Here is a 62,387-nt window from a genome sequence, read left to right on the forward strand (position 1 = left end):
ATCCACTGCACACAGCAGGGCTGGGCCTGTAGTTCATTGTCCCTTGGACCCCAGTGCCCGTGCTCGCTACCAGTCTGGCAAGGGGCCTGCCTCTTGCTGACGTGGTCATCCTCTCCGGCACAGAAACAATGCTGTGGAGGGAGTGGAGTCCAGGCCTGTGCCGTCACGTCTCTGATGTCGCATCCCTGCCTGGCCCATATCAGCGTAGCTGGGGCTGCATAATGACCTTTGGCCCTGGTGTGTCTCTTCTTTGCCACAGATCGAGGACCTTGGCCCGACTTGGATTTGTATGAATTTCTATCGCGGAGACAATGTGCCTGGGCCCTGGGCCCCGTGTTCTTCAACGTGGAGTGAGATGAGGCCGGGGCTGTCTCAGTAGTCTTCGAGGAGTCCTTGGCTGCCTGCGCCGTAAGCCATGTGTTGACGCATCCTTGGGAACAGAGGAACAGCCCCGCTCTTACAGCCGGCCAGCGAGGGGGAGGGATCTCCGGGGCCACGCCTAGGTCTTCAGGTCACTCATCACTCTCACTCGTCCCACTTTCAAATGCTCTGTGGCTACGACGAAAAGGTCAGTCTCTCGCACGGAGCGTAGGCAAGGGAAGCTTTTTAAAAGCTGCCCGTTGTGCTGTCGTCTACATGTCCTAGATGGCTGTGAAGACTCCTTATTGACCGGGGCCGCCTCGCGCCCACGATTGCTAGACCCGGTTCCTGTGTAAGCCCCTGTCTGTTTCCACCCTCTCCTCCGCCGCCGTGACTTCCTCTGTGGCTGTCTGACCGGTGTTTTCAGGGAACACGATTGCTGACCTCTTTGACACCACTGGATGGAGCTCTGCTCAGCGGACCGTTGGCTTCCGCAATCGGGTGTGTGTTGGGGGGGTCCCTTCTGCATAGGCGGTATGTCTTTCGGGCCAGTACGCCTTGCACCCTCTGTACGACCAAAGCCTCCCTCTGTGCCTCCGGCCTTCCTCGCTCCGTCGCTGTGTTTCCATCCCCACACCTGCACACTCGTGTCTGTCCTGAACTCTGTCCGTCAATCCCATCGCCCCCCTCGCTCCCCAGCTCTTCTTCTCCCCCTGGGCTATGGTGCTCTCCTCCCAGGCTCCCTGGCTTCCCCCTCTCTCTGTCACCACCGCAGCCTCCCCCATCTGCAAGGCTGTGCTGTTTCGAGGGCACTTCTGCCTCTGGACCCTCAGGACCCTCCTCTAGGTCAGTTTGGATTGCACCAGTCACACCAACGCCGGGACCTTTTCAGGGACAGTCTCAGATAATTTGCCTGCTCGCCACAGGCGGCCATGCCTTTTGCTCACTGCAGGCGTCCCTCTCTGCACTGAGAGCTAACGTGGGCAACGGAGACACTTGGGCCCACCATGCAGCCTGCCCTTCATCTCAAGGAAGCTCCTCCTGCTTCTTTCGGCTCCTTGGTATGTGAGGCCCTCCCATGAGGCAAGGGCAAGGCTGGCAGCCTTGCCATGCCCCGCGGGGACTTCCTCACACCTCCGGTGGCCGGCGTCCTATGTGGCCCATGATCCCCCCCTGGCGTGCACCTGCATGAGGGGTGGTTCGGACACGAAGGACGTGCTGAGAAAGGACACATGTGCTGTCAATGCGCACCTGGTGGGTGCGCCATGCCATCCCCGGCTGGTACTCCACTCAGCGACGGACCCAGACAAAGGGAGCACTCGGAGCAAAGTTGCAAGGAAGACCCCGAGTGCCCTTGGATGAAGGTCTGGCGGCGACGGATGAGAACGCAAAGAGGAAAAGAGACACAGACGGGAAAGGGAAAGAGGTCGGGCAGAGGAAAGTCCAGCGGGAAAGGGTTTTCGAAGCGGCAGGCTCCCAGAAAGATGCAGTTGGTCCTCGGACTTAAAGTCTGGCCCGTTAGCATGCCTCCCAGTGCCAGTGGGGGATCTGGCTGGGGCCGGCTTAGAAGCTCTGTGTGCACCCTGGTGGCCAGGGACTGTGGCTCTTGGGGCCAGGGTCCTCCTGGCCCTCTTGAACCCAGCGTCCTGGGATCGAGTCCCACATCGGGCTCCTTGCTCAGCAGGGAGCCTGCTTCTCCCTCTGCCTCTGCCTGCCTCTCTGTCTGCCTGTGCTCTCCCCCCCCCTCTCTGATAAATAAATAAAATCTTAAAAAAAAAATTGCAGAGAAAAAAAAAAATTAAGGGCCAGGACATTGTGTGCAGATTCCTTATCTGAAGGAAAGCTGGGTGGAACGGGGTGGTGCTGGGGTGTGGAGGGGGGTGGTCCCTGCACGCAGCAGCTTGGTGGTAGGCTCCTCGCTCCCTCCACCGCTGGATTGTCCAGGGCAAAAGCCCGACAACAGTGACGCGGCACCGTTGGAGCACCAGCCGATGCCCCCAGGGCTTTCCCAGGGTTCCGCTAAGAAGCAGCGTGGGAGGCTTTCGGGCTGCGTGGAGACACTGGATTCAGCCGCTGGATTTCAAATGCTAGCGAGAGGCGAGGGGTCCCAGAGGGACGGATGTGAAAGGGACGAGCGGGACTGTGACATGAGGGCACCGTCGGGAAGGCCTACGAGGTGTCTGTGTAGAAACGTTAGGGGTTGGGAGGCACGGAGGGCACCGCGGGGGAGCGTCGCAGGCGGCCTTCCTGGCTAGCTCTGGCGCCTGCAAGGGCCCAGGAGGGTGGTGGCCACGCCCACAGCCCTATCCCGGGCGAGACCCCGGAGCACCCCCATCCTCTTGGGGCTCCGAGTCTCTATCGCTCCCAGGACGCATGTGTGACTCCTCCCGGCACGCCACGCCGCGCGCCGCTTGGTGGCGTCAGCCACCGCCCCGGGTCCCTGTGCGCATGCGTGCCCCAGGCCCGCGCACTCAGACAGGCGGCTGCTGCCCACCGCCGACGCCGGGCGCGGACCTGAGCCTGCGGTTCCCGCCCCTATCGCCTGCCCTCCGCAGCTGCCTGGGTTGAGCGGCAGGGCCACATGGAGAGGGAGTCTGGGTCCGGGGAAGGCGGAGCTGCCCCAGAATCCGGGACCACCTTGGTCCCACACGGGGGCGGTGAGGAGGCGGCTGCCCTCAGGGAGACCGGCTGCTGCGGGCACGCGGGGGCGCTTCTGGCCCTGGAGGCTGCCGGTTTGGTGGCAGCGGCTGTGCGGGAAGCTGAGGCCCCGCGTGGCCCAGAGGAGGCCGGCGCGGGGCAGGTGTTGGTGCTTGTGGTGCTGGATATCGTGGGGGAGGTGGAGGTGTTGGCGGTGGAAGACGAGGAGGTGCTGGCCGTGGAAGACGAGGAGGGGGTGGAGGTGGAATGCGAGGAGGTGGAGGTGGAATGCGAGGAGGTGCTGGCGGTGGAAGACGTGGAGGTGCTGGCAGTTGAAGACGAGCAGGTGCTGGCCGTGGAAGACGAGGAGGTGCTGGATGTGGAATGCGAGGAGCTGGTGGTGTTGGAAGACGAGGAGGTGCTGGCGGTGGAAGACGAGGAGGTGGTGGCGGTGGAAGACGAGGAGGTGGCGCAAGCAGAGCGGGTCGAGAAGCCGAAGGAGCTGTCGCAGGCAGAGCCGGTGCCGCGGCCCGACACAGCCGGGGCCGCCCTTGCCGCGCTGCAGGTGGTTCAGGAAGCACTCCGCTCTGTGGATGTCCAAGCCACCAGGGCCTACCTGCGGCTCAAGCGCAGGATGAATCAGAAGCGGAGTGGTCACCTGGCTCGAAGGAGGGCCATCATCCAGGGCATCCCTGGCTTCTGGGCACGCGCCGTATCCTTCCTTCATCGCGCCCGCTCGGTTTTGGCCCCTGGGGAGGACAGTGGGAGCAGGGCAGCAGGGAGCAGAGCCTGAGCCTGAGCCAGGGGCTAGAGAAGTGCGAAGCTGGGCCGGGCTCCCCCAACCACGGCACCCACCCCTCCAGCAATGGGCACCTGCCAGCAGTAGGCTGCTGGGCCAGCAGGGAGCGCAAAGCCCTGAGCCCTGGGTCTACCCTTCTACTGCACTGCCTAGGGGGCCGGGGTCCAGCAGTGGCTGGTCCGGGAGGAGGTGGGTGCGGGTGTGCGCGTTGGCGGGAAAGCCAGAGCCTGAGACCTGTGGAGTCCTCTGTGAGTGGAAGCTCCGGGCCAGTGCTTTGGGGCTGCAGCACCCCCACACGCCTCTGCGGTCCCGGAACCCGTGTCAACACTCTGGACCCCTAGTGAAGCCCAGCCCACTTGGCTCAGAGCACATGTTGGAAGGAAAGGATTTGGGGTAAATGGGGCAGATGGAGAGGCTGCCCGCCTCGTTCCGTGTCCTTCAAACCGTGTATCGTTGCCGAGTTCCCGGAGACCTCCGGTTCTGTGGTGCGCTTGCACTCATTGAGAGTCAGTCAGCAGGCTGCCTGATTTCAGCGGGCCCCGGGACCCTGGACACGGTGCCCCGGGTGCTACCAACTCTGTCTCCACAGGCCCTCCTGAAGCCGGCCGAGGCCCCTGGCCCAGGTGTTCCCAGACACGTTTCCTCCCTCCCTGCCTCTCCCTCTCCATGTCCCCCACCCGCGCTCGCTCGCTCGCTCGCTCTCTCTCTGTCTCTCTCTCTCAACCCTCCCAGCCCTCCGTCTATGTCTGTCGTCAGGGTTTGGGTGTCTCTGTCTCTCTGTCTCCTTCCTCCCGCCGTACCCCTTTCCTCCCTTTGTGGCTGACTCTGCCAGGCCCTTGCTCGAGACCCTGGGTGTGCAGCCATGCTGCAAGCGAGCGGAGCAGCCCCCTTGTGGGCACAGAAGGTCCCTCAAGGGCCCAGGGCCTCGGGTGAGCACACAAGCAAACGGGGCCGTGAGGGGGACCGAGACCATCCAAACATCCAGAGTGGTGACTGACTGCCTCCTGGCCCAGCCGAGCACGGGCACAGGCCAGAGAGGACGTAGGCAGGGAGAGCGGACGGGCTCTTGACCTTGCCCTCCTGGGCCCCGGGAGCCTCAGCCCTGTTGATCCTCCAAGCCCTGCGATGCCCCAGGGCAGAGCATGGGTGACGAAAGGGCAAGCGCTGGGGAGGTTGGGACGGGGAAGTGCCTGCTGTTTCTGCACAGGCCGCCTTCCGTCCCTGGCTCTCAGTCGGGAAGGGCCGGGGCGTTCCTGGTTCTCTTCCCGGCGCCCTTGACGTCGAGGCTCCTTGACCCAAGGCAGATCCTGAATCACCCCCAGTTATCAGCTGTGATAGGTGACCAGGACACAGACATGCTCAGCTACATGACCAATTTAGAGGTTAGCCCTGGAGCCTGAGGCCAGCGGTGGTGCCTTGGGAGTGGGGGTGGAGCTGGAGTGGGTGCGTTTGAGTTGCTGAGAGTTGCGGTCAGTCAGTCACGCAGAACACCTAGGGTCAACGACCCCTCCCCCTCCCCCTTCTCTTGCTTTCCTGCGGCAGGTGGAGGAACTGGGTCGTCCCAAGTACCGCTGCAGGTTGATGTTTTACTTTGGGAGCAACCCCTACTTCCACAACGACGTGATCGTTAAGGAGTATCACCTTAGCATCGGCGGTAGGTGTGGGCTTGAGGTGCAGAGGAGCTGGCGGAGGGCTTCCCGGCATGAGGGCCCGGGGGTGGAAAGGGAAGAGTGTGGGGTCCTCGGGCAGTGCAGGGATTTGGCACAGGAAGGGGGACAGGTCGTCGGTTGAGAGCGAGAGCTGGCGTGGGTCCTAGGCCTCGGAGAGCCTCCCTTAAGTTTCCTCGTCCCGCAGGATATCGGGAGACTCGTTGCACTCCAGTCCAGTGGTTCTGGGATTATGAACGTGGTGCTGCCAGCCGCAGGCGAGACCCCAGCGGCCTGAACTTCTTCAACTGGTTGTGTGACCCCAGCTGCCCAGGGTCCAACAGGATCGCCGGGGTGAGGCCCCTGCGCCTTTGTCAGCAGCGCAGATGCTGGAGTCCCGACTGCTGGGCAACGGGGTCGGGGGCCCCGTGCTCAGCTCACCTTTTGTCCCCTACCAGATCATCATCGAGGACCTGTGGCCCAATCCGTTGCAGTACTACCCGAGGCTGGAAGGCGGCGCCTGGGAATGAGCTGAGAGGACGACCTGTCGGTGAGGAGCCAGGAGGGCTGGGTCCAGAGCCCTGTGGGCAGGGGTGCCAGGGGACAGTCAATTTAGTGGCGGGGAAACTGAGGCTCAGAGGAGCTTGGACCCATGGAGCAGGGGGCAGGGTGGGAAGTGAGCCTGCGGGAACTCAGAGCGCACACACAGGGCCGAGGATGGGTCTAGTCCGGCAGGTTCATGCCTGCCATGCTGTCCTTCGGAAAACCCCTGGCCAATCCGGACAAGCAAGGCTCCCCCAGCCCATTTTCCTGAAGTGTCTCCCATGGCTGTCGGCCTCTCTCTCGGTCCTCCTGCCGCTCGTTCGGTTGGCGATGGCCTGCCTGTCTTTGGGAGTCGGGCTCCTTGTCCCAGCCCACTCTTGGACCACGACTCCCTGACGGCCGTCCACATGCCTGAGCACCGCGTGTCCTCCCACATCGTTCACATGTCCTTGGGAATGGTCCCAGGCCATCCCAAGCAGGGTCACGGTGCCCTGGCTGTGGAGGAACTGGGATCCCACGAGTACAAGGCATGCTCACAACATCACGTTCACTATCCCTGGCATCATACATTTTCACAAATAGCTAAGACTTTTGTGTGTATTTTCATGTTTCTCTGTGTGTGTGTGTGTGTGTCTGTGTGTCTGTGTGTGTGTGTCAAGGCATGGCAGCCGTGTGGAAGTGGACATCACAGAGCATCCGCGTTGCACCACCAAGAAGAATCTGATGAGGCCTCCACCGTTGAGAGACCTGCATGGGCTCTTCTCCGTGGTGCTCAGCCTGCACGGGACAGCAAAAGGGACAAGGAGCAGCAGGGGCAGCGCTAGAGAGGATCCTGCCCCTAGCTGCAGGGTCAGGGAGAAGGGCCATAAACAAGTTACAAAGCACCTTGTGTCCATGTGTGGTTTTATATTGGGGGCACAGGAAATGGCAAGGAGGCAAGAAGCCTGGTGGGACCCTCCAACCCCCATCCTGTTGGATTCCATGGGTGGGGTGATGGAGAGCAAGGGGCCAGGGCACAGCCGTTCTTGGCCTGCGGACAGAACCCCACCCTTCCAAGCAGGATCTGGCAGAGGAAGGGAAGAGGCGGGGCTCTCTTGGGAAGTCTTGTTCTGTAGAGCGGGGCACACAGGAGGGGTAAGGTGCTCCCGAGTGGGGCCCTGGGGTCCCCTGGGCTCCTCGTACCACCGTATTCACATGGCTCGGAGAGCTTTTTCTGTTGCCCTTCAACCTGGAACTGTGCCCTGCATTGCTGAGTTGCAATGCCATGCATCTTCTTGGTCAGCACCAGCGCAAAACCAAGGGTCGTGGGAGGAGCAAAGATGAGGCGGTCGCTCACGGTCCCTCCCTGTGGCAACAGATCCTCCTGCAGTGCAGGGGACAGTTCCACGGATGTGTGAGGGAACGCAGGTGTGCTCCATGGGATGGCGGACATCCTGAGTGTTTATGTGTGAGGGAGCCGCTGAGGGCAGGTCCGCGCCTGCACACGAACGTGTGTGTGTGTGTTTGTGTGTGTGTGTGTGAGTGTGTGTGTGAAGGGGCAATGGGGAATGGCCCTATGCCCTCGACCATGTGTATGCATTGTGTGCCTCCCCTCAGTAAACAATCTGTAGTGCATGTGTGTGTGTCTGTGTCTCTCTGGGGCCTCCTTTGTACAAGGGCTGGACAGCTATGCTGTGTGTTTTGGGTGTATGTTTCCATGCGCAGTTCTGTGTCCAGTGTTTGGGCTGAGGGTACATGAGTCCGTGACAGAGATAGGATGTGTGCTGGGAATGAGTGTGGGTTTGCATGGGCTTTTGTGTGCGTGCGTGCACGTGTGGGTGTGCTTGAGCGGTTGAGTGTGCATTTCTATGTCAGGGAGGTCGTGTGTTTTCCTCGCATGTGTCTGCATCCTCAGGGAGTGTGCGTTGGAGTATGTGTTTTAGACAGGTGAGAATGTCTGTGTGTCCAATTCTGTGGATGTTTATGGATTGCAGGGCACCAGGGGCAGACTTCTTTTTTGAGCAGGGTCAACTGTGTACGCCTATGCCGGAGACCTTGGATGTGTTGTCGTGTGTGCGTGTGCTTGCAAGCATAGCTGTGTGTGGGGGAGGGCAGGGATGCATGCCTGCGTGTGCTCCGTGTGTGTGTTTTGTGTATGAGCGTAGAGCTCGTTGTGATTGTATAATTGTGTCAGTGTGTGTGTGTGTGTGTGTGTGTGTGTGTGTATGAGAGATTGAGAGAGTGGCTACGTGTGTGTTCTTTATGACACAGATGATGGGTTTTGTTTACATGCTTCTGTACCCTTAGGGCTATGAGCGTTTGTGCATGCGCCGATGTGTCACGTTATTATGCCTGTGGGCTCGAGGCCATAGAGGTGGTGGGGAATGCATGTTAGTGTTTTTGGGCACACACGTGTATGATTTTTATGGTGAGGCCAAATGCGTATACCTGTGCCAGAGACCTTGTGGCAACTGGGTGTGTCCCGAGTGTTTTTGCAAGCGCCTATGTGTCTCCATGCAAGGGATGGTGTGCAGGCCTCAGATCCATATGCACGAGTGTGTATGTAGTGTGTACAGTGGGTTCGCAAACCGCTCGCCTGTCTGCGTGTGTGTGTGGTGTGTGTGTGTGTGCAGGCTTGTATACACGTGCGTTCTTTGAGGATGCAGAACAAGGGATTTGCTTACATTCTGCCCTTTCCTCAAGGGTAAGTTTGTGTGAGTGTGCATGCTCCGATGTGCTGGGGTCAGTTGTGTATGCCTGTCTGCCAGAGGCTTTGGATGTGGTCTCTTGTGTGTGTGTGACTACGAGTGTCCCAGGTCACACCTGGGAACGTCCTTTTGAGTTGGGAACAAATGTCTATGCCTGTGCCAGAGACGTTCTGTGAGAGCTCTATGGTGTGTGTGTATGTGTGTGTGTGTGCTTACGAGCACCTCTGTGCCTGCATGCATGTCTGGTGTACGTGCAAGAGTTGCAGAGATACATGTGTGTATTTAGTGTGTTCGGTGTTTTTGCGTGAGCACGTGTGTATGTGTGTGTCTGTGTGTTTGAAAGGAGCCCGATGGGGTGTGTTTGTATTTTCACTCCGTGTGTGTGTGTGTGTGTGTGCGCGCGTATGTGTGCAGCCGTGTGTGTGTCTGTGTGTACATGTGCCATCTCCTTTCTTTTGTTTCAGGGGCCAGGTGTGGGAATGCAGAGCCCCCTTCTGAGTGCCTGAGTGCCCGTGTGTCCGTGTGTGTGTGTCTGCATATCTGTCCCACCCAGGGAGGTTCACGCTGCTGAGATGCATATGAGGAAGCATCGCCCTTGACCAGAAGCCGTGAAAACTTCCCACGGAGCCTGGTGCCGGGGTGAAAGACAAGGTCGACTGAGGCCCCCGAGGAAAACCACTGAAATGTAGAAGACCGATGTCACCCGTGTTCCTGTATTTTCCTGTGTGGAGGCTCACGAATGAGCTCCTTCTCAGAAAGGAGCAGGTGGTGTGCCTGAGCTCCTGGTGTAAGGTTGGTGATTACGATGCTGCCTTGGAATCCCCATTGCGAGGAAGGGATGGGCCCTCATGCTTGCCCAGAGGTCTAGGACACATAAGCTCTGGGACGGCATCCCAGCGGGGGGAGGTCCTTCCCGTGCCGATGGTGGTGCTGGGCAGCGGGAGTTGATGAACAAAAGGCCAGCTATCAGGTCTCATGTCTTCCCTGGGGTAAAGACAGAGTGCAAGGCTAGGGAAGGATGAGCCAGCGCCAAACATGGCCAGTGTCTGGGTTTGGGGGATGGCGATGCCAGTCCTCCAGAGGGCTCCCTGGGGATGTCCTCAAGCACATCCACTGCACACAGCAGGGCTGGGCCTGTAGTTCATTGTCCCTTGGACCCCAGTGCCCGTGCTCGCTACCAGTCTGGCAAGGGGCCTGCCTCTTGCTGACGTGGTCATCCTCTCCGGCACAGAAACAATGCTGTGGAGGGAGTGGAGGCCAGGCCTGTGCCGTCACGTCTCTGATGTCGCATCCCTGCCTGGCCCATATCAGCGTAGCTGGGGCTGCATAATGACCTTTGGCCCTGGTGTGTCTCTTCTTTGCCACAGATCGAGGACCTTGGCCCGACTTGGATTTGTATGAATTTCTATCGCGGAGACAATCTGCCTGGGCCCTGGGCCCCGTGTTCTTCAACGTGGAGTGAGATGAGGCCGGGGCTGTCTCAGTAGTCTTCGAGGAGTCCTTGGCTGCCTGCGCCGTAAGCCATGTGTTGACGCATCCTTGGGAACAGAGGAACAGCCCCGCTCTTACAGCCGGCCAGCGAGGGGGAGGGATCTCCGGGGCCACGCCTAGGTCTTCAGGTCACTCATCACTCTCACTCGTCCCACTTTCAAATGCTCTGTGGCTACGGGACGAAAAGGTCAGTCTCTCGCACGGAGCGTAGGCAAAGGAAGCTTTTTAAAAGCTGCCCGTTGTGCTGTCGTCTACATGTCCTAGATGGCTGTGAAGACTCCTTATTGACCGGGGCCGCCTCGCGCCCACGATTGCTAGACCCGGTTCCTGTGTAAGCCCCTGTCTGTTTCCACCCTCTCCTCCGCCGCCGTGACTTCCTCTGTGGCTGTCTGACCGGTGTTTTCAGGGAACACGATTGCTGACCTCTTTGACACCACTGGATGGAGCTCTGCTCAGCGGACCGTTGGCTTCCGCAATCGGGTGTGTGTTGGGGGGGTCCCTTCTGCATAGGCGGTATGACTTTCGGGCCAGTACGCCTTGCACCCTCTGTACGACCAAAGCCTCCCTCTGTGCCTCCGGCCTTCCTCGCTCCGTCGCTGTGTTTCCATCCCCACACCTGCACACTCGTGTCTGTCCTGAACTCTGCCCGTCAATCCCATCGCCCCCCTCGCTCCCCAGCTCTTCTTCTCCCCCTGGGCTATGGTGCTCTCCTCCCAGGCTCCCTGGCTTCCCCCTCTCTCTGTCACCACCGCAGCCTCCCCCATCTGCAAGGCTGTGCTGTTTCGAGGGCACTTCTGCCTCTGGACCCTCAGGACCCTCCTCTAGGTCAGTTTGGATTGCACCAGTCACACCAACGCCGGGACCTTTTCAGGGACAGTCTCAGATAATTTGCCTGCTCGCCACAGGCGGCCATGCCTTTTGCTCACTGCAGGCGTCCCTCTCTGCACTGAGAGCTAACGTGGGCAACGGAGACACTTGGGCCCACCATGCAGCCTGCCCTTCATCTCAAGGAAGCTCCTCCTGCTTCTTTCGGCTCCAAAACCCCCAGGACACACCCACCCATCCTTGGTATGTGAGGCCCTCCCATGAGGCAAGGGCAAGGCTGGCAGCCTTGCCATGCCCCGCGGGGACTTCCTCACACCTCCGGTGGCCGGCGTCCTATGTGGCCCATGATCCCCCCCTGGCGTGCACCTGCATGAGGGGTGGTTCGGACACGAAGGACGTGCTGAGAAAGGACACATGTGCTGTCAATGCGCACCTGGTGGGTGCGCCATGCCCTCCCCGGCTGGTACTCCACTCAGCGACGGACCCAGACAAAGGGAGCACTCGGAGCAAAGTTGCAAGGAAGACCCCGAGTGCCCTTGGATGAAGGTCTGGCGTCGACGGAAGAGAACGCAAAGAGGAAAAGAGACACAGACGGGAAAGGGAAAGAGGTCGGGCAGAGGAAAGTCCAGCGGGAAAGGGTTTTCGAAGCGGCAGGCTCCCAGAAAGATGCAGTTGGTCCTCGGACTTAAAGTCTGGCCCGTTAGCATGCCTCCCAGTGCCAGTGGGGGATCTGGCTGGGGCCGGCTTAGAAGCTCTGTGTGCACCCTGGTGGCCAGGGACTGTGGCTCTTGGGGCCAGGGTCCTCCTGGCCCTCTTGATCCCAGCGTCCTGGGATCGAGTCCCACATCGGGCTCCTTGCTCAGCAGGGAGCCTGCTTCTCCCTCTGCCTCTGCCTGCCTCTCTGCCTGCCTGTGCTCTCTCCCCCCCCCTCTCTCTGATAAATAAATAAAATCTTAAAAAAAAAATTAAGGGCCAGGACATTGTGTGCAGATTCCTTCTCTGAAGGAAAGCTGGGTGGAACGGGGTGGTGCTGGGGTGTGGAGGGGGGTGGTCCCTGCACGCAGCAGCTTGGTGGTAGGCTCCTGGCTCCCTCCACCGCTGGATTGTTCCAGGGCAAAAGCCCGACAACAGTGACGCGGCACCGTTGGAGCACCAGCCGATGCCCCCAGGGCTTTCCCCGGGTTCCGCTAAGAAGCAGCGTGGGAGGCTTTCGGGCTGCGGGGAGACACTGGATTCAGCCGCTGGATTTCAAATGCTAGCGAGAGGCGAGGGGTCCCAGAGGGACGGATGTGAAAGGGAAGAGCGGGACTGTGACACGAGGGCACCGGCGGGAAGGCCTACGAGGTGTCTGTGTAGAAACGTTAGGGGTTGGGAGGCACGGAGGGCACCGCGGGGGAGCGTCGCGGGCGGCCTTCCTGGCTAGCTCTGGCGCCTGCAAGGGCCCAGGAGGGTGGTGGCCACGCCCACGGCCCTATCCCGGGCGAGACCCCGGAGCACCCCCATCCTCTTGGGGCTCCGAGTCTCTATCGCTCCCAGGACGCATGTGTGACTCCTCCCGGCACGCCGCGCCGCGCGCCGCTTGGTGGCGTCAGCCACCGCCCCGGGTCCCTGTGCGCATGCGTGCCCAGGCCCGCGCACTCAGACAGGCGGCTGCTGCCCACCGCCGACGCCGGGCGCGGACCTGAGCCTGCGGTTCCCGCCTCTATCGCCTGCCCTCCGCAGCTGCCTGGTTGAGGGGCAGGGCCACATGGAGAGGGAGTCTGGGTCCGGGGAAGGCGGAGCTGCCCCAGAATCCGGGACCACCTTGGTCCCACACGGGGGCGGTGAGGAGGCGGCTGCCCTCAGGGAGACCGGCTCCTGCGGACACGTGGGGGCGCTTCTGGCCCTGGAGGCTGCCGGTTTGGTGGCAGCGGCTGTGCGGGAAGCTGAGGCCCCGCGTGGCCCAGAGGAGGCCGGCGCTGGGCAGGTGTTGGTGCTTGTGGTGCTGGATATCGTGGGGGAGGTGGAGGTGGTGGCAGTGGAAGACGAGGAGGTGCTGGCCGTGGAAGACGAGGAGGGGGTGGAGGTGGAATGCGAGGAGGTGGAGGTGGAATGCGAGGAGGTGCGGGCGGTGGAAGACGTGGAGGTGCTGGCAGTTGAAGACGAGCAGGTGCTGGCCGTGGAAGACGAGGAGGTGCTGGATGTGGAATGCGAGGAGCTGGTGGTGTTGGAAGACGAGGAGGTGCTGGCGGTGGAAGACGAGGAGGTGGTGGCGGCGGAAGACGAGGAGGTGCTGGCGGCGGAAGACGAGGAGGTGGTGGCGGTGGAAGACGAGGAGGTGGCGCAAGCAGAGCGGGTCGAGAAGCCGAAGGAGCTGTCGCAGGCAGAGCCGGTGCCGCGGCCCGACACAGCCGGGGCCGCCCTTGCCGCGCTGCAGGTGGTTCAGGAAGCGCTCTGCTCTGTGGATGTCCAAGCCACCAGGGCCTACCTGCGGCTCAAGCGCAGGATGAATCAGAAGCGGAGTGGTCACCTGGCTCGAAGGAGGGCCATCATCCAGGGCATCCCTGGCTTCTGGGCACGCGCCGTATCCTTCCTTCATCGCGCTCGCTCGGTTTGGCCCCTGGGGAGGACAGTGGGAGCAGGGCAGCAGGGAGCAGAGCCTGAGCCTGAGCCAGGGGCTAGAGAAGTGCGAAGCTGGGCCGGGCTCCCCCAACCATGGCACCCACCCCTCCAGCAATGGGCACCTGCCAGCAGTAGGCTGCTGGGCCAGCAGGGAGCGCAAAGCCATGAGCCCTGGGTCTACCCTTCTACTGCACTGCCTAGGGGGCCGAGGTCCAGCAGTGGCTGGTCCGGGAGGAGGTGGGTGCGGGTGTGCGCGTTGGCGGGAAAGCCAGAGCCTGAGACCTGTGGAGTCCTCTGTGAGTGGAAGCTCCGCGCCAGTGCTTTGGGGCTGCAGCACCCCCACACGCCTCTGCGGTCCCGGAACCCGTGTCAACACTCTGGACCCCTAGTGAAGCCCAGCCCACTTGGCTCAGAGCACATGTTGGAAGGAAAGGATTTGGGGTAAATGGGGCAGATGGAGAGGCTGCCCGCCTCATTCCGTGTCCTTCAAACCGTGTATCGTTGCCGAGTTCCCGGAGACCTCCGGTTCTGTGGTGCGCTTGCACTCATTGAGAGTCAGTCAGCAGGCTGCCTGATTTCAGCGGGCCCCGGGACCCTGGACACGGTGCCCCGGGTGCTACCAACTCTGTCTCCACAGGCCCTCCTGAAGCCGGCCGAGGCCCCTGGCCCAGGTGTTCCCAGACACGTTTCCTCCCTCCCTGCCTCTCCCTCTCCATGTCCCCCACCCGCGCTCGCTCGCTCGCTCGCTCTCTCTCTGTCTCTCTCTCTCAACCCTCCCAGCCCTCCGTCTATGTCTGTCGTCAGGGTTTGGGTGTCTCTGTCTCTCTGTCTCCTTCCTCCCGCCGTACCCCTTTCCTCCCTTTGTGGCTGACTCTGCCAGGCCCTTGCTCGAGACCCTGGGTGTGCAGCCATGCTGCAAGCGAGCGGAGCAGCCCCCTTGTGGGCACAGAAGGTCCCTCAAGGGCCCAGGGCCTCGGGTGAGCACACAAGCAAACGGGGCCGTGAGGGGGACCGAGACCATCCAAACATCCAGAGTGGTGACTGACTGCCTCCTGGCCCAGCCGAGCACGGGCACAGGCCAGAGAGGACGTAGGCAGGGAGAGCGGACGGGCTCTTGACCTTGCCCTCCTGGGCCCCGGGAGCCTCAGCCCTGTTGATCCTCCAAGCCCTGCGATGCCCCAGGGCAGAGCATGGGTGACGAAAGGGCAAGCGCTGGGGAGGTTGGGACGGGGAAGTGCCTGCTGTTTCTGCACAGGCCGCCTTCCGTCCCTGGCTCTCAGTCGGGAAGGGCCGGGGCGTTCCTGGTTCTCTTCCCGGCGCCCTTGACGTCGAGGCTCCTTGACCCAAGGCAGATCCTGAATCACCCCCAGTTATCAGCTGTGATAGGTGACCAGGACACAGACATGCTCAGCTACATGACCAATTTAGAGGTTAGCCCTGGAGCCTGAGGCCAGCGGTGGTGCCTTGGGAGTGGGGGTGGAGCTGGAGTGGGTGCGTTTGAGTTGCTGAGAGTTGCGGTCAGTCAGTCACGCAGAACACCTAGGGTCAACGACCCCTCCCCCTCCCCCTTCTCTTGCTTTCCTGCGGCAGGTGGAGGAACTGGGTCGTCCCAAGTACCGCTGCAGGTTGATGTTTTACTTTGGGAGCAACCCCTACTTCCAGAACGACGTGATCGTTAAGGAGTATCACCTTAGCATCGGCGGTAGGTGTGGGCTTGAGGTGCAGAGGAGCTGGCGGAGGGCTTCCCGGCATGAGGGCCCGGGGGTGGAAAGGGAAGAGTGTGGGGTCCTCGGGCAGTGCAGGGATTTGGCACAGGAAGGGGGACAGGTCGTCGGTTGAGAGCGAGAGCTGGCGTGGGTCCTAGGCCTCGGAGAGCCTCCCTTAAGTTTCCTCGTCCCACAGGATATCGGGAGACTCGTTGCACTCCAGTCCAGTGGTTCTGGGATTATGAACGTGGTGCTGCCAGCCGCAGGCGAGACCCCAGCGGCCTGAACTTCTTCAACTGGTTGTGTGACCCCAGCTGCCCAGGGTCCAACAGGATCGCCGGGGTGAGGCCCCTGCGCCTTCGTCAGCAGCGCAGATGCTGGAGTCCCGACTGCTGGGCAACGGGGTCGGGGGCCCCGTGCTCAGCTCACCTTTTGTCCCCTACCAGATCATCATCGAGGACCTGTGGCCCAATCCGTTGCAGTACTACCCGAGGCTGGAAGGCGGCGCCTGGGAATGAGCTGAGAGGACGACCTGTCGGTGAGGAGCCAGGAGGGCTGGGTCCAGAGCCCTGTGGGCAGGGGTGCCAGGGGACAGTCAATTTAGTGGCGGGGAAACTGAGGCTCAGAGGAGCTTGGACCCATGGAGCAGGGGGCAGGGTGGGAAGTGAGCCTGCGGGAACTCAGAGCGCACACACAGGGCCGAGGATGGGTCTAGTCCGGCAGGTTCATGCCTGCCATGCTGTCCTTCGGAAAACCCCTGGCCAATCCGGACAAGCAAGGCTCCCCCAGCCCATTTTCCTGAAGTGTCTCCCATGGCTGTCGGCCTCTCTCTCGGTCCTCCTGCCGCTCGTTCGGTTGGCGATGGCCTGCCTGTCTTTGGGAGTCGGGCTCCTTGTCCCAGCCCACTCTTGGACCACGACTCCCTGACGGCCGTCCACATGCCTGAGCACCGCGTGTCCTCCCACATCGTTCACATGTCCTTGGGAATGGTCCCAGGCCATCCCAAGCAGGGTCACGGTGCCCTGGCTGTGGAGGAACTGGGATCCCACGAGTACAAGGCATGCTCACAACATCACGTTCACTATCCCTGGCATCATACATTTTCACAAATAGCTAAGACTTTTGTGTGTATTTTCATGTTTCTCTGTGTGTGTGTGTGTGTGTCTGTGTGTCTGTGTGTGTGTGTCAAGGCATGGCAGCCGTGTGGAAGTGGACATCACAGAGCATCCGCGTTGCACCACCAAGAAGAATCTGATGAGGCCTCCACCGTTGAGAGACCTGCATGGGCTCTTCTCCGTGGTGCTCAGCCTGCACGGGACAGCAAAAGGGACAAGGAGCAGCAGGGGCAGCGCTAGAGAGGATCCTGCCCCTAGCTGCAGGGTCAGGGAGAAGGGCCATAAACAAGTTACAAAGCACCTTGTGTCCATGTGTGGTTTTATATTGGGGGCACAGGAAATGGCAAGGAGGCAAGAAGCCTGGTGGGACCCTCCAACCCCCATCCTGTTGGATTCCATGGGTGGGGTGATGGAGAGCAAGGGGCCAGGGCACAGCCGTTCTTGGCCTGCGGACAGAACCCCACCCTTCCAAGCAGGATCTGGCAGAGGAAGGGAAGAGGCGGGGCTCTCTTGGGAAGTCTTGTTCTGTAGAGCGGGGCACACAGGAGGGGTAAGGTGCTCCCGAGTGGGGCCCTGGGGTCCCCTGGGCTCCTCGTACCACCGTATTCACATGGCTCGGAGAGCTTTTTCTGTTGCCCTTCAACCTGGAACTGTGCCCTGCATTGCTGAGTTGCAATGCCATGCATCTTCTTGGTCAGCACCAGCGCAAAACCAAGGGTCGTGGGAGGAGCAAAGATGAGGCGGTCGCTCACGGTCCCTCCCTGTGGCAACAGATCCTCCTGCAGTGCAGGGGACAGTTCCACGGATGTGTGAGGGAACGCAGGTGTGCTCCATGGGATGGCGGACATCCTGAGTGTTTATGTGTGAGGGAGCCGCTGAGGGCAGGTCCGCGCCTGCACACGAACGTGTGTGTGTGTGTGTGTGTGTGTGTGTGTGAGTGTGTGTGTGAAGGGGCAATGGGGAATGGCCCTATGCCCTCGACCATGTGTATGCATTGTGTGCCTCCCCTCAGTAAACAATCTGTAGTGCATGTGTGTGTGTCTGTGTCTCTCTGGGGCCTCCTTTGTACAAGGGCTGGACAGCTATGCTGTGTGTTTTGGGTGTATGTTTCCATGCGCAGTTCTGTGTCCAGTGTTTGGGCTGAGGGTACATGAGTCCGTGACAGAGATAGGATGTGTGCTGGGAATGAGTGTGGGTTTGCATGGGCTTTTGTGTGCGTGCGTGCACGTGTGGGTGTGCTTGAGCGGTTGAGTGTGCATTTCTATGTCAGGGAGGTCGTGTGTTTTCCTCGCATGTGTCTGCATCCTCAGGGAGTGTGCGTTGGAGTATGTGTTTTAGACAGGTGAGAATGTCTGTGTGTCCACTTCTGTGGATGTTTATGGATTGCAGGGCACCAGGGGCAGACTTCTTTTTTGAGCAGGGTCAACTGTGTACGCCTATGCCGGAGACCTTGGATGTGTTGTCGTGTGTGCGTGTGCTTGCAAGCATAGCTGTGTGTGGGGGAGGGCAGGGATGCATGCCTGCGTGTGCTCCGTGTGTGTGTTTTGTGTATGAGCGTAGAGCTCGTTGTGATTGTATAATTGTGTCAGTGTGTGTGTGTGTGTGTGTGTGTGTGTATGAGAGATTGAGAGAGTGGCTACGTGTGTGTTCTTTATGACACAGATGATGGGTTTTGTTTACATGCTTCTGTACCCTTAGGGCTATGAGCGTTTGTGCATGCGCCGATGTGTCACGTTATTATGCCTGTGGGCTCGAGGCCATAGAGGTGGTGGGGAATGCATGTTAGTGTTTTTGGGCACACACGTGTATGATTTTTATGGTGAGGCCAAATGCGTATGCCTGTGCCAGAGACCTTGTGGCAACTGGGTGTGTCCCGAGTGTTTTTGCAAGCGCCTATGTGTCTCCATGCAAGGGATGGTGTGCAGGCCTCAGATCCATATGCACGAGTGTGTATGTAGTGTGTACAGTGGGTTCGCAAACCGCTCGCCTGTCTGCGTGTGTGTGTGTGTGTGTGTGTGTTGTGTGTGCAGGCTTCTATACACGTGCGTTCTTTGAGGATGCAGAACAAGGGATTTGCTTACATTCTGCCCTTTCCTCAAGGGTAAGTTTGTGTGAGTGTGCATGCTCCGATGTGCTGGGGTCAGTTGTGTATGCCTGTCTGCCAGAGGCTTTGGATGTGGTCTCTTGTGTGTGTGTGACTACGAGTGTCCCAGGTCACACCTGGGAACGTCCTTTTGAGTTGGGAACAAATGTCTATGCCTGTGCCAGAGACGTTCTGTGAGAGCTCTATGGTGTGTGTGTGTGTGTGTGTGTGTGCTTACGAGCACCTCTGTGCCTGCATGCATGTCTGGTGTACGTGCAAGAGTTGCAGAGATACATGTGTGTATTTAGTGTGTTCGGTGTTTTTGCGTGAGCACGTGTGTATGTGTGTGTCTGTGTGTTTGAAAGGAGCCCGATGGGGTGTGTTTGTATTTTCACTCCGTGTGTGTGTGTGTGTGTGTGCGCGCGTATGTGTGCAGCCGTGTGTGTGTCTGTGTGTACATGTGCCATCTCCTTTCTTTTGTTTCAGGGGCCAGGTGTGGGAATGCAGAGCCCCCTTCTGAGTGCCTGAGTGCCCGTGTGTCCGTGTGTGTGTGTCTGCATATCTGTCCCACCCAGGGAGGTTCACGCTGCTGAGATGCATATGAGGAAGCATCGCCCTTGACCAGAAGCCGTGAAAACTTCCCACGGAGCCTGGTGCCGGGGTGAAAGACAAGGTCGACTGAGGCCCCCGAGGAAAACCACTGAAATGTAGAAGACCGATGTCACCCGTGTTCCTGTATTTTCCTGTGTGGAGGCTCACGAATGAGCTCCTTCTCAGAAAGGAGCAGGTGGTGTGCCTGAGCTCCTGGTGTAAGGTTGGTGATTACGATGCTGCCTTGGAATCCCCATTGCGAGGAAGGGATGGGCCCTCATGCTTGCCCAGAGGTCTAGGACACATAAGCTCTGGGACGGCATCCCAGCGGGGGGAGGTCCTTCCCGTGCCGATGGTGGTGCTGGGCAGCGGGAGTTGATGAACAAAAGGCCAGCTATCAGGTCTCATGTCTTCCCTGGGGTAAAGACAGAGTGCAAGGCTAGGGAAGGATGAGCCAGCGCCAAACATGGCCAGTGTCTGGGTTTGGGGGTTGGCGATGCCAGTCCTCCAGAGGGCTCCCTGGGGATGTCCTCAAGCACATCCACTGCACACAGCAGGGCTGGGCCTGTAGTTCATTGTCCCTTGGACCCCAGTGCCCGTGCTCGCTACCAGTCTGGCAAGGGGCCTGCCTCTTGCTGACGTGGTCATCCTCTCCGGCACAGAAACAATGCTGTGGAGGGAGTGGAGGCCAGGCCTGTGCCGTCACGTCTCTGATGTCGCATCCCTGCCTGGCCCATATCAGCGTAGCTGGGGCTGCATAATGACCTTTGGCCCTGGTGTGTCTCTTCTTTGCCACAGATCGAGGACCTTGGCCCGACTTGGATTTGTATGAATTTCTATCGCGGAGACAATCTGCCTGGGCCCTGGGCCCCGTGTTCTTCAACGTGGAGTGAGATGAGGCCGGGGCTGTCTCAGTAGTCTTCGAGGAGTCCTTGGCTGCCTGCGCCGTAAGCCATGTGTTGACGCATCCTTGGGAACAGAGGAACAGCCCCGCTCTTACAGCCGGCCAGCGAGGGGGAGGGATCTCCGGGGCCACGCCTAGGTCTTCAGGTCACTCATCACTCTCACTCGTCCCACTTTCAAATGCTCTGTGGCTACGGGACGAAAAGGTCAGTCTCTCGCACGGAGCGTAGGCAAAGGAAGCTTTTTAAAAGCTGCCCGTTGTGCTGTCGTCTACATGTCCTAGATGGCTGTGAAGACTCCTTATTGACCGGGGCCGCCTCTGGCCCACGATTGCTAGACCCGGTTCCTGTGTAAGCCCCTGTCTGTTTCCACCCTCTCCTCCGCCGCCGTGACTTCCTCTGTGGCTGTCTGACCGGTGTTTTCAGGGAACACGATTGCTGACCTCTTTGACACCACTGGATGGAGCTCTGCTCAGCGGACCGTTGGCTTCCGCAATCGGGTGTGTGTTGGGGGGGTCCCTTCTGCATAGGCGGTATGACTTTCGGGCCAGTACGCCTTGCACCCTCTGTACGACCAAAGCCTCCCTCTGTGCCTCCGGCCTTCCTCGCTCCGTCGCTGTGTTTCCATCCCCACACCTGCACACTCGTGTCTGTCCTGAACTCTGCCCGTCAATCCCATCGCCCCCCTCGCTCCCCAGCTCTTCTTCTCCCCCTGGGCTATGGTGCTCTCCTCCCAGGCTCCCTGGCTTCCCCCTCTCTCTGTCACCACCGCAGCCTCCCCCATCTGCAAGGCTGTGCTGTTTCGAGGGCACTTCTGCCTCTGGACCCTCAGGACCCTCCTCTAGGTCAGTTTGGATTGCACCAGTCACACCAACGCCGGGACCTTTTCAGGGACAGTCTCAGATAATTTGCCTGCTCGCCACAGGCGGCCATGCCTTTTGCTCACTGCAGGCGTCCCTCTCTGCACTGAGAGCTAACGTGGGCAACGGAGACACTTGGGCCCACCATGCAGCCTGCCCTTCATCTCAAGGAAGCTCCTCCTGCTTCTTTCGGCTCCAAAACCCCCAGGACACACCCACCCATCCTTGGTATGTGAGGCCCTCCCATGAGGCAAGGGCAAGGCTGGCAGCCTTGCCATGCCCCGCGGGGACTTCCTCACACCTCCGGTGGCCGGCGTCCTATGTGGCCCATGATCCCCCCCTGGCGTGCACCTGCATGAGGGGTGGTTCGGACACGAAGGACGTGCTGAGAAAGGACACATGTGCTGTCAATGCGCACCTGGTGGGTGCGCCATGCCCTCCCCGGCTGGTACTCCACTCAGCGACGGACCCAGACAAAGGGAGCACTCGGAGCAAAGTTGCAAGGAAGACCCCGAGTGCCCTTGGATGAAGGTCTGGCGGCGACGGATGAGAACGCAAAGAGGAAAAGAGACACAGACGGGAAAGGGAAAGAGGTCGGGCAGAGGAAAGTCCAGCGGGAAAGGGTTTTCGAAGCGGCAGGCTCCCAGAAAGATGCAGTTGGTCCTCGGACTTAAAGTCTGGCCCGTTAGCATGCCTCCCAGTGCCAGTGGGGGATCTGGCTGGGGCCGGCTTAGAAGCTCTGTGTGCACCCTGGTGGCCAGGGACTGTGGCTCTTGGGGCCAGGGTCCTCCTGGCCCTCTTGAACCCAGCGTCCTGGGATCGAGTCCCACATCGGGCTCCTTGCTCAGCAGGGAGCCTGCTTCTCCCTCTGCCTCTGCCTGCCTCTCTGTCTGCCTGTGCTCTCTCCCCCCCCCCCCTCTCTGATAAATAAATAAAATCTTAAAAAAAAAATTGCAGAGAAAAAAAAAATTAAGGGCCAGGACATTGTGTGCAGATTCCTTATCTGAAGGAAAGCTGGGTGGAACGGGGTGGTGCTGGGGTGTGGAGGGGGGTGGTCCCTGCACGCAGCAGCTTGGTGGTAGGCTCCTGGCTCCCTCCACCGCTGGATTGTTCCAGGGCAAAAGCCCGACAACAGTGAAGCGGCACCGTTGGAGCACCAGCCGATGCCCCCAGGGCTTTCCCCGGGTTCCGCTAAGAAGCAGCGTGGGAGGCTTTCGGGCTGCGGGGAGACACTGGATTCAGCCGCTGGATTTCAAATGCTAGCGAGAGGCGAGGGGTCCCAGAGGGACGGATGTGAAAGGGAAGAGCGGGACTGTGACACGAGGGCACCGGCGGGAAGGCCTACGAGGTGTCTGTGTAGAAACGTTAGGGGTTGGGAGGCACGGAGGGCACCGCGGGGGAGCGTCGCGGGCGGCCTTCCTGGCTAGCTCTGGCGCCTGCAAGGGCCCAGTAGGGTGGTGGCCACGCCCACGGCCCTATCCCGGGCGAGACCCCGGAGCACCCCCATCCTCTTGGGGCTCGGAGTCTCTATCGCTCCCAGGACGCATGTGTGACTCCTCCCGGCACGCCACGCCGCGCGCCGCTTGGTGGCGTCAGCCACCGCCCCGGGTCCCTGTGCGCATGCGTGCCCCAGGCCCGCGCACTCAGACAGGCGGCTGCTGCCCACCGCCGACGCCGGGCGCGGACCTGAGCCTGCGGTTCCCGCCTCTATCGCCTGCCCTCCGCAGCTGCCTGGGTTGAGGGGCAGGGCCACATGGAGAGGGAGTCTGGGTCCGGGGAAGGCGGAGCTGCCCCAGAATCCGGGACCAACTTGGTACCACACGGGGGCGGTGAGGAGTTGGCTGCCCTCAGGGAGACCGGCTGCTGCGGGCACGCGGGGGCGCTTCTGGCCCTGGAGGCTGCCGGTTTGGTGGCAGCGGCTGTGCGGGAAGCTGAGGCCCCGCGTGGCCCAGAGGAGGCCGGCGCGGGGCAGGTGTTGGTGCTTGTGGTGCTGGATATCGTGGGGGAGGTGGAGGTGGTGGCGGTGGAAGACGAGGAGGTGCTGGCCGTGGAAGACGAGGAGGGGGTGGAGGTGGAATGCGAGGAGGTGGAGGTGGAATGCGAGGAGGTGCTGGCGGTGGAAGACGTGGAGGTGCTGGCAGTTGAAGACGAGCAGGTGCTGGCCGTGGAAGACGAGGAGGTGCTGGATGTGGAATGCGAGGAGCTGGTGGTGTTGGAAGACGAGGAGGTGCTGGCGGTGGAAGACGAGGAGGTGGTGGCGGTGGAAGACGAGGAGGTGGCGCAAGCAGAGCGGGTCGAGAAGCCGAAGGAGCTGTCGCAGGCAGAGCCGGTGCCGCGGCCCGACACAGCCGGGGCCGCCCTTGCCGCGCTGCAGGTGGTTCAGGAAGCACTCCGCTCTGTGGATGTCCAAGCCACCAGGGCCTACCTGCGGCTCAAGCGCAGGATGAATCAGAAGCGGAGTGGTCACCTGGCTCGAAGGAGGGCCATCATCCAGGGCATCCCTGGCTTCTGGGCACGCGCCGTATCCTTCCTTCATCGCGCCCGCTCGGTTTTGGCCCCTGGGGAGGACAGTGGGAGCAGGGCAGCAGGGAGCAGAGCCTGAGCCTGAGCCAGGGGCTAGAGAAGTGCGAAGCTGGGCCGGGCTCCCCCAACCATGGCACCCACCCCTCCAGCAATGGGCACCTGCCAGCAGTAGGCTGCTGGGCCAGCAGGGAGCGCAAAGCCCTGAGCCCTGGGTCTACCCTTCTACTGCACTGCCTAGGGGGCCGGGGTCCAGCAGTGGCTGGTCCGGGAGGAGGTGGGTGCGGGTGTGCGCGTTGGCGGGAAAGCCAGAGCCTGAGACCTGTGGAGTCCTCTGTGAGTGGAAGCTCCGCGCCAGTGCTTTGGGGCTGCAGCACCCCCACACGCCTCTGCGGTCCCGGAACCCGTGTCAACACTCTGGACCCCTAGTGAAGCCGAGCCCACTTGGCTCAGAGCACATGTTGGAAGGAAAGGATTTGGGGTAAATGGGGCAGATGGAGAGGCTGCCCGCCTCGTTCCGTGTCCTTCAAACCGTGTATCGTTGCCGAGTTCCCGGAGACCTCCGGTTCTGTGGTGCGCTTGCACTCATTGAGAGTCAGTCAGCAGGCTGCCTGATTTCAGCGGGCCCCGGGACCCTGGACACGGTGCCCCGGGTGCTACCAACTCTGTCTCCACAGGCCCTCCTGAAGCCGGCCGAGGCCCCTGGCCCAGGTGTTCCCAGACACGTTTCCTCCCTCCCTGCCTCTCCCTCTCCATGTCCCCCACCCGCGCTCGCTCGCTCGCTCGCTCTCTCTCTGTCTCTCTCTCTCAACCCTCCCAGCCCTCCGTCTATGTCTGTCGTCAGGGTTTGGGTGTCTCTGTCTCTCTGTCTCCTTCCTCCCGCCGTACCCCTTTCCTCCCTTTGTGGCTGACTCTGCCAGGCCCTTGCTCGAGACCCTGGGTGTGCAGCCATGCTGCAAGCGAGCGGAGCAGCCCCCTTGTGGGCACAGAAGGTCCCTCAAGGGCCCAGGGCCTCGGGTGAGCACACAAGCAAACGGGGCCGTGAGGGGGACCGAGACCATCCAAACATCCAGAGTGGTGACTGACTGCCTCCTGGCCCAGCCGAGCACGGGCACAGGCCAGAGAGGACGTAGGCAGGGAGAGCGGACGGGCTCTTGACCTTGCCCTCCTGGGCCCCGGGAGCCTCAGCCCTGTTGATCCTCCAAGCCCTGCGATGCCCCAGGGCAGAGCATGGGTGACGAAAGGGCAAGCGCTGGGGAGGTTGGGACGGGGCAGTGCCTGCTGCTTCTGCACAGGCCGCCTTCCGTCCCTGGCTCTCAGTCGGGAAGGGCCGGGGCGTTCCTGGTTCTCTTCCCGGCGCCCTTGACGTCGAGGCTCCTTGACCCAAGGCAGATCCTGAATCACCCCCAGTTATCAGCTGTGATAGGTGACCAGGACACAGACATGCTCAGCTACATGACCAATTTAGAGGTTAGCCCTGGAGCCTGAGGCCAGCGGTGGTGCCTTGGGAGTGGGGGTGGAGCTGGAGTGGGTGCGTTTGAGTTGCTGAGAGTTGCGGTCAGTCAGTCACGCAGAACACCTAGGGTCAACGACCCCTCCCCCTCCCCCTTCTCTTGCTTTCCTGCGGCAGGTGGAGGAACTGGGTCGTCCCAAGTACCGCTGCAGGTTGATGTTTTACTTTGGGAGCAACCCCTACTTCCACAACGACGTGATCGTTAAGGAGTATCACCTTAGCATCGGCGGTAGGTGTGGGCTTGAGGTGCAGAGGAGCTGGCGGAGGGCTTCCCGGCATGAGGGCCCGGGGGTGGAAAGGGAAGAGTGTGGGGTCCTCGGGCAGTGCAGGGATTTGGCACAGGAAGGGGGACAGGTCGTCGGTTGAGAGCGAGAGCTGGCGTGGGTCCTAGGCCTCGGAGAGCCTCCCTTAAGTTTCCTCGTCCCGCAGGATATCGGGAGACTCGTTGCACTCCAGTCCAGTGGTTCTGGGATTATGAACGTGGTGCTGCCAGCCGCAGGCGAGACCCCAGCGGCCTGAACTTCTTCAACTGGTTGTGTGACCCCAGCTGCCCAGGGTCCAACAGGATCGCCGGGGTGAGGCCCCTGCGCCTTCGTCAGCAGCGCAGATGCTGGAGTCCCGACTGCTGGGCAACGGGGTCGGGGGCCCCGTGCTCAGCTCACCTTTTGTCCCCTACCAGATCATCATCGAGGACCTGTGGCCCAATCCGTTGCAGTACTACCCGAGGCTGGAAGGCGGCGCCTGGGAATGAGCTGAGAGGACGACCTGTCGGTGAGGAGCCAGGAGGGCTGGGTCCAGAGCCCTGTGGGCAGGGGTGCCAGGGGACAGTCAATTTAGTGGCGGGGAAACTGAGGCTCAGAGGAGCTTGGACCCATGGAGCAGGGGGCAGGGTGGGAAGTGAGCCTGCGGGAACTCAGAGCGCACACACAGGGCCGAGGATGGGTCTAGTCCGGCAGGTTCATGCCTGCCATGCTGTCCTTCGGAAAACCCCTGGCCAATCCGGACAAGCAAGGCTCCCCCAGCCCATTTTCCTGAAGTGTCTCCCATGGCTGTCGGCCTCTCTCTCGGTCCTCCTGCCGCTCGTTCGGTTGGCGATGGCCTGCCTGTCTTTGGGAGTCGGGCTCCTTGTCCCAGCCCACTCTTGGACCACGACTCCCTGACGGCCGTCCACATGCCTGAGCACCGCGTGTCCTCCCACATCGTTCACATGTCCTTGGGAATGGTCCCAGGCCATCCCAAGCAGGGTCACGGTGCCCTGGCTGTGGAGGAACTGGGATCCCACGAGTACAAGGCATGCTCACAACATCACGTTCACTATCCCTGGCATCATACATTTTCACAAATAGCTAAGACTTTTGTGTGTATTTTCATGTTTCTCTGTGTGTGTGTGTGTGTGTGTCTGTGTGTCTGTGTGTGTGTGTCAAGGCATGGCAGCCGTGTGGAAGTGGACATCACAGAGCATCCGCGTTGCACCACCAAGAAGAATCTGATGAGGCCTCCACCGTTGAGAGACCTGCATGGGCTCTTCTCCGTGGTGCTCAGCCTGCACGGGACAGCAAAAGGGACAAGGAGCAGCAGGGGCAGCGCTAGAGAGGATCCTGCCCCTAGCTGCAGGGTCAGGGAGAAGGGCCATAAACAAGTTACAAAGCACCTTGTGTCCATGTGTGGTTTTATATTGGGGGCACAGGAAATGGCAAGGAGGCAAGAAGCCTGGTGGGACCCTCCAACCCCCATCCTGTTGGATTCCATGGGTGGGGTGATGGAGAGCAAGGGGCCAGGGCACAGCCGTTCTTGGCCTGCGGACAGAACCCCACCCTTCCAAGCAGGATCTGGCAGAGGAAGGGAAGAGGCGGGGCTCTCTTGGGAAGTCTTGTTCTGTAGAGCGGGGCACACAGGAGGGGTAAGGTGCTCCCGAGTGGGGCCCTGGGGTCCCCTGGGCTCCTCGTACCACCGTATTCACATGGCTCGGAGAGCTTTTTCTGTTGCCCTTCAACCTGGAACTGTGCCCTGCATTGCTGAGTTGCAATACCATGCATCTTCTTGGTCAGCACCAGCGCAAAACCAAGGGTCGTGGGAGGAGCAAAGATGAGGCGGTCGCTCACGGTCCCTCCCTGTGGCAACAGATCCTCCTGCAGTGCAGGGGACAGTTCCACGGATGTGTGAGAGAACGCAGGTGTGCTCCATGGGATGGCGGACATCCTGAGTGTTTATGTGTGAGGGAGCCGCTGAGGGCAGGTCCGCGCCTGCACACGGACGTGTGTGTGTGTGTGTGTGTGTGTGTGTGTGTGTGTGTGTGAGTGTGTGTGTGAAGGGGCAATGGGGAATGGCCCTATGCCCTCGACCATGTGTATGCATTGTGTGCCTCCCCTCAGTAAACAATCTGTAGTGCATGTGTGTGTGTCTGTGTCTCTCTGGGGCCTCCTTTGTACAAGGGCTGGACAGCTATGCTGTGTGTTTTGGGTGTATGTTTCCATGCGCAGTTCTGTGTCCAGTGTTTGGGCTGAGGGTACATGAGTCCGTGACAGAGATAGGATGTGTGCTGGGAATGAGTGTGGGTTTGCATGGGCTTTTGTGTGCGTGCGTGCACGTGTGGGTGTGCTTGAGCGGTTGAGTGTGCATTTCTATGTCAGAGAGGTCGTGTGTTTTCCTCGCATGTGTCTGCATCCTCAGGGAGTGTGCGTTGGAGTATGTGTTTTAGACAGGTGAGAATGTCTGTGTGTCCACTTCTGTGGATGTTTATGGATTGCAGGGCACCAGGGGCAGACTTCTTTTTTGAGCAGGGTCAACTGTGTACGCCTATGCCGGAGACCTTGGATGTGTTGTCGTGTGTGCGTGTGCTTGCAAGCATAGCTGTGTGTGGGGGAGGGCAGGGATGCATGCCTGCGTGTGCTCCGTGTGTGTGTTTTGTGTATGAGCGTAGAGCTCGTTGTGATTGTATAATTGTGTCAGTGTGTGTGTGTGTGTGTGTGTGTGTGTATGAGAGATTGAGAGAGTGGCTACGTGTGTGTTCTTTATGACACAGATGATGGGTTTTGTTTACATGCTTCTGTACCCTTAGGGCTATGAGCGTTTGTGCATGCGCCGATGTGTCACGTTATTATGCCTGTGGGCTCGAGGCCATAGAGGTGGTGGGGAATGCATGTTAGTGTTTTTGGGCACACACGTGTATGATTTTTATGGTGAGGCCAAATGCGTATGCCTGTGCCAGAGACCTTGTGGCAACTGGGTGTGTCCCGAGTGTTTTTGCAAGCGCCTATGTGTCTCCATGCAAGGGATGGTGTGCAGGCCTCAGATCCATATGCACGAGTGTGTATGTAGTGTGTACAGTGGGTTCGCAAACCGCTCGCCTGTCTGCGTGTGTGTGTGTGTGTGTGTGTGTTGTGTGTGCAGGCTTCTATACACGTGCGTTCTTTGAGGATGCAGAACAAGGGATTTGCTTACATTCTGCCCTTTCCTCAAGGGTAAGTTTGTGTGAGTGTGCATGCTCCGATGTGCTGGGGTCAGTTGTGTATGCCTGTCTGCCAGAGGCTTTGGATGTGGTCTCTTGTGTGTGTGTGACTACGAGTGTCCCAGGTCACACCTGGGAACGTCCTTTTGAGTTGGGAACAAATGTCTATGCCTGTGCCAGAGACGTTCTGTGAGAGCTCTATGGTGTGTGTGTGTGTGTGTGTGTGTGCTTACGAGCACCTCTGTGCCTGCATGCATGTCTGGTGTACGTGCAAGAGTTGCAGAGATACATGTGTGTATTTAGTGTGTTCGGTGTTTTTGCGTGAGCACGTGTGTATGTGTGTGTCTGTGTGTTTGAAAGGAGCCCGATGGGGTGTGTTTGTATTTTCACTCCGTGTGTGTGTGTGCGCGCGTATGTGTGCAGCCGTGTGTGTGTCTGTGTGTACATGTGCCATCTCCTTTCTTTTGTTTCAGGGGCCAGGTGTGGGAATGCAGAGCCCCCTTCTGAGTGCCTGAGTGCCCGTGTGTCCGTGTGTGTGTGTCTGCATATCTGTCCCACCCAGGGAGGTTCACGCTGCTGAGATGCATATGAGGAAGCATCGCCCTTGACCAGAAGCCGTGAAAACTTCCCACGGAGCCTGGTGCCGGGGTGAAAGGCAAGGTCGACTGAGGCCCCCGAGGAAAACCACTGAAATGTAGAAGACCGATGTCACCCGTGTTCCTGTATGTTCCTGTGTGGAGGCTCACGAATGAGCTCCTTCTCAGAAAGGAGCAGGTGGTGTGCCTGAGCTCCTGGTGTAAGGTTGGTGATTACGATGCTGCCTTGGAATCCCCATTGCGAGGAAGGGATGGGCCCTCATGCTTGCCCAGAGGTCTAGGACACATAAGCTCTGGGACGGCATCCCAGCGGGGGGAGGTCCTTCCCGTGCCGATGGTGGTGCTGGGCAGCGGGAGTTGATGAACAAAAGGCCAGCTATCAGGTCTCATGTCTTCCCTGGGGTAAAGACAGAGTGCAGGCTAGGGAAGGATGAGCCAGCGCCAAACATGGCCAGTGTCTGGGTTTGGGGGATGGCGATGCCAGTCCTCCAGAGGGCTCCCTGGGGATGTCCTCAAGCACATCCACTGCACACAGCAGGGCTGGGCCTGTAGTTCATTGTCCCTTGGACCCCAGTGCCCGTGCTCGCTACCAGTCTGGCAAGGGGCCTGCCTCTTGCTGACGTGGTCATCCTCTCCGGCACAGAAACAATGCTGTGGAGGGAGTGGAGGCCAGGCCTGTGCCGTCACGTCTCTGATGTCGCATCCCTGCCTGGCCCATATCAGCGTAGCTGGGGCTGCATAATGACCTTTGGCCCTGGTGTGTCTCTTCTTTGCCACAGATCGAGGACCTTGGCCCGACTTGGATTTGTATGAATTTCTATCGCGGAGACAATCTGCCTGGGCCCTGGGCCCCGTGTCCTTCAACGTGGAGTGAGATGAGGCCGGGGCTGTCTCAGTAGTCTTCGAGGAGTCCTTGGCTGCCTGCGCCGTAAGCCATGTGTTGACGCATCCTTGGGAACAGAGGAACAGCCCCGCTCTTACAGCCGGCCAGCGAGGGGGAGGGATCTCCGGGGCCACGCCTAGGTCTTCAGGTCACTCATCACTCTCACTCGTCCCACTTTCAAATGCTCTGTGGCTACGGGACGAAAAGGTCAGTCTCTCGCACGGAGCGTAGGCAAGGGAAGCTTTTTAAAAGCTGCCCGTTGTGCTGTCGTCTACATGTCCTAGATGGCTGTGAAGACTCCTTATTGACCGGGGCCGCCTCGCGCCCACGATTGCTAGACCCGGTTCCTGTGTAAGCCCCTGTCTGTTTCCACCCTCTCCTCCGCCGCCGTGACTTCCTCTGTGGCTGTCTGACCGGTGTTTTCAGGGAACACGATTGCTGACCTCTTTGACACCACTGGATGGAGCTCTGCTCAGCGGACCGTTGGCTTCCGCAATCGGGTGTGTGTTGGGGGGGTCCCTTCTGCATAGGCGGTATGTCTTTCGGGCCAGTACGCCTTGCACCCTCTGTACGACCAAAGCCTCCCTCTGTGCCTCCGGCCTTCCTCGCTCCGTCGCTGTGTTTCCATCCCCACACCTGCACACTCGTGTCTGTCCTGAACTCTGCCCGTCAATCCCATCGCCCCCCTCGCTCCCCAGCTCTTCTTCTCCCCCTGGGCTATGGTGCTCTCCTCCCAGGCTCCCTGGCTTCCCCCTCTCTCTGTCACCACCGCAGCCTCCCCCATCTGCAAGGCTGTGCTGTTTCGAGGGCACTTCTGCCTCTGGACCCTCAGGACCCTCCTCTAGGTCAGTTTGGATTGCACCAGTCACACCAACGCCGGGACCTTTTCAGGGACAGTCTCAGATAATTTGCCTGCTCGCCACAGGCGGCCATGCCTTTTTCTCACTGCAGGCGTCCCTCTCTGCACTGAGAGCTAACGTGGGCAACGGAGACACTTGGGCCCACCATGCAGCCTGCCCTTCATCTCAAGGAAGCTCCTCCTGCTTCTTTCGGCTCCAAAACCCCCAGGACACACCCACCCATCCTTGGTATGTGAGGCCCTCCCATGAGGCAAGGGCAAGGCTGGCAGCCTTGCCATGCCCCGCGGGGACTTCCTCACACCTCCGGTGGCCGGCGTCCTATGTGGCCCATGATCCCCCCGTGGCGTGCACCTGCATGAGGGGTGGTTCGGACACGAAGGACGTGCTGAGAAAGGACACATGTGCTGTCAATGCGCACCTGGTGGGTGCGCCATGCCCTCCCCGGCTGGTACTCCACTCAGCGACGGACCCAGACAAAGGGAGCACTCGGAGCAAAGTTGCAAGGAAGACCCCGAGTGCCCTTGGATGAAGGTCTGGCGGCGACGGATGAGAACGCAAAGAGGAAAAGAGACACAGACGGGAAAGGGAAAGAGGTCGGGCAGAGGAAAGTCCAGCGGGAAAGGGTTTTCGAAGCGGCAGGCTCCCAGAAAGATGCAGTTGGTCCTCGGACTTAAAGTCTGGCCCGTTAGCATGCCTCCCAGTGCCAGTGGGGGATCTGGCTGGGGCCGGCTTAGAAGCTCTGTGTGCACACTGGTGGCCAGGGACTGTGGCTCTTGGGGCCAGGGTCCTCCTGGCCCTCTTGAACCCAGCGTCCTGGGATCGAGTCCCACATCGGGCTCCTTGCTCAGCAGGGAGCCTGCTTCTCCCTCTGCCTCTGCCTGCCTCTCTGTCTGCCTGTGCTCTCTCCCCCCCCCCTCTCTGATAAATAAATAAAATCTTAAAAAAAAAATTGCAGAGAAAAAAAAAAATTAAGGGCCAGGACATTGTGTGCAGATTCCTTATCTGAAGGAAAGCTGGGTGGAACGGGGTGGTGCTGGGGTGTGGAGGGGGGCGGTCCCTGCACGCAGCAGCTTGGTGGTAGGCTCCTCGCTCCCTCCACCGCTGGATTGTCCAGGGCAAAAGCCCGACAACAGTGACGCGGCACCGTTGGAGCACCAGCCGATGCCCCCAGGGCTTTCCCAGGGTTCCGCTAAGAAGCAGCGTGGGAGGCTTTCGGGCTGCGGGGAGACACTGGATTCAGCCGCTGGATTTCAAATGCTAGCGAGAGGCGAGGGGTCCCAGAGGGACGGATGTGAAAGGGACGAGCGGGACTGTGACATGAGGGCACCGTCGGGAAGGCCTACGAGGTGTCTGTGTAGAAACGTTAGGGGTTGGGAGGCACGGAGGGCACCGCGGGGGAGCGTCGCGGGCGGCCTTCCTGGCTAGCTCTGGCGCCTGCAAGGGCCCAGGAGGGTGGTGGCCACGCCCACAGCCCTATCCCGGGCGAGACCCCGGAGCACCCCCATCCTCTTGGGGCTCCGAGTCTCTATCGCTCCCAGGACGCATGTGTGACTCCTCCCGGCACGCCACGCCGCGCGCCGCTTGGTGGCGTCAGCCACCGCCCCGGGTCCCTGTGCGCATGCGTGCCCCAGGCCCGCGCACTCAGACAGGCGGCTGCTGCCCACCGCCGACGCCGGGCGCGGACCTGAGCCTGCGGTTCCCGCCTCTATCGCCTGCCCTCCGCAGCTGCCTGGGTTGAGGGGCAGGGCCACATGGAGAGGGAGTCTGGGTCCGGGGAAGGCGGAGCTGCCCCAGAATCCGGGACCACCTTGGTCCCACACGGGGGCGGTGAGGAGGCGGCTGCCCTCAGGGAGACCGGCTGCTGCGGGCACGCGGGGGCGCTTCTGGCCCTGGAGGCTGCCGGTTTGGTGGCAGCGGCTGTGCGGGAAGCTGAGGCCCCGCGTGGCCCAGAGGAGGCCGGCGCGGGGCAGGAGTTGGTGCTTGTGGTGCTGGATATCGTGGGGGAGGTGGAGGTGTTGGCGGTGGAAGACGAGGAGGTGCTGGCCGTGGAAGACGAGGAGGGGGTGGAGGTGGAATGCGAGGAGGTGGAGGTGGAATGCGAGGAGGTGCTGGCGGTGGAAGACGTGGAGGTGCTGGCAGTTGAAGACGAGCAGGTGCTGGCCGTGGAAGACGAGGAGGTGCTGGATGTGGAATGCGAGGAGCTGGTGGTGGTGGAAGACGAGGAGGTGCTGGCGGTGGAAGACGAGGAGGTGGTGGCGGCGGAAGACGAGGAGGTGCTGGCGGCGGAAGACGAGGAGGTGGTGGCGGTGGAAGACGAGGAGGTGGCGCAAGCAGAGCGGGTCGAGAAGCCGAAGGAGCTGTCGCAGGCAGAGCCGGTGCCGCGGCCCGACACAGCCGGGGCCGCCCTTGCCGCGCTGCAGGTGGTTCAGGAAGCGCTCCGCTCTGTGGATGTCCAAGCCACCAGGGCCTACCTGCGGCTCAAGCGCAGGATGAATCAGAAGCGGAGTGGTCACCTGGCTCGAAGGAGGGCCATCATCCAGGGCATCCCTGGCTTCTGGGCACGCGCCGTATCCTTCCTTCATCGCGCTCGCTCGGTTTGGCCCCTGGGGAGGACAGTGGGAGCAGGGCAGCAGGGAGCAGAGCCTGAGACTGAGCCAGGGGCTAGAGAAGTGCGAAGCTGGGCCGGGCTCCCCCAACCATGGCACCCACCCCTCCAGCAATGGGCACCTGCCAGCAGTAGGCTGCTGGGCCAGCAGGGAGCGCAAAGCCCTGAGCCCTGGGTCTACCCTTCTACTGCACTGCCTAGGGGGCCGAGGTCCAGCAGTGGGTGGTCCGGGAGGAGGTGGGTGCGGGTGTGCGCGTTGGCGGGAAAGCCAGAGCCTGAGACCTGTGGAGTCCTCTGTGAGTGGAAGCTCCGCACCAGTGCTTTGGGGCTGCAGCACCCCCACACGCCTCTGCGGTCCCGGAACCCGTGTCAACACTCTGGACCCCTAGTGAAGCCCAGCCCACTTGGCTCAGAGCACATGTTGGAAGGAAAGGATTTGGGGTAAATGGGGCAGATTGAGAGGCTGCCCGCCTCGTTCCCTGTCCTTCAAACCGTGTATCGTTGCCGAGTTCCCGGAGACCTCCGGTTCTGTGGTGCGCTTGCACTCATTGAGAGTCAGTCAGCAGGCTGCCTGATTTCAGCGGGCCCCGGGACCCTGGACACGGTGCCCCGGATGCTACCAACTCTGTCTCCACAGGCCCTCCTGAAGCCGGCCGAGGCCCCTGGCCCAGGTGTTCCCAGACACGTTTCCTCCCTCCCTGCCTCTCCCTCTCCATGTCCCCCACCCGCACTCGCTCGCTGGCTCGCTCTCTCTCTGTCTCTCTCTCTCAACCCTCCCAGCCCTCCGTCTATGTCTGTCGTCAGGGTTTGGGTGTCTCTGTCTCTCTGTCTCCTTCCTCCCGCCGTACCCCTTTCCTCCCTTTGTGGCTGACTCTGCCAGGCCCTTGCTCGAGACCCTGGGTGTGCAGCCATGCTGCAAGCGAGCGGAGCAGCCCCCTTGTGGGCACAGAAGGTCCCTCAAGGGCCCAGGGCCTCGGGTGAGCACACAAGCAAACGGGGCCGTGAGGGGGACCAAGACCATCCAAACATCCAGAGTGGTGACTGACTGCCTCCTGGCCCAGCCGAGCACGGGCACAGGCCAGAGAGGACGTAGGCAGGGAGAGCGGACGGGCTCTTGACCTTGCCCTCCTGGGCCCCGGGAGCCTCAGCCCTGTTGATCCTCCAAGCCCTGGGATGCCCCAGGGCAGAGCATGGGTGACGAAAGGGCAAGCGCTGGGGAGGTTGGGACGGGGAAGTGCCTGCTGTTTCTGCACAGGCCGCCTTCCGTCCCTGGCTCTCAGTCGGGAAGGGCCGGGGCGTTCCTGGTTCTCTTCCCGGCGCCCTTGACGTCGAGGCTCCTTGACCCAAGGCAGATCCTGAATCACCCCCAGTTATCAGCTGTGATAGGTGACCAGGACACAGACATGCTCAGCTACATGACCAATTTAGAGGTTAGCCCTGGAGCCTGAGGCCAGCGGTGGTGCCTTGGGAGTGGGGTGGAGCTGGAGTGGGTGCGTTTGAGTTGCTGAGAGTTGCGGTCAGTCAGTCACGCAGAACACCTAGGGTCAACGACCCCTCCCCCTCCCCCTTCTCTTGCTTTCCTGCGGCAGGTGGAGGAACTGGGTCGTCCCAAGTACCGCTGCAGGTTGATGTTTTACTTTGGGAGCAACCCCTACTTCCACAACGACGTGATCGTTAAGGAGTATCACCTTAGCATCGGCGGTAGGTGTGGGCTTGAGGTGCAGAGGAGCTGGCGGAGGGCTTCCCGGCATGAGGGCCCGGGGGTGGAAAGGGAAGAGTGTGGGGTCCTCGGGCAGTGCAGGGATTTGGCACAGGAAGGGGGACAGGTCGTCGGTTGAGAGCGAGAGCTGGCGTGGGTCCTAGGCCTCAGAGAGCCTCCCTTAAGTTTCCTCGTCCCGCAGGATATCGGGAGACTCGTTGCACTCCAGTCCAGTGGTTCTGGGATTATGAACGTGGTGCTGCCAGCCGCAGGCGAGACCCCAGTGGCCTGAACTTCTTCAACTGGTTGTGTGACCCCAGCTGCCCAGGGTCCAACAGGATCGCCGGGGTGAGGCCCCTGCGCCTTCGTCAGCAGCGCAGATGCTGGAGTCCCGACTGCTGGGCAATGGGGTCGGGGGCCCCGTGCTCAGCTCACCTTTTGTCCCCTACCAGATCATCATCGAGGACCTGTGGCCCAATCCGTTGCAGTACTACCCGAGGCTGGAAGGCGGCGCCTGGGAATGAGCTGAGAGGACGACCTGTCGGTGAGGAGCCAGGAGGGCTGGGTCCAGAGCCCTGTGGGCAGGGGTGCCAGGGGACAGTCAATTTAGTGGCGGGGAAACTGAGGCTCAGAGGAGCTTGGACCCATGGAGCAGGGGGCAGGGTGGGAAGTGAGCCTGCGGGAACTCAGAGCGCACACACAGGGCCGAGGATGGGTCTAGTCCGGCAGGTTCATGCCTGCCATGCTGTCCTTCGGAAAACCCCTGGCCAATCCGGACAAGCAAGGCTCCCCCAGCCCATTTTCCTGAAGTGTCTCCCATGGCTGTCGGCCTCTCTCTCGGTCCTCCTGCCGCTCGTTCGGTTGGCGATGGCCTGCCTGTCTTTGGGAGTCGGGCTCCTTGTCCCAGCCCACTCTTGGACCACGACTCCCTGACGGCCGTCCACATGCCTGAGCACCGCGTGTCCTCCCACATCGTTCACATGTCCTTGGGAATGGTCCCAGGCCATCCCAAGCAGGGTCACGGTGCCCTGGCTGTGGAGGAACTGGGATCCCACGAGTACAAGGCATGCTCACAACATCACGTTCACTATCCCTGGCATCATACATTTTCACAAATAGCTAAGACTTTTGTGTGTATTTTCATGTTTCTCTGTGTGTGTGTGTGTGTGTGTGTGTGTGCGTGCGTGTGTGTCTGTGTGTCTGTGTGTGTGTGTTCAGGCATGGCAGCCGTGAGGAAGTGGACATCACAGAGCATCCGCGTTGCACCACCAAGAAGAATCTGATGAGGCCTCCACCGTTGAGAGACCTGCATGGGCTCTTCTCCGTGGTGCTCAGCCTGCACGGGACAGCAAAAGGGACAAGGAGCAGCAGGGGCAGCGCTAGAGAGGATCCTGCCCCTAGCTGCAGGGTCAGGGAGAAGGGCCATAAACAAGTTACAAAGCACCTTGTGTCCATGTGTGGTTTTATATTGGGGGCACAGGAAATGGCAAGGAGGCAAGAAGCCTGGTGGGACCCTCCAACCCCCATCCTGTTGGATTCCATGGGTGGGGTGATGGAGAGCAAGGGGCCAGGGCACAGCCGTTCTTTGCCTGCGGACAGAACCCCACCCTTCCAAGCAGGATCTGGCAGAGGAAGGGAAGAGGCGGGGCTCTCTTGGGAAGTCTTGCTCTGTAGAGCGGGGCACACAGGAGGGGTAAGGTGCTACCGAGTGGGGCCCTGGGGTCCCCTGGTCTCCTCGTACCACCGTATTCACATGGCTCGGAGAGCTTATTCTGTTGCCCTTCAACCTGGAACTGTGCCCTGCATTGCTGAGTTGCAATGCCATGCATCTTCTTGGTCAGCTCCAGCGCAAAACCAAGGGTCGTGGGAGGAGCAAAGATGAGGCGGTCGCTCACGGTCCCTCCCTGTGGCAACAGATCCTCCTGCAGTGCAGGGGACAGTTCCACGGATGTGTGAGGGAACGCAGGTGTGCTCCATGGGATGGCGGACATCCTGAGTGTTTATGTGTGAGGGAGCCGCTGAGGGCAGGTCCGCGCCTGCACACGGACGTGTGTGTGTGTGTGTGTGTGTGTGTGTGTGTGTGAGTGTGTGTGTGAAGGGGCAATGGGGAATGGCCCTATGCCCTCGACCATGTGTATGCATTGTGTGCCTCCCCTCAGTAAACAATCTGTAGTGCATGTGTGTGTGTCTGTGTCTCTCTGGGGCCTCCTTTGTACAAGGGCTGGACAGCTATGGTGTGTGTTTTGGGTGTATGTTTCCATGCGCAGTTCTGTGTCCAGTGTTTGGGCTGAGGGTACATGAGTCCGTGACAGAGATAGGATGTGTGCTGGGAATGAGTGTGGGTTTGCATGGGCTTTTGTGTGCGTGCGTGCACGTGTGGGTGTGCTTGAGCGGTTGAGTGTGCATTTCTATGTCAGGGAGGTCGTGTGTTTTCCTCGCATGTGTCTGCATCCTCAGGGAGTGTGCGTTGGAGTATGTGTTTTAGACAGGTGAGAATGTCTGTGTGTCCAATTCTGTGGATGTTTATGGATTGCAGGGCACCAGGGGCAGACTTCTTTTTTGAGCAGGGTCAACTGTGTACGCCTATGCCGGAGACCTTGGATGTGTTGTCGTGTGTGCGTGTGCTTGCAAGCATAGCTGTGTGTGGGGGAGGGCAGGGATGCATGCCTGCGTGTGCTCCGTGTGTGTGTTTTGTGTATGAGCGTAGAGCTCGTTGTGATTGTATAATTGTGTCAGTGTGTGTGTGTGTGTGTGTGTGTGTATGAGAGATTGAGAGAGTGGCTACGTGTGTGTTCTTTACGACACAGATGATGGGTTTTGTTTACATGCTTCTGTACCCTTAGGGCTATGAGCGTTTGTGCATGCGCCGATGTGTCACGTTATTATGCCTGTGGGCTCGAGGCCATAGAGGTGGTGGGGAATGCATGTTAGTGTTTTTGGGCACACACGTGTATGATTTTTATGGTGAGGCCAAATGCGTATGCCTGTGCCAGAGACCTTGTGGCAACTGGGTGTGTCCCGAGTGTTTTTGCAAGCGCCTATGTGTCTCCATGCAAGGGATGGTGTGCAGGCCTCAGATCCATATGCACCAGTGTGTATGTAGTGTGTACAGTGGGTTCGCAAACCGCTCGCCTGTCTGCGTGTGTGTGTGTGTGTGTGTGTGTGTGTGTGCAGGCTTGTATACACGTGCGTTCTTTGAGGATGCAGAACAAGGGATTTGCTTACATTCTGCCCTTTCCTCAAGGGTAAGTTTGTGTGAGTGTGCATGCTCCGATGTGCTGGGGTCAGTTGTGTATGCCTGTCTGCCAGAGGCTTTGGATGTGGTCTCTTGTGTGTGTGTGACTACGAGTGTCCCAGGTCACACCTGGGAACGTCCTTTTGAGTTGGGAACAAATGTCTATGCCTGTGCCAGAGACGTTCTGTGAGAGCTCTATGGTGTGTGTGTGTGTGTGTGTGTGTGTGCTTACGAGCACCTCTGTGCCTGCATGCATGTCTGGTGTACGTGCCAGAGTTGCAGAGATACATGTGTGTATTTAGTGTGTTCGGTGTTTTTGCGTGAGCACGTGTGTATGTGTGTGTCTGTGTGTTTGAAAGGAGCCCGATGGGGTGTGTTTGTATTTTCACTCCGTGTGTGTGTGTGTGTGTGTGTGTGCGCGCGTATGTGTGCAGCCGTGTGTGTGTCTGTGTGTACATGTGCCATCTCCTTTCTTTTGTTTCAGGGGCCAGGTGTGGGAATGCAGAGCCCCCTTCTGAGTGCCTGAGTGCCCGTGTGTCCGTGTGTGTGTGTCTGCATATCTGTCCCACCCAGGGAGGTTCACGCTGCTGAGATGCATATGAGGAAGCATCGCCCTTGACCAGAAGCCGTGAAAACTTCCCACGGAGCCTGGTGCCGGGGTGAAAGACAAGGTCGACTGAGGCCCCCGAGGAAAACCACTGAAATGTAGAAGACCGATGTCACCCGTGTTCCTGTATGTTCCTGTGTGGAGGCTCACGAATGAGCTCCTTCTCAGAAAGGAGCAGGTGGTGTGCCTGAGCTCCTGGTGTAAGGTTGGTGATTACGATGCTGCCTTGGAATCCCCATTGCGAGGAAGGGATGGGCCCTCATGCTTGCCCAGAGGTCTAGGACACATAAGCTCTGGGACGGCATCCCAGCGGGGGGAGGTCCTTCCCGTGCCGATGGTGGTGCTGGGCAGCGGGAGTTGATGAACAAAAGGCCAGCTATCAGGTCTCATGTCTTCCCTGGGGTAAAGACAGAGTGCAAGGCTAGGGAAGGATGAGCCAGCGCCAAACATGGCCAGTGTCTGGGTTTGGGGGATGGCGATGCCAGTCCTCCAGAGGGCTCCCTGGGGATGTCCTCAAGCACATCCACTGCACACAGCAGGGCTGGGCCTGTAGTTCATTGTCCCTTGGACCCCAGTGCCCGTGCTCGCTACCAGTCTGGCAAGGGGCCTGCCTCTTGCTGACGTGGTCATCCTCTCCGGCACAGAAACAATGCTGTGGAGGGAGTGGAGGCCAGGCCTGTGCCGTCACGTCTCTGATGTCGCATCCCTGCCTGGCCCATATCAGCGTAGCTGGGGCTGCATAATGACCTTTGGCCCTGGTGAGTCTCTGCTTTGCCACAGATGCGGGGCCGTTGGCCCGACTTGGATTTGTATGAATTTCTATCGCGGAGACAATCTGCCTGGGCCCTGGGCCCCGTGTTCTTCAACGTGGAGTGAGATGAGGCCGGGGCTGTCTCAGTAGTCTTCGAGGAGTCCTTGGCTGCCTGCGCCGTAAGCCATGTGTTGACGCATCCTTGGGAACAGAGGAACAGCCCCGCTCTTACAGCCGGCCAGCGAGGGGGAGGGATCTCCGGGGCCACGCCTAGGTCTTCAGGTCACTCATCACTCTCACTCGTCCCACTTTCAAATGCTCTGTGGCTACGGGACGAAAAGGTCAGTCTCTCGCACGGAGCGTAGGCAAGGGAAGCTTTTTAAAAGCTGCCCGTTGTGCTGTCGTCTACATGTCCTAGATGGCTGTGAAGACTCCTTACTGACCGGGGCCGCCTCGCGCCCACGATTGCTAGACCCGGTTCCTGTGTAAGCCCCTGTCTGTTTCAACCCTCTCCTCCGCCGCCGTGACTTCCTCTGTGGCTGTCTGACCGGTGTTTTCAGGGAACACGATTGCTGACCTCTTTGACACCACTGGATGGAGCTCTGCTCAGCGTACCGTTGGCTTCCGCAATCGGGTGTGTGTTGGGGGGTCCCTTCTGCATAGGCGGTATGTCTTTCGGGCCAGTACGCCTTGCACCCTCTGTACGACCAAAGCCTCCCTCTGTGCCTCCGGCCTTCCTCGCTCCGTCGCTGTGTTTCCATCCCCACACCTGCACACTCGTGTCTGTCCTGAACTCTGTCCGTCAATCCCATCGCCCCCCTCGCTCCCCAGCTCTTCTTCTCCCCCTGGGCTATGGTGCTCTCCTCCCAGGCTCCCTGGCTTCCCCCTCTCTCTGTCACCACCGCAGCCTCCCCCATCTGCAAGGCTGTGCTGTTTCGAGGGCACTTCTGCCTCTGGACCCTCAGGACCCTCCTCTAGGTCAGTTTGGATTGCACCAGTCACACCAACGCCGGGACCTTTTCAGGGACAGTCTCAGATAATTTGCCTGCTCGCCACAGGCGGCCATGCCTTTTGCTCACTGCAGGCGTCCCTCTCTGCACTGACAGCTAACGTGGGCAACGGAGACACTTGGGCCCACCAAGCAGCCTGCCCTTCATCTCAAGGAAGCTCCTCCTGCTTCTTTCGGCACCAAAACACCCAGGACACACCCACCCATCCTTGGTATGTGAGGCCCTCCCATGAGACAAGGGCAAGGCTGGCAGCCTTGCCATGCCCCGCGGGGACTTCCTCACACCTCCGGTGGCCGGCGTCCTATGTGGCCCATGATCCCCCCCTGGCGTGCACCTGCATGAGGGGTGGTTCGGACACGAAGGACGTGCTGAGAAAGGACACATGTGCTGTCAATGCGCACCTGGTGGGTGCGCCATGCCCTCCCCGGCTGGTACTCCACTCAGCGACGGACCCAGACAAAGGGAGCACTCGGAGCAAAGTTGCAAGGAAGACCCCGAGTGCCCTTGGATGAAGGTCTGGCGGCGACGGAAGAGAACGCAAAGAGGCAAAGAGACACAGACGGGAAAGGGAAAGAGGTCGGGCAGAGGAAAGTCCAGCGGGAAAGGGTTTTCGAAGCGGCAGGCTCCCAGAAAGATGCAGTTGGTCCTCGGACTTAAAGTCTGGCCCGTTAGCATGCCTCCCAGTGCCAGTGGGGGATCTGGCTGGGGCCGGCTTAGAAGCTCTGTGTGCACCCTGGTGGCCAGGGACTGTGGCTCTTGGGGCCAGGGTCCTCCTGGCCCTCTTGATCCCAGCGTCCTGGGATCGAGTCCCACATCGGGCTCCTTGCTCAGCAGGGAGCCTGCTTCTCCCTCTGCCTCTGCCTCCCTCTCTGCCTGCCTGTGCTCTCTCCCCCCCTCTCTCTCTGATAAATAAATAAAATCTTAAAAAAAAAATTAAGGGCCAGGACATTGTGTGCAGATTCCTTCTCTGAAGGAAAGCTGGGTGGAACGGGGTGGTGCTGGGGTGTGGAGGGGGGTGGTCCCTGCACGCAGCAGCTTGGTGGTAGGCTCCTGGCTCCCTCCACCGCTGGATTGTTCCAGGGCAAAAGCCCGACAACAGTGACGCGGCACCGTTGGAGCACCAGCCGATGCCCCCAGGGCTTTCCCCGGGTTCCGCTAAGAAGCAGCGTGGGAGGCTTTCGGGCTGCGGGGAGACACTGGATTCAGCCGCTGGATTTCAAATGCTAGCGAGAGGCGAGGGGTCCCAGAGGGACGGATGTGAAAGGGAAGAGCGGGACTGTGACACGAGGGCACCGGCGGGAAGGCCTACGAGGTGTCTGTGTAGAAACGTTAGGGGTTGGGAGGCACGGAGGGCACCGCTGGGGAGCGTCGCGGGCGGCCTTCCTGGCTAACTCTGGCGCCTGCAAGGGCCCTGGAGGGTGGTGGCCACGCCCACGGCCCTATCCCGGGCGAGACCCCGGAGCACCCCCATCCTCTTGGGGCTCCGAGTCTCTATCGCTCCCAGGACGCATGTGTGACTCCTCCCGGCACGCCGCGCCGCGCGCCGCTTGGTGGCGTCAGCCACCGCCCCGGGTCCCTGTGCGCATGCGTGCCCAGGCCCGCGCACTCAGACAGGCGGCTGCTGCCCACCGCCGACGCCGGGCGCGGACCTGAGCCTGCGGTTCCCGCCTCTATCGCCTGCCCTCCGCAGCTGCCTGGTTGAGGGGCAGGGCCACATGGAGAGGGAGTCTGGGTCCGGGGAAGGCGGAGCTGCCCCAGAATCCGGGACCACCTTGGTCCCACACGGGGGCGGTGAGGAGGCGGCTGCCCTCAGGGAGACCGGCTCCTGCGGGCACGCGGGGGCGCTTCTGGCCCTGGAGGCTGCCGGTTTGGTGGCAGCGGCTGTGCGGGAAGCTGAGGCCCCGCGTGGCCCAGAGGAGGCCGGCGCTGGGCAGGTGTTGGTGCTTGTGGTGCTGGATATCGTGGGGGAGGTGGAGGTGGTGGCAGTGGAAGACGAGGAGGTGCTGGCCGTGGAAGACGAGGAGGGGGTGGAGGTGGAATGCGAGGAGGTGGAGGTGGAATGCGAGGAGGTGCGGGCGGTGGAAGACGTGGAGGTGCTGGCAGTTGAAGACGAGCAGGTGCTGGCCGTGGAAGACGAGGAGGTGCTGGATGTGGAATGCGAGGAGCTGGTGGTGTTGGAAGACGAGGAGGTGCTGGCGGTGGAAGACGAGGAGGTGGTGGCGGCGGAAGACGAGGAGGTGCTGGCGGCGGAAGACGAGGAGGTGGTGGCGGTGGAAGACGAGGAGGTGGCGCAAGCAGAGCGGGTCGAGAAGCCGAAGGAGCTGTCGCAGGCAGAGCCGGTGCCGCGGCCCGACACAGCCGGGGCCGCCCTTGCCGCGCTGCAGGTGGTTCAGGAAGCGCTCTGCTCTGTGGATGTCCAAGCCACCAGGGCCTACCTGCGGCTCAAGCGCAGGATGAATCAGAAGCGGAGTGGTCACCTGGCTCGAAGGAGGGCCATCATCCAGGGCATCCCTGGCTTCTGGGCACGCGCCGTATCCTTCCTTCATCGCGCTCGCTCGGTTTGGCCCCTGGGGAGGACAGTGGGAGCAGGGCAGCAGGGAGCAGAGCCTGAGCCTGAGCCAGGGGCTAGAGAAGTGCGAAGCTGGGCCGGGCTCCCCCAACCATGGCACCCACCCCTCCAGCAATGGGCACCTGCCAGCAGTAGGCTGCTGGGCCAGCAGGGAGCGCAAAGCCCTGAGCCCTGGGTCTACCCTTCTACTGCACTGCCTAGGGGGCCGGGGTCCAGCAGTGGCTGGTCCGGGAGGAGGTGGGTGCGGGTGTGCGCGTTGGCGGGAAAGCCAGAGCCTGAGACCTGTGGAGTCCTCTGTGAGTGGAAGCTCCGCGCCAGTGCTTTGGGGCTGCAGCACCCCCACACGCCTCTGCGGTCCCGGAACCCGTGTCAACACTCTGGACCCCTAGTGAAGCCCAGCCCACTTGGCTCAGAGCACATGTTGGAAGGAAAGGATTTGGGGTAAATGGGGCAGATGGAGAGGCTGCCCGCCTCATTCCGTGTCCTTCAAACCGTGTATCGTTGCCGAGTTCCCGGAGACCTCCGGTTCTGTGGTGCGCTTGCACTCATTGAGAGTCAGTCAGCAGGCTGCCTGATTTCAGCGGGCCCCGGGACCCTGGACACGGTGCCCCGGGTGCTACCAACTCTGTCTCCACAGGCCCTCCTGAAGCCGGCCGAGGCCCCTGGCCCAGGTGTTCCCAGACACGTTTCCTCCCTCCCTGCCTCTCCCTCTCCATGTCCCCCACCCGCGCTCGCTCGCTGGCTCGCTCTCTCTCTGTCTCTCTCTCTCAACCCTCCCAGCCCTCCGTCTATGTCTGTCGTCAGGGTTTGGGTGTCTCTGTCTCTCTGTCTCCTTCCTCCCGCCGTACCCCTTTCCTCCCTTTGTGGCTGACTCTGCCAGGCCCTTGCTCGAGACCCTGGGTGTGCAGCCATGCTGCAAGCGAGCGGAGCAGCCCCCTTGTGGGCACAGAAGGTCCCTCAAGGGCCCAGGGCCTCGGGTGAGCACACAAGCAAACGGGGCCGTGAGGGGGACCGAGACCATCCAAACATCCAGAGTGGTGACTGACTGCCTCCTGGCCCAGCCGAGCACGGGCACAGGCCAGAGAGGACGTAGGCAGGGAGAGCGGACGGGCTCTTGACCTTGCCCTCCTGGGCCCCGGGAGCCTCAGCCCTGTTGATCCTCCAAGACCTGCGATGCCCCAGGGCAGAGCATGGGTGACGAAAGGGCAAGCGCTGGGGAGGTTGGGACGGGGAAGTGCCTGCTGTTTCTGCACAGGCCGCCTTCCGTCCCTGGCTCTCAGTCGGGAAGGGCCGGGGCGTTCCTGGTTCTCTTCCCGGCGCCCTTGACGTCGAGGCTCCTTGACCCAAGGCAGATCCTGAATCACCCCCAGTTATCAGCTGTGATAGGTGACCAGGACACAGACATGCTCAGCTACATGACCAATTTAGAGGTTAGCCCTGGAGCCTGAGGCCAGCGGTGGTGCCTTGGGAGTGGGGGTGGAGCTGGAGTGGGTGCGTTTGAGTTGCTGAGAGTTGCGGTCAGTCAGTCACGCAGAACAGCTAGGGTCAACGACCCCTCCCCCTCCCCCTTCTCTTGCTTTCCTGCGGCAGGTGGAGGAACTGGGTCGTCCCAAGTACCGCTGCAGGTTGATGTTTTACTTTGGGAGCAACCCCTACTTCCAGAACGACGTGATCGTTAAGGAGTATCACCTTAGCATCGGCGGTAGGTGTGGGCTTGAGGTGCAGAGGATCTGGCAGAGGGCTTCCCGGCATGAGGGCCCGGGGGTGGAAAGGGAAGAGTGTGGGGTCCTCGGGCAGTGCAGGGATTTGGCACAGGAAGGGGGACAGGTCGTCGGTTGAGAGCGAGAGCTGGCGTGGGTCCTAGGCCTCGGAGAGCCTCCCTTAAGTTTCCTCGTCCCGCAGGATATCGGGAGACTCGTTGCACTCCAGTCCAGTGGTTCTGGCATTATGAACGTGGTGCTGCCAGCCGCAGGCGAGACCCCAGCGGCCTGAACTTCTTCAACTGGTTGTGTGACCCCGGCTGCCCAGGGTCCAACAGGATCGCCGGGGTGAGGCCCCTGCGCCTTCGTCAGCAGCGCAGATGCTGGAGTCCCGACTGCTGGGCAACGGGGTCGGGGGCCCCGTGCTCAGCTCACCTTTTGTCCCCTACCAGATCATCATCGAGGACCTGTGGCCCAATCCGTTGCAGTACTACCCGAGGCTGGAAGGCGGCGCCTGGGAATGAGCTGAGAGGACGACCTGTCGGTGAGGAGCCAGGAGGGCTGGGTCCAGAGCCCTGTGGGCAGGGGTGCCAGGGGACAGTCAATTTAGTGGCGGGGAAACTGAGGCTCAGAGGAGCTTGGACCCATGGAGCAGGGGGCAGGGTGGGAAGTGAGCCTGCGGGAACTCAGAGCGCACACACAGGGCCGAGGATGGGTCTAGTCCGGCAGGTTCATGCCTGCCATGCTGTCCTTCGGAAAACCCCTGGCCAATCCGGACAAGCAAGGCTCCCCCAGCCCATTTTCCTGAAGTGTCTCCCATGGCTGTCGGCCTCTCTCTCGGTCCTCCTGCCGCTCGTTCGGTTGGCGATGGCCTGCCTGTCTTTGGGAGTCGGGCTCCTTGTCCCAGCCCACTCTTGGACCACGACTCCCTGACGGCCGTCCACATGCCTGAGCACCGCGTGTCCTCCCACATCGTTCACATGTCCTTGGGAATGGTCCCAGGCCATCCCAAGCAGGGTCACGGTGCCCTGGCTGTGGAGGAACTGGGATCCCACGAGTACAAGGCATGCTCACAACATCACGTTCACTATCCCTGGCATCATACATTTTCACAAATAGCTAAGACTTTTGTGTGTATTTTCATGTTTCTCTGTGTGTGTGTGTGTGTGTCTGTGTGTCTGTGTGTGTGTGTCAAGGCATGGCAGCCGTGTGGAAGTGGACATCACAGAGCATCCGCGTTGCACCACCAAGAAGAATCTGATGAGGCCTCCACCGTTGAGAGACCTGCATGGGCTCTTCTCCGTGGTGCTCAGCCTGCACGGGACAGCAAAAGGGACAAGGAGCAGCAGGGGCAGCGCTAGAGAGGATCCTGCCCCTAGCTGCAGGGTCAGGGAGAAGGGCCATAAACAAGTTACAAAGCACCTTGTGTCCATGTGTGGTTTTATATTGGGGGCACAGGAAATGGCAAGGAGGCAAGAAGCCTGGTGGGACCCTCCAACCCCCATCCTGTTGGATTCCATGGGTGGGGTGATGGAGAGCAAGGGGCCAGGGCACAGCCGTTCTTGGCCTGCGGACAGAACCCCACCCTTCCAAGCAGGATCTGGCAGAGGAAGGGAAGAGGCGGGGCTCTCTTGGGAAGTCTTGTTCTGTAGAGCGGGGCACACAGGAGGGGTAAGGTGCTCCCGAGTGGGGCCCTGGGGTCCCCTGGGCTCCTCGTACCACCGTATTCACATGGCTCGGAGAGCTTTTTCTGTTGCCCTTCAACCTGGAACTGTGCCCTGCATTGCTGAGTTGCAATGCCATGCATCTTCTTGGTCAGCACCAGCGCAAAACCAAGGGTCGTGGGAGGAGCAAAGATGAGGCGGTCGCTCACGGTCCCTCCCTGTGGCAACAGATCCTCCTGCAGTGCAGGGGACAGTTCCACGGATGTGTGAGGGAACGCAGGTGTGCTCCATGGGATGGCGGACATCCTGAGTGTTTATGTGTGAGGGAGCCGCTGAGGGCAGGTCCGCGCCTGCACACGGACGTGTGTGTGTGTGTGTGTGTGTGTGTGTGTGTGAGTGTGTGTGTGAAGGGGCAATGGGGAATGGCCCTATGCCCTCGACCATGTGTATGCATTGTGTGCCTCCCCTCAGTAAACAATCTGTAGTGCATGTGTGTGTGTCTGTGTCTCTCTGGGGCCTCCTTTGTACAAGGGCTGGACAGCTATGCTGTGTGTTTTGGGTGTATGTTTCCATGCGCAGTTCTGTGTCCAGTGTTTGGGCTGAGGGTACATGAGTCCGTGACAGAGATAGGATGTGTGCTGGGAATGAGTGTGGGTTTGCATGGGCTTTTGTGTGCGTGCGTGCACGTGTGGGTGTGCTTGAGCGGTTGAGTGTGCATTTCTATGTCAGAGAGGTCGTGTGTTTTCCTCGCATGTGTCTGCATCCTCAGGGAGTGTGCGTTGGAGTATGTGTTTTAGACAGGTGAGAATGTCTGTGTGTCCAATTCTGTGGATGTTTATGGATTGCAGGGCACCAGGGGCAGACTTCTTTTTTGAGCAGGGTCAACTGTGTACGCCTATGCCGGAGACCTTGGATGTGTTGTCGTGTGTGCGTGTGCTTGCAAGCATAGCTGTGTGTGGGGGAGGGCAGGGATGCATGCCTGCGTGTGCTCCGTGTGTGTGTTTTGTGTATGAGCGTAGAGCTCGTTGTGATTGTATAATTGTGTCAGTGTGTGTGTGTGTGTGTGTGTGTGTATGAGAGATTGAGAGAGTGGCTACGTGTGTGTTCTTTACGACACAGATGATGGGTTTTGTTTACATGCTTCTGTACCCTTAGGGCTATGAGCGTTTGTGCATGCGCCGATGTGTCACGTTATTATGCCTGTGGGCTCGAGGCCATAGAGGTGGTGGGGAATGCATGTTAGTGTTTTTGGGCACACACGTGTATGATTTTTATGGTGAGGCCAAATGCGTATGCCTGTGCCAGAGACCTTGTGGCAACTGGGTGTGTCCCGAGTGTTTTTGCAAGCGCCTATGTGTCTCCATGCAAGGGATGGTGTGCAGGCCTCAGATCCATATGCACGAGTGTGTATGTAGTGTGTACAGTGGGTTCGCAAACCGCTCGCCTGTCTGCGTGTGTGTGTGGTGTGTGTGTGTGTGCTGGCTTGTATACACGTGCGTTCTTTGAGGATGCAGAACAAGGGATTTGCTTACATTCTGCCCTTTCCTCAAGGGTAAGTTTGTGTGAGTGTGCATGCTCCGATGTGCTGGGGTCAGTTGTGTATGCCTGTCTGCCAGAGGCTTTGGATGTGGTCTCTTGTGTGTGTGTGACTACGAGTGTCCCAGGTCACACCTGGGAACGTCCTTTTGAGTTGGGAACAAATGTCTATGCCTGTGCCAGAGACGTTCTGTGAGAGCTCTATGGTGTGTGTGTGTGTGTGTGTGTGTGCTTACGAGCACCTCTGTGCCTGCATGCATGTCTGGTGTACGTGCCAGAGTTGCAGAGATACATGTGTGTATTTAGTGTGTTCGGTGTTTTTGCGTGAGCACGTGTGTATGTGTGTGTCTGTGTGTTTGAAAGGAGCCCGATGGGGTGTGTTTGTATTTTCACACCGTGTGTGTGTGTGTGTGTGTGTGTGTGCGCGCGTATGTGTGCAGCCGTGTGTGTGTCTGTGTGTACATGTGCCATCTCCTTTCTTTTGTTTCAGGGGCCAGGTGTGGGAATGCAGAGCCCCCTTCTGAGTGCCTGAGTGCCCGTGTGTCCGTGTGTGTGTGTCTGCATATCTGTCCCACCCAGGGAGGTTCACGCTGCTGAGATGCATATGAGGAAGCATCGCCCTTGACCAGAAGCCGTGAAAACATCCCACGGAGCCTGGTGCCGGGGTGAAAGACAAGGTCGACTGAGGCCCCCGAGGAAAACCACTGAAATGTAGAAGACCGATGTCACCCGTGTTCCTGTATGTTCCTGTGTGGAGGCTCACGAATGAGCTCCTTCTCAGAAAGGAGCAGGTGGTGTGCCTGAGCTCCTGGTGTAAGGTTGGTGATTACGATGCTGCCTTGGAATCCCCATTGCGAGGAAGGGATGGGCCCTCATGCTTGCCCAGAGGTCTAGGACACATAAGCTCTGGGACGGCATCCCAGCGGGGGGAGGTCCTTCCCGTGCCGATGGTGGTGCTGGGCAGCGGGAGTTGATGAACAAAAGGCCAGCTATCAGGTCTCATGTCTTCCCTGGGGTAAAGACAGAGTGCAAGGCTAGGGAAGGATGAGCCAGCGCCAAACATGGCCAGTGTCTGGGTTTGGGGGATGGCGATGCCAGTCCTCCAGAGGGCTCCCTGGGGATGTCCTCAAGCACATCCACTGCACACAGCAGGGCTGGGCCTGTAGTTCATTGTCCCTTGGACCCCAGTGCCCGAGCTCGCTACCAGTCTGGCAAGGGGCCTGCCTCTTGCTGACGTGGTCATCCTCTCCGGCACAGAAACAATGCTGTGGAGGGAGTGGAGGCCAGGCCTGTGCCGTCACGTCTCTGATGTCGCATCCCTGCCTGGCCCATATCAGCGTAGCTGGGGCTGCATAATGACCTTTGGCCCTGGTGTGTCTCTTCTTTGCCACAGATCGAGGACCTTGGCCCGACTTGGATTTGTATGAATTTCTATCGCGGAGACAATCTGCCTGGGCCCTGGGCCCCGTGTTCTTCAACGTGGAGTGAGATGAGGCCGGGGCTGTCTCAGTAGTCTTCGAGGAGTCCTTGGCTGCCTGCGCCGTAAGCCATGTGTTGACGCATCCTTGGGAACAGAGGAACAGCCCCGCTCTTACAGCCGGCCAGCGAGGGGGAGGGATCTCCGGGGCCACGCCTAGGTCTTCAGGTCACTCATCACTCTCACTCGTCCCACTTTCAAATGCTCTGTGGCTACGGGACGAAAAGGTCAGTCTCTCGCACGGAGCGTAGGCAAGGGAAGCTTTTTAAAAGCTGCCCGTTGTGCTGTCGTCTACATGTCCTAGATGGCTGTGAAGACTCCTTATTGACCGGGGCCGCCTTGCGCCCACGATTGCTAGACCCGGTTCCTGTGTAAGCCCCTGTCTGTTTCCACCCTCTCCTCCGCCGCCGTGACTTCCTCTGTGGCTGTCTGACCGGTGTTTTCAGGGAACACGATTGCTGACCTCTTTGACACCACTGGATGGAGCTCTGCTCAGCGGACCGTTGGCTTCCGCAATCGGGTGTGTGTTGGGGGGGTCCCTTCTGCATAGGCGGTATGACTTTCGGGCCAGTACGCCTTGCACCCTCTGTACGACCAAAGCCTCCCTCTGTGCCTCCGGCCTTCCTCGCTCCGTCGCTGTGTTTCCATCCCCACACCTGCACACTCGTGTCTGTCCTGAACTCTGTCCGTCAATCCCATCGCCCCCCTCGCTCCCCAGCTCTTCTTCTCCCCCTGGGCTATGGTGCTCTCCTCCCAGGCTCCCTGGCTTCCCCCTCTCTCTGTCACCACCGCAGCCTCCCCCATCTGCAAGGCTGTGCTGTTTCGAGGGCACTTCTGCCTCTGGACCCTCAGGACCCTCCTCTAGGTCAGTTTGGATTGCACCAGTCACACCAACGCCGGGACCTTTTCAGGGACAGTCTCAGATAATTTGCCTGCTCGCCACAGGCGGCCATGCCTTTTGCTCACTGCAGGCGTCCCTCTCTGCACTGAGAGCTAACGTGGGCAACGGAGACACTTGGGCCCACCATGCAGCCTGCCCTTCATCTCAAGGAAGCTCCTCCTGCTTCTTTCGGCTCCAAAACCCCCAGGACACACCCACCCATCCTTGGTATGTGAGGCCCTCCCATGAGGCAAGGGCAAGGCTGGCAGCCTTGCCATGCCCCGCGGGGACTTCCTCACACCTCCGGTGGCCGGCGTCCTATGTGGCCCATGATCCCCCCCTGGCGTGCACCTGCATGAGGGGTGGTTCGGACACGAAGGACGTGCTGAGAAAGGACACATGTGCTGTCAATGCGCACCTGGTGGGTGCGCCATGCCCTCCCCGGCTGGTACTCCACTCAGCGACGGACCCAGACAAAGGGAGCACTCGGAGCAAAGTTGCAAGGAAGACCCCGAGTGCCCTTGGATGAAGGTCTGGCGGCGACGGATGAGAACGCAAAGAGGAAAAGAGACACAGACGGGAAAGGGAAAGAGGTCGGGCAGAGGAAAGTCCAGCGGGAAAGGGTTTTCGAAGCGGCAGGCTCCCAGAAAGATGCAGTTGGTCCTCGGACTTAAAGTCTGGCCCGTTAGCATGCCTCCCAGTGCCAGTGGGGGATCTGGCTGGGGCTGGCTTAGAAGCTCTGTGTGCACCCTGGTGGCCAGGGACTGTGGCTCTTGGGGCCAGGGTCCTCCTGGCCCTCTTGAACCCAGCGTCCTGGGATCGAGTCCCACATCGGGCTCCTTGCTCAGCAGGGAGCCTGCTTCTCCCTCTGCCTCTGCCTGACTCTCTGTCTGCCTGTGCTCTCTCCCCCCCCCTCTCTGATAAATAAATGAAATCTTAAAAAAAAAATTGCAGAGAAAAAAAAAAAATTAAGGGCCAGGACATTGTGTGCAGATTCCTTATCTGAAGGAAAGCTGGGTGGAACGGGGTGGTGCTGGGGTGTGGAGGGGGGTGGTCCCTGCACGCAGCAGCTTGGTGGTAGGCTCCTCGCTCCCTCCACCGCTGGATTGTCCAGGGCAAAAGCCCGACAACAGTGACGCGGCACCGTTGGAGCACCAGCCGATGCCCCCAGGGCTTTCCCAGGGTTCCGCTAAGAAGCAGCGTGGGAGGCTTTCGGGCTGCGGGGAGACACTGGATTCAGCCGCTGGATTTCAAATGCTAGCGAGAGGCGAGGGGTCCCAGAGGGACGGATGTGAAAGGGACGAGCGGGACTGTGACATGAGGGCACCGTCGGGAAGGCCTACGAGGTGTCTGTGTAGAAACGTTAGGGGTTGGGAGGCACGGAGGGCACCGCGGGGGAGCGTCGCAGGCGGCCTTCCTGGCTAGCTCTGGCGCCTGCAAGGGCCCAGGAGGGTGGTGGCCACGCCCACAGCCCTATCCCGGGCGAGACCCCGGAGCACCCCCATCCTCTTGGGGCTCCGAGTCTCTATCGCTCCCAGGACGCATGTGTGACTCCTCCCGGCACGCCACGCCGCGCGCCGCTTGGTGGCGTCAGCCACCGCCCCGGGTCCCTGTGCGCATGCGTGCCCCAGGCCCGCGCACTCAGACAGGCGGCTGCTGCCCACCGCCGACGCCGGGCGCGGACCTGAGCCTGCGGTTCCCGCCTCTATCGCCTGCCCTCCGCAGCTGCCTGGGTTGAGGGGCAGGGCCACATGGAGAGGGAGTCTGGGTCCGGGGAAGGCGGAGCTGCCCCAGAATCCGGGACCACCTTGGTCCCACACGGGGGCGGTGAGGAGGCGGCTGCCCTCAGGGAGACCGGCTGCTGCGGGCACGCGGGGGCGCTTCTGGCCCTGGAGGCTGCCGGTTTGGTGGCAGCGGCTGTGCGGGAAGCTGAGGCCCCGCGTGGCCCAGAGGAGGCCGGCGCGGGGCAGGTGTTGGTGCTTGTGGTGCTGGATATCGTGGGGGAGGTGGAGGTGTTGGCGGTGGAAGACGAGGAGGTGCTGGCCGTGGAAGACGAGGAGGGGGTGGAGGTGGAATGCGAGGAGGTGGAGGTGGAATGCGAGGAGGTGCTGGCGGTGGAAGACGTGGAGGTGCTGGCAGTTGAAGACGAGCAGGTGCTGGCCGTGGAAGACGAGGAGGTGCTGGATGTGGAATGCGAGGAGCTGGTGGTGTTGGAAGACGAGGAGGTGCTGGCGGTGGAAGACGAGGAGGTGGTGGCGGTGGAAGACGAGGAGGTGGCGCAAGCAGAGCGGGTCGAGAAGCCGAAGGAGCTGTCGCAGGCAGAGCCGGTGCCGCGGCCCGACACAGCCGGGGCCGCCCTTGCCGCGCTGCAGGTGGTTCAGGAAGCACTCCGCTCTGTGGATGTCCAAGCCACCAGGGCCTACCTGCGGCTCAAGCGCAGGATGAATCAGAAGCGGAGTGGTCACCTGGCTCGAAGGAGGGCCATCATCCAGGGCATCCCTGGCTTCTGGGCACGCGCCGTATCCTTCCTTCATCGCGCCCGCTCGGTTTTGGCCCCTGGGGAGGACAGTGGGAGCAGGGCAGCAGGGAGCAGAGCCTGAGCCTGAGCCAGGGGCTAGAGAAGTGCGAAGCTGGGCCGGGCTCCCCCAACCATGGCACCCACCCCTCCAGCAATGGGCACCTGCCAGCAGTAGGCTGCTGGGCCAGCAGGGAGCGCAAAGCCCTGAGCCCTGGGTCTACCCTTCTACTGCACTGCCTAGGGGGCCGGGGTCCAGCAGTGGCTGGTCCGGGAGGAGGTGGGTGCGGGTGTGCGCGTTGGCGGGAAAGCCAGAGCCTGAGACCTGTGGAGTCCTCTGTGAGTGGAAGCTCCGCGCCAGTGCTTTGGGGCTGCAGCACCCCCACACGCCTCTGCGGTCCCGGAACCCGTGTCAACACTCTGGACCCCTAGTGAAGCCCAGCCCACTTGGCTCAGAGCACATGTTGGAAGGAAAGGATTTGGGGTAAATGGGGCAGATGGAGAGGCTGCCCGCCTCGTTCCGTGTCCTTCAAACCGTGTATCGTTGCCGAGTTCCCGGAGACCTCCGGTTCTGTGGTGCGCTTGCACTCATTGAGAGTCAGTCAGCAGGCTGCCTGATTTCAGCGGGCCCCGGGACCCTGGACACGGTGCCCCGGGTGCTACCAACTCTGTCTCCACAGGCCCTCCTGAAGCCGGCCGAGGCCCCTGGCCCAGGTGTTCCCAGACACGTTTCCTCCCTCCCTGCCTCTCCCTCTCCATGTCCCCCACCTGCGCTCGCTCGCTCGCTCGCTCTCTCTCTGTCTCTCTCTCTCAACCCTCCCAGCCCTCCGTCTATGTCTGTCGTCAGGGTTTGGGTGTCTCTGTCTCTCTGCCTCCTTCCTCCCGCCGTACCCCTTTCCTCCCTTTGTGGCTGACTCTGCCAGGCCCTTGCTCGAGACCCTGGGTGTGCAGCCATGCTGCAAGCGAGCGGAGCAGCCCCCTTGTGGGCACAGAAGGTCCCTCAAGGGCCCAGGGCCTCGGGTGAGCACACAAGCAAACGGGGCCGTGAGGGGGACCGAGACCATCCAAACATCCAGAGTGGTGACTGACTGCCTCCTGGCCCAGCCGAGCACGGGCACAGGCCAGAGAGGACGTAGGCAGGGAGAGCGGACGGGCTCTTGACCTTGCCCTCCTGGGCCCCGGGAGCCTCAGCCCTGTTGATCCTCCAAGCCCTGCGATGCCCCAGGGCAGAGCATGGGTGACGAAAGGGCAAGCGCTGGGGAGGTTGGGACGGGGAAGTGCCTGCTGTTTCTGCACAGGCCGCCTTCCGTCCCTGGCTCTCAGTCGGGAAGGGCCGGGGCGTTCCTGGTTCTCTTCCCGGCGCCCTTGACGTCGAGGCTCCTTGACCCAAGGCAGATCCTGAATCACCCCCAGTTATCAGCTGTGATAGGTGACCAGGACACAGACATGCTCAGCTACATGACCAATTTAGAGGTTAGCCCTGGAGCCTGAGGCCAGCGGTGGTGCCTTGGGAGTGGGGGTGGAGCTGGAGTGGGTGCGTTTGAGTTGCTGAGAGTTGCGGTCAGTCAGTCACGCAGAACACCTAGGGTCAACGACCCCTCCCCCTCCCCCTTCTCTTGCTTTCCTGCGGCAGGTGGAGGAACTGGGTCGTCCCAAGTACCGCTGCAGGTTGATGTTTTACTTTGGGAGCAACCCCTACTTCCAGAACGACGTGATCGTTAAGGAGTATCACCTTAGCATCGGCGGTAGGTGTGGGCTTGAGGTGCAGAGGAGCTGGCGGAGGGCTTCCCGGCATGAGGGCCCGGGGGTGGAAAGGGAAGAGTGTGGGGTCCTCGGGCAGTGCAGGGATTTGGCACAGGAAGGGGGACAGGTCGTCGGTTGAGAGCGAGAGCTGGCGTGGGTCCTAGGCCTCGGAGAGCCTCCCTTAAGTTTCCTCGTCCCGCAGGATATCGGGAGACTCGTTGCACTCCAGTCCAGTGGTTCTGGGATTATGAACGTGGTGCTGCCAGCCGCAGGCGAGACCCCAGCGGCCTGAACTTCTTCAACTGGTTGTGTGACCCCAGCTGCCCAGGGTCCAACAGGATCGCCGGGGTGAGGCCCCTGCGCCTTCGTCAGCAGCGCAGATGCTGGAGTCCCGACTGCTGGGCAACGGGGTCGGGGGCCCCGTGCTCAGCTCACCTTTTGTCCCCTACCAGATCATCATCGAGGACCTGTGGCCCAATCCGTTGCAGTACTACCCGAGGCTGGAAGGCGGCGCCTGGGAATGAGCTGAGAGGACGACCTGTCGGTGAGGAGCCAGGAGGGCTGGGTCCAGAGCCCTGTGGGCAGGGGTGCCAGGGGACAGTCAATTTAGTGGCGGGGAAACTGAGGCTCAGAGGAGCTTGGACCCATGGAGCAGGGGGCAGGGTGGGAAGTGAGCCTGCGGGAACTCAGAGCGCACACACAGGGCCGAGGATGGGTCTAGTCCGGCAGGTTCATGCCTGCCATGCTGTCCTTCGGAAAACCCCTGGCCAATCCGGACAAGCAAGGCTCCCCCAGCCCATTTTCCTGAAGTGTCTCCCATGGCTGTCGGCCTCTCTCTCGGTCCTCCTGCCGCTCGTTCGGTTGGCGATGGCCTGCCTGTCTTTGGGAGTCGGGCTCCTTGTCCCAGCCCACTCTTGGACCACGACTCCCTGACGGCCGTCCACATGCCTGAGCACCGCGTGTCCTCCCACATCGTTCACATGTCCTTGGGAATGGTCCCAGGCCATCCCAAGCAGGGTCACGGTGCCCTGGCTGTGGAGGAACTGGGATCCCACGAGTACAAGGCATGCTCACAACATCACGTTCACTATCCCTGGCATCATACATTTTCACAAATAGCTAAGACTTTTGTGTGTATTTTCATGTTTCTCTGTGTGTGTGTGTGTGTGTCTGTGTGTCTGTGTGTGTGTGTCAAGGCATGGCAGCCGTGTGGAAGTGGACATCACAGAGCATCCGCGTTGCACCACCAAGAAGAATCTGATGAGGCCTCCACCGTTGAGAGACCTGCATGGGCTCTTCTCCGTGGTGCTCAGCCTGCACGGGACAGCAAAAGGGACAAGGAGCAGCAGGGGCAGCGCTAGAGAGGATCCTGCCCCTAGCTGCAGGGTCAGGGAGAAGGGCCATAAACAAGTTACAAAGCACCTTGTGTCCATGTGTGGTTTTATATTGGGGGCACAGGAAATGGCAAGGAGGCAAGAAGCCTGGTGGGACCCTCCAACCCCCATCCTGTTGGATTCCATGGGTGGGGTGATGGAGAGCAAGGGGCCAGGGCACAGCCGTTCTTGGCCTGCGGACAGAACCCCACCCTTCCAAGCAGGATCTGGCAGAGGAAGGGAAGAGGCGGGGCTCTCTTGGGAAGTCTTGTTCTGTAGAGCGGGGCACACAGGAGGGGTAAGGTGCTCCCGAGTGGGGCCCTGGGGTCCCCTGGGCTCCTCGTACCACCGTATTCACATGGCTCGGAGAGCTTTTTCTGTTGCCCTTCAACCTGGAACTGTGCCCTGCATTGCTGAGTTGCAATGCCATGCATCTTCTTGGTCAGCACCAGCGCAAAACCAAGGGTCGTGGGAGGAGCAAAGATGAGGCGGTCGCTCACGGTCCCTCCCTGTGGCAACAGATCCTCCTGCAGTGCAGGGGACAGTTCCACGGATGTGTGAGGGAACGCAGGTGTGCTCCATGGGATGGCGGACATCCTGAGTGTTTATGTGTGAGGGAGCCGCTGAGGGCAGGTCCGCGCCTGCACACGGACGTGTGTGTGTGTGTGTGTGTGTGTGTGAGTGTGTGTGTGAAGGGGCAATGGGGAATGGCCCTATGCCCTCGACCATGTGTATGCATTGTGTGCCTCCCCTCAGTAAACAATCTGTAGTGCATGTGTGTGTGTCTGTGTCTCTCTGGGGCCTCCTTTGTACAAGGGCTGGACAGCTATGCTGTGTGTTTTGGGTGTATGTTTCCATGCGCAGTTCTGTGTCCAGTGTTTGGGCTGAGGGTACATGAGTCCGTGACAGAGATAGGATGTGTGCTGGGAATGAGTGTGGGTTTGCATGGGCTTTTGTGTGCGTGCGTGCACGTGTGGGTGTGCTTGAGCGGTTGAGTGTGCATTTCTATGTCAGGGAGGTCGTGTGTTTTCCTCGCATGTGTCTGCATCCTCAGGGAGTGTGCGTTGGAGTATGTGTTTTAGACAGGTGAGAATGTCTGTGTGTCCAATTCTGTGGATGTTTATGGATTGCAGGGCACCAGGGGCAGACTTCTTTTTTGAGCAGGGTCAACTGTGTACGCCTATGCCGGAGACCTTGGATGTGTTGTCGTGTGTGCGTGTGCTTGCAAGCATAGCTGTGTGTGGGGGAGGGCAGGGATGCATGCCTGCGTGTGCTCCGTGTGTGTGTTTTGTGTATGAGCGTAGAGCTCGTTGTGATTGTATAATTGTGTCAGTGTGTGTGTGTGTGTGTGTGTGTGTATGAGAGATTGAGAGAGTGGCTACGTGTGTGTTCTTTACGACACAGATGATGGGTTTTGTTTACATGCTTCTGTACCCTTAGGGCTATGAGCGTTTGTGCATGCGCCGATGTGTCACGTTATTATGCCTGTGGGCTCGAGGCCATAGAGGTGGTGGGGAATGCATGTTAGTGTTTTTGGGCACACACGTGTATGATTTTTATGGTGAGGCCAAATGCGTATGCCTGTGCCAGAGACCTTGTGGCAACTGGGTGTGTCCCGAGTGTTTTTGCAAGCGCCTATGTGTCTCCATGCAAGGGATGGTGTGCAGGCCTCAGATCCATATGCACCAGTGTGTATGTAGTGTGTACAGTGGGTTCGCAAACCGCTCGCCTGTCTGCGTGTGTGTGTGTGTGTGTGTGTGTGCAGGCTTGTATACACGTGCGTTCTTTGAGGATGCAGAACAAGGGATTTGCTTACATTCTGCCCTTTCCTCAAGGGTAAGTTTGTGTGAGTGTGCATGCTCCGATGTGCTGGGGTCAGTTGTGTATGCCTGTCTGCCAGAGGCTTTGGATGTGGTCTCTTGTGTGTGTGTGACTACGAGTGTCCCAGGTCACACCTGGGAACGTCCTTTTGAGTTGGGAACAAATGTCTATGCCTGTGCCAGAGACGTTCTGTGAGAGCTCTATGGTGTGTGTGTGTGTGTGTGTGTGTGTGCTTACGAGCACCTCTGTGCCTGCATGCATGTCTGGTGTACGTGCCAGAGTTGCAGAGATACATGTGTGTATTTAGTGTGTTCGGTGTTTTTGCGTGAGCACGTGTGTATGTGTGTGTCTGTGTGTTTGAAAGGAGCCCGATGGGGTGTGTTTGTATTTTCACTCCGTGTGTGTGTGTGTGTGTGTGTGTGCGCGCGTATGTGTGCAGCCGTGTGTGTGTCTGTGTGTACATGTGCCATCTCCTTTCTTTTGTTTCAGGGGCCAGGTGTGGGAATGCAGAGCCCCCTTCTGAGTGCCTGAGTGCCCGTGTGTCCGTGTGTGTGTGTCTGCATATCTGTCCCACCCAGGGAGGTTCACGCTGCTGAGATGCATATGAGGAAGCATCGCCCTTGACCAGAAGCCGTGAAAACTTCCCACGGAGCCTGGTGCCGGGGTGAAAGACAAGGTCGACTGAGGCCCCCGAGGAAAACCACTGAAATGTAGAAGACCGATGTCACCCGTGTTCCTGTATGTTCCTGTGTGGAGGCTCACGAATGAGCTCCTTCTCAGAAAGGAGCAGGTGGTGTGCCTGAGCTCCTGGTGTAAGGTTGGTGATTACGATGCTGCCTTGGAATCCCCATTGCGAGGAAGGGATGGGCCCTCATGCTTGCCCAGAGGTCTAGGACACATAAGCTCTGGGACGGCATCCCAGCGGGGGGAGGTCCTTCCCGTGCCGATGGTGGTGCTGGGCAGCGGGAGTTGATGAACAAAAGGCCAGCTATCAGGTCTCATGTCTTCCCTGGGGTAAAGACAGAGTGCAAGGCTAGGGAAGGATGAGCCAGCGCCAAACATGGCCAGTGTCTGGGTTTGGGGGATGGCGATGCCAGTCCTCCAGAGGGCTCCCTGGGGATGTCCTCAAGCACATCCACTGCACACAGCAGGGCTGGGCCTGTAGTTCATTGTCCCTTGGACCCCAGTGCCCGTGCTCGCTACCAGTCTGGCAAGGGGCCTGCCTCTTGCTGACGTGGTCATCCTCTCCGGCACAGAAACAATGCTGTGGAGGGAGTGGAGGCCAGGCCTGTGCCGTCACGTCTCTGATGTCGCATCCCTGCCTGGCCCATATCAGCGTAGCTGGGGCTGCATAATGACCTTTGGCCCTGGTGAGTCTCTGCTTTGCCACAGATGCGGGGCCGTTGGCCCGACTTGGATTTGTATGAATTTCTATCGCGGAGACAATCTGCCTGGGCCCTGGGCCCCGTGTTCTTCAACGTGGAGTGAGATGAGGCCGGGGCTGTCTCAGTAGTCTTCGAGGAGTCCTTGGCTGCCTGCGCCGTAAGCCATGTGTTGACGCATCCTTGGGAACAGAGGAACAGCCCCGCTCTTACAGCCGGCCAGCGAGGGGGAGGGATCTCCGGGGCCACGCCTAGGTCTTCAGGTCACTCATCACTCTCACTCGTCCCACTTTCAAATGCTCTGTGGCTACGGGACGAAAAGGTCAGTCTCTCGCACGGAGCGTAGGCAAGGGAAGCTTTTTAAAAGCTGCCCGTTGTGCCGTCGTCTACATGTCCTAGATGGCTGTGAAGACTCCTTACTGACCGGGGCCGCCTCGCGCCCACGATTGCTAGACCCGGTTCCTGTGTAAGCCCCTGTCTGTTTCCACCCTCTCCTCCGCCGCCGTGACTTCCTCTGTGGCTGTCTGACCGGTGTTTTCAGGGAACACGATTGCTGACCTCTTTGACACCACTGGATGGAGCTCTGCTCAGCGGACCGTTGGCTTCCGCAATCGGGTGTGTGTTGGGGGGTCCCTTCTGCATAGGCGGTATGTCTTTCGGGCCAGTACGCCTTGCACCCTCTGTACGACCAAAGCCTCCCTCTGTGCCTCCGGCCTTCCTCGCTCCGTCGCTGTGTTTCCATCCCCACACCTGCACACTCGTGTCTGTCCTGAACTCTGTCCGTCAATCCCATCGCCCCCCTCGCTCCCCAGCTCTTCTTCTCCCCCTGGGCTATGGTGCTCTCCTCCCAGGCTCCCTGGCTTCCCCCTCTCTCTGTCACCACCGCAGCCTCCCCCATCTGCAAGGCTGTGCTGTTTCGAGGGCACTTCTGCCTCTGGACCCTCAGGACCCTCCTCTAGGTCAGTTTGGATTGCACCAGTCACACCAACGCCGGGACCTTTTCAGGGACAGTCTCAGATAATTTGCCTGCTCGCCACAGGCGGCCATGCCTTTTGCTCACTGCAGGCGTCCCTCTCTGCACTGAGAGCTAACGTGGGCAACGGAGACACTTGGGCTCACCATGCAGCCTGCCCTTCATCTCAAGGAAGCTCCTCCTGCTTCTTTCGGCTCCAAAACCCCCAGGACACACCCACCCATCCTTGGTATGTGAGGCCCTCCCATGAGGCAAGGGCAAGGCTGGCAGCCTTGCCATGCCCCGCGGGGACTTCCTCACACCTCCGGTGGCCGGCGTCCTATGTGGCCCATGATCCCCCCCTGGCGTGCACCTGCATGAGGGGTGGTTCGGACACGAAGGACGTGCTGAGAAAGGACACATGTGCTGTCAATGCGCACCTGGTGGGTGCGCCATGCCCTCCCCGGCTGGTACTCCACTCAGCGACGGACCCAGACAAAGGGAGCACTCGGAGCAAAGTTGCAAGGAAGACCCCGAGTGCCCTTGGATGAAGGTCTGGCGGCGACGGATGAGAACGCAAAGAGGAAAAGAGACACAGACGGGAAAGGGAAAGAGGTCGGGCAGAGGAAAGTCCAGCGGGAAAGGGTTTTCGAAGCGGCAGGCTCCCAGAAAGATGCAGTTGGTCCTCGGACTTAAAGTCTGGCCCGTTAGCATGCCTCCCAGTGCCAGTGGGGGATCTGGCTGGGGCTGGCTTAGAAGCTCTGTGTGCACCCTGGTGGCCAGGGACTGTGGCTCTTGGGGCCAGGGTCCTCCTGGCCCTCTTGAACCCAGCGTCCTGGGATCGAGTCCCACATCGGGCTCCTTGCTCAGCAGGGAGCCTGCTTCTCCCTCTGCCTCTGCCTGCCTCTCTGTCTGCCTGTGCTCTCCCCCCCCCCCCTCTCTGATAAATAAATAAAATCTTAAAAAAAAAATTAAGGGCCAGGACATTGTGTGCAGATTCCTTCTCAGAAGGAAAGCTGGGTGGAACGGGGTGGTGCTGGGGTGTGGAGGGGGGTGGTCCCTGCACGCAGCAGCTTGGTGGTAGGCTCCTGGCTCCCTCCACCGCTGGATTGTTCCAGGGCAAAAGCCCGACAACAGTGACGCGGCACCGTTGGAGCACCAGCCGATGCCCCCAGGGCTTTCCCCGGGTTCCGCTAAGAAGCAGCGTGGGAGGCTTTCGGGCTGCGGGGAGACACTGGATTCAGCCGCTGGATTTCAAATGCTAGCGAGAGGCGAGGGGTCCCAGAGGGACGGATGTGAAAGGGAAGAGCGGGACTGTGACACGAGGGCACCGGCGGGAAGGCCTACGAGGTGTCTGTGTAGAAACGTTAGGGGTTGGGAGGCACGGAGGGCACCGCGGGGGAGCGTCGCGGGCGGCCTTCCTGGCTAGCTCTGGCGCCTGCAAGGGCCCATGAGGGTGGTGGCCACGCCCACGGCCCTATCCCGGGCGAGACCCCGGAGCACCCCCATCCTCTTGGGGCTCCGAGTCTCTATCGCTCCCAGGACGCATGTGTGACTCCTCCCGGCACGCCGCGCCGCGCGCCGCTTGGTGGCGTCAGCCACCGCCCCGGGTCCCTGTGCGCATGCGTGCCCAGGCCCGCGCACTCAGACAGGCGGCTGCTGCCCACCGCCGACGCCGGGCGCGGACCTGAGCCTGCGGTTCCCGCCTCTATCGCCTGCCCTCCGCAGCTGCCTGGTTGAGGGGCAGGGCCACATGGAGAGGGAGTCTGGGTCCGGGGAAGGCGGAGCTGCCCCAGAATCCGGGACCACCTTGGTCCCACACGGGGGCGGTGAGGAGGCGGCTGCCCTCAGGGAGACCGGCTCCTGCGGGCACGCGGGGGCGCTTCTGGCCCTGGAGGCTGCCGGTTTGGTGGCAGCGGCTGTGCGGGAAGCTGAGGCCCCGCGTAGCCAAGAGGAGGCCGGCGCTGGGCAGGTGTTGGTGCTTGTGGTGCTGGATATCGTGGGGGAGGTGGAGGTGGTGGCAGTGGAAGACGAGGAGGTGCTGGCCGTGGAAGACGAGGAGGGGGTGGAGGTGGAATGCGAGGAGGTGGAGCTGGAATGCGAGGAGGTGCGGGCGGTGGAAGACGTGGAGGTGCTGGCAGTTGAAGACGAGCAGGTGCTGGCCGTGGAAGACGAGGAGGTGCTGGATGTGGAATGCGAGGA

The 62,387-nt window shown here is 60.4% G+C and overlaps 5 protein-coding genes across 5 annotated transcripts; all 5 read left to right on the forward strand.

Moving 5' to 3' along the window:
• Window positions 1-3,631: 3,631 nt before the first annotated feature.
• Window positions 3,632-5,440, forward strand: LOC131822492 (testis-specific Y-encoded protein 3-like; the record flags this gene model as incomplete). Its single annotated transcript, XM_059158805.1, has 3 exons — window positions 3,632-3,709; window positions 5,101-5,178; window positions 5,339-5,440. Coding segments are annotated over exons 1-3 (258 nt in total), but the record flags the coding sequence as incomplete, so codon positions are not given.
• An 8,033-nt stretch (window positions 5,441-13,473) lies between these two features.
• On the forward strand, window positions 13,474-15,281 carry LOC131822482 (testis-specific Y-encoded protein 3-like; the record flags this gene model as incomplete). Its single annotated transcript, XM_059158795.1, has 3 exons — window positions 13,474-13,551; window positions 14,942-15,019; window positions 15,180-15,281. Coding segments are annotated over exons 1-3 (258 nt in total), but the record flags the coding sequence as incomplete, so codon positions are not given.
• Window positions 15,282-23,289: 8,008 nt separating this feature from the next.
• Window positions 23,290-25,098, forward strand: LOC131822496 (testis-specific Y-encoded protein 3-like; the record flags this gene model as incomplete). Its single annotated transcript, XM_059158809.1, has 3 exons — window positions 23,290-23,367; window positions 24,759-24,836; window positions 24,997-25,098. Coding segments are annotated over exons 1-3 (258 nt in total), but the record flags the coding sequence as incomplete, so codon positions are not given.
• Window positions 25,099-33,134: 8,036 nt separating this feature from the next.
• LOC131822484 (testis-specific Y-encoded protein 1-like) lies at window positions 33,135-35,273 on the forward strand (the record flags this gene model as incomplete). The annotated part of the gene is made up of 4 exons (XM_059158797.1): window positions 33,135-33,233; window positions 34,624-34,701; window positions 34,861-34,972; window positions 35,173-35,273. Coding segments are annotated over 4 exons (390 nt in total), but the record flags the coding sequence as incomplete, so codon positions are not given.
• A 17,567-nt stretch (window positions 35,274-52,840) lies between these two features.
• LOC131822500 (testis-specific Y-encoded protein 3-like) lies at window positions 52,841-54,649 on the forward strand (the record flags this gene model as incomplete). Its single annotated transcript, XM_059158812.1, has 3 exons — window positions 52,841-52,918; window positions 54,310-54,387; window positions 54,548-54,649. Coding segments are annotated over exons 1-3 (258 nt in total), but the record flags the coding sequence as incomplete, so codon positions are not given.
• Window positions 54,650-62,387: the final 7,738 nt, after the last annotated feature.

Source organism: Mustela lutreola, chromosome Y (genome assembly GCF_030435805.1).
Source record: "Mustela lutreola isolate mMusLut2 chromosome Y, mMusLut2.pri, whole genome shotgun sequence".
Taxonomy (NCBI): Eukaryota; Metazoa; Chordata; class Mammalia; order Carnivora; family Mustelidae; genus Mustela; species Mustela lutreola.